The 59567-nt window shown below is 36.8% G+C and overlaps 2 protein-coding genes across 2 annotated transcripts; one reads left to right on the plus strand and one right to left on the minus strand.

Annotated features, from left to right (window-relative positions):
- The first annotated feature begins 16619 nt into the window (after positions 1–16619).
- Positions 16620–34279, plus strand: LOC122119873 (vomeronasal type-2 receptor 116-like). Its single transcript, XM_042693939.1, has 7 exons — positions 16620–16730; positions 17853–18659; positions 24598–24897; positions 26018–26824; positions 31163–31390; positions 32348–32471; positions 33351–34279. Exons 1-7 carry the CDS (start codon positions 16635–16637, stop codon positions 34277–34279), a joined length of 3291 nt encoding a protein of 1096 aa, XP_042549873.1. The 5' UTR covers positions 16620–16634.
- Positions 34280–42909: 8630 nt separating this feature from the next.
- Positions 42910–52398, minus strand: LOC122119874 (vomeronasal type-2 receptor 116-like). Its single transcript, XM_042693940.1, has 5 exons — positions 52288–52398; positions 50361–51167; positions 45799–46026; positions 44718–44841; positions 42910–43838 (listed from the first exon to the last, which is right to left on the minus strand). Exons 1-5 carry the CDS (start codon positions 52381–52383, stop codon positions 42910–42912), a joined length of 2184 nt encoding a protein of 727 aa, XP_042549874.1. The 5' UTR covers positions 52384–52398.
- Positions 52399–59567: the final 7169 nt, after the last annotated feature.

Consider the following 59567-nt stretch of genomic DNA (forward strand, 5'->3'; position numbering starts at 1 on the left):
AAAGCCTTAGAAATGTCCAAACAGAAAACAGAATTAAACAGTCATGTAGAAAACCCCTGTTCCCCATAAAATAAGCAGTAGATCGAGTCTTAGATCTGGAAGACACAAGAGATCAAATTGAATGCCAGCAGGTCATTATAGAGAACAAATCCAAGAAAGAAGAAAGAACCTTATAGGAATTACCAGACTCCATCTCTAGACCCAGGTTAAGGCTGATATATAACCAGGAAGGGGAAGAGCAGACAGTCAAGGAGATAGGGAGCATAGTTCACAGGATCCTAGCAGAGACACTCCCCAATCCCCATAACAAAGGCCTTTTCAGATACAAAAAGCATTTAGAATACCCAAAATCTCTGATTGGAATAGATCATCATATTGGCACACTATAATTCACACATGACAGTAGAGATCCAGGAAAGGAGCCTAAAATGTGTCAAAGAGAAAAGGTTGATTACCTTTCTGAAAAAGAACAGTCTTTTCAGCTGAGAATATGAAAATAAGGAGAACCTGGTATGTTCAGTTCCACCCTTACAAACAAGAAATTATCAACCAAGAATATGCACTTAGAAAAGCTCTTCTTCATAACTGAAGGAAAAATTGATATATTCCATAACAAAGAAAAATGGAGGGCTGGGAAGGTGGCTCAGTGGTAGAGCGCTTGCCCTGCATGCCTGAGGCCCTGGGTTCGATTCCTCAGCACCACATAAGCAAAAAGAAAAAAGCCAGAAGTGGCGCTGTGGCTCAAGTGGTAGAGGGCTAGCCTTGAGCTGAAGAGCTGAGGGACAGCGCCCAGGCCCAGAGTTCAGGCCCCACAACCGGACCATATATATATATATATATATATATATATATATATATATATATATATATATATATATATATATGTATATATATATATATATGCAATATATATATATGTACATACTATATATGTGTATGCATCTACATATATATACATATTTATGCCTATTCATACATATACACACGTAAAGGAAGATAGAAAATATGGAACACAGAGAAACAGAATTATCTTATTCTAATCTCTTCATCCCTCAGTCTGCTTTCCTTTTCAGAATCTCCATGAAATGGATTTGTCATGAGTCTACTGTGAGAGGGGGCATACCAAACACTGAATTTCAACATGGTTGCTTTGATATTGGGATTTCACTATGAAGCTTGAATACAATCTCTCCTCTATCCCAACGTTGGAAACTCCTCTCTACAGATGGGTTATGTAGCATTGGGTGGAACAAATTAAATGGGGAAACTATTTCTGGGGAGAATTTTAAGGCATCTTTTTGGTTTATTCACATAAATCAGAACTATAATCTCTCATAGTTCTCTTTAGGCCCTAATTCTGTCAGGAGTTGCATGAAGAGAACTTCAGGATGGTGTGTTTCTGCGGAGAGCTTGGCACACCTTGCTCTGCTTCTGAAAATTCCTCTTTGAAGAAATTCCTCTGTGATAAATCACATATATGGTCTGCCATCTAATAGCATGACATAAACTGGGTAACTTTAAACAGAGAATTTATTTTTCACACATGTGGATCAAGGGAATATATATCTGTTGTCTCATGCAAATAACATCTTTTGGTGTGTGCTACAGGTAGCTCAATTTGGGATTTCATAAATATCTGAATGGTATCCAGAAAAAATATCCATTCAAACATTAGCTAATCCTAAATGCCTGAATAAATCCTGACGGTCTCAAAATAGTTTTAGACAATTCTTCCTTACATTTTTATACCAGCTGCTCAGATTTGTCTTTGGCAACTACAAACAGACCTGGTCTGGCATTTGTTATTGGGGAGATCAGCTTTCTCAGAAGTTCAATTTCCCAGGCCACATTTGTTTGACAGAAAGGAAGTCTGTAGCAGCACTTCTGGGACTGTTAAGAAGATCAACTGTACAGATTGGGATACTGTTGGAAGTCTTCAAGTTTCCACAAGTGAGGATGGGAAAGATGAAAAGATATGAAAACATACCTTTAGTGTGACTTTCACATATGAGAAGAGAGTGATAGAAACAGCTTGGATTAATGGACCAATAAAATTATATAATCACAAAGATCAAGATCCACAAGTTGGGTAGTGGTAATGATATCTACATTATATTGTTTGGAAAAGATCGCATCAGACCAATGAATTACCTCAAACTCTGAACCTCATCAAAATGGATGAGAATTGTTTGTTGATCTTTTCAGAATTGAGAAAAAATATCCAAGAATGAAGGTTTGGGGGAGTTGGAGGAAGATGGTGGAGGAGAAGCTGGAGGCTAAACAAGTTCTCACAAAGAAAGCAGGTTTAGTATTCCAGTCAACAGTCCTAGGCTAGAGATTCACACCAAGTGTGCCATCACAGTACAGAGAGTTTGGCCAGAGAGGGAAAATCCAGGCAAGGAGCAGATCTGAGCACTTGCCAGTAGCCGCAGCTGTGGCGTGTGAGGCAGCAGTGGCAGCTGGCATAGCCACCATACCTACAACAGCAAGATTCCAGGACAAAAGCGCTAGATGCAGCAGGTGAGCAGATTCTACTCAACACCAGCAAGAACTGACAAGGAGCAGATATCTTCATCCTGCAGATTGCAGACCAGAGATGGCCAAGGAACCAAGACTCGGGTGTGAGTGTGACATCCTCACTCCTCCTCAGGGAGCAGAGGAGGGAAGGCTTCCCCTCCCCCACCAGCGTAGATCTCCATCTTTGATACTGACAAAGGCCCTATTGAGCAGCTAGCTCCAACTCAGGCCTTGGAAGAAAACAAAAGAATCATTGAGCAGGTCACAAGAACCTGCCCTGACCTGACAGGCTCACCTCCACCCAGGGGAAAGTCACCTAGCCTAGGTAGAGGGAGATCAGTCCCCAGGAGGAGTGACTTTTTCACTGGGTAAACAGAGCCAGAGGCTGCCCCTCCCTACAGCAGCCTAGACAATCAATTGAACTTCAGTAAACACAAACCCTGAGAATGGCTTCAGGCTGGGTTCTGTAAGTGTCTCAGGAGCTAGGCCCTTGGGAAAAGCTAGTGTTTGCTGAAAGGCCTCAACCATACCCAGAAACTAGCCTCATCACAGCATCTCCAAACTAGAGGAAACAGCCATCTCCCTCTTTTGTGATACCCAAAGCAGATCTCCCTCCCACTGAGAGGGACTAAGAGGTTTTGGGGAGTTCTTGACATGTTATCCACCTTCTTGGGACAACTGGGTTCCTCCTATGATTCTTGGATTCTCAGTTTGGGTGTGGTTGCCTGGCCTTTATTGTGGTCTTGTTGGTTTTCTATGGGTAGGACATCTTTAAGTATCTTTTGTATGGCTGGTTTGGTGGAGATATATTGTTTCAGTGTTTTTTGCTATGGAAGGTTTTTATTTGACCTTTGGTTATGAAGGAGAGTTTAGCTGGGTACAGTATTCTTGGTTGATAATTGTTTGTCTTTAGGGCATGGCATACATCATTCCAGGCTCTTCTTGCTTTAATTGTCTCTACTGAGAAGTCTGAGGTGATTCTAATTGGTTTCCCTTTATAGGTGATTGATCTTTTCTCCTGGACAGCTTTAAGGATCTTTTCCTTGGTCTGAATTGATCCTGTGCAGATTGCAATGTGACATTGGGATGTCCTGTTCTGGTCTGGTCTATTTGGGGTTCTAAAAGCTTCTTGTATTTAATAGGCCAACATTTTGCATGTTTGGGAAGTTCTCTGCTAGGATCCTGTTAAAGAAATTTGCTAGACCGTTAAGTTCTGTCTCTAGGTGCTCCTCTACATCCATTATCCTCAGATTAGGCCTTCTGATGGTGTCTCCAAATGTTGAATAGATCTGTCATATTTCTTGGATTAGTCTTGGATAGTTGTATGTTCTTTCTCTATAATATCTAGGCTGTCTTCAATCCCCGAGATTTGATCCTCTTCATGGTTTAACCTACTGTCATGACTTTCTACTTTGTTTTTTATTTCTTTTCCTTCTAATTGGTCAGCTTTGGTGGCTTCCAATACTTTGTTGGAGCTTTGTTTTAGATTTTGTATGAACTTCTTTACTTCCTTAATTTGGTGTTCAGTGTTTATTTGCAAATGACTTGGGTAATTGGTTATGGTTTTCTTGGACTCCCATTTCTTCAGTCGGGCTCCCTCAGCATTCCCTTTGTGGTCTCCCTGAATTCTTTATTTATGCATTCCATGAATGCCTTTATTGATCTTTGTCTATTTTCATCCTGCTGTCACAATTCCTGTATTACTCTGTGATTAGCTTCCTCACGTTCACCCAATTCCTGTCTTTCTCTTTGACTGTTCTCAGCCTGCTCCTGAAATTCCTTTGTTTCTCTTTGACTGTTCTCAGCCTGGTCATGCAATTCCTTTATTTCTCTTTGATTGTTCTCAGCCTGCTCACATAATTCCTTTATTTCTCTTTGACTGTTCTCAACCTGCTAACCCAATTCTTGTATTAATCTTTGAGTAGCTTCCTCACACCATGAGATTCATGTATTAATCTTTGCTTTTCCTCCTTTTGCTCCCTATCTTACAGTGAGTCCTTTGCAGGTTTTCAATCTTTTCATTCACCATGTTTACCAGTGGTGTTTGTAGAGCCTTTTGGGAACTCTCCTCTTGATTACTCATTAACTATTCTGGTAGTGGGGGAGGGGCTACCTTCCCACCACTGCTCCTTGAGAAAGAGTGAGGATGTCTTAGGCGAACTCACAGCTTTCATTTGGTTTCTGGGCCAATGTTATCAATGGTCTATGACTGTCTCCAGTAGGTTGATTAAAGATTTCCGCTCCTTGTTGGATCTTGCTGATGGTGAGTAGAATCCATTCGTGCATCGCCTCTGGTGCCTTTGTACTGGGCCTTCATATTTCAATCTTAATCTCCTTGAGACTCTATTGATCACTCAACAATGTGTTGTTCTGTCTACATGAGTTAGTCTACTGTGATGGCATTTGGTGTTGAGCTCAAATTTTTTATTGTGAAAATACTATACAGAGGAGGTACATTACATGGGCAAGATAATGAGTACATTTCTTATCCAGCATTGTAGCCTCCTCCTTTGTTTCCCCTTCCCATCCCTTCCCATCCACCCCTCCCACCCCCCAATCCCCCTCACCAAAGTTGTAAAGTTCGTTTTTGACATAATGATTTGCACATCTCATTGTTGCAATGGGTCTCTAATTTTATTCCATTGTAGTCTGATAGAATTCAAGAAATTCTTTCAAATTCTTAAAAATTTGCACAGGTTTGCTTTGTAACAGCACATATGACCTATTTTGAAGAATGTGCCATGGGCTACTGAGAAGAATGTATATTCTGATGCACTAAGGTAAGATCTGTAGATGACGGTTAAAACTAGTTGGTTGATGTAGTTTTTAGGTCTGAGGTTTCTTTGGTGAATTTTTGCCTAGGTGATCTATCCAGAGCTGGCAATGATGTGTTGAAGTTACCAACTAAATCTGTGATTTTATATCTGTGTATTTTTGTCAGTAGTATGTGTTTGATGAAGTTAAGTGCTTCAGCCTTTGTGGGAAGTTATTTTTATTTGTCATATCTTCTGGAGTATATTTCCCTTTATTATTATGTAATGATCTTGTTTGTCTTTCTTTAGTGATTTTAATTTGAAGTCTACTTTAAGGTATTAATATTGCTACTCCAGCTTGGTTATTGGGATCATTTGCTTCAACGATTTTATTCCAGCCTCTGGCTTTGAGAATGTGTCTACTTTTGTGAGCCAGATGTGTCTCTTGTAGACAACAGGATAGTTCTTGTGTTTGGATCCAAGTAGTCACTCTACATCTTTTAATTGGAAAGTTAAGTACACTGATGTTGAGGGTTAGATTTGAAAGGTGTCTGGTAATGCTTGATTGCTATTTCCCTCTTAGGGGCTTTGCCTACTCTGTATTCTGATAAGGGAAAATTTCTTTGCCTACATCTTGTTCTTGCTGATTTTATGTACAAAGGACAGCTTTAAATATTTTTTGGAGTCCAATTTAGTGGATATAAATCATTTCCATTTTTCTTTGGTATGGTATGTATCAATTTTTCCTTCAGTCATGAAGGAGAGCTTTGCTAAGTGCAGTATTCTTGGTTGATAATTTCTTGATTGTAGGGTTTGGAACACAACATGTCAGGCTCTCCTTGTTTTCATGTATTCGGCAGAGAAGTCTGTTCTTTTTCAGCAAGATAATCAACTTTTTTCTTTGACACATTTTAGGCTTCTTTCCTGGATCTCTACTGATCGTGTGTGAATTATAATGTGCCAATACGATGATCTGTTCTAAATGCTTTGGGTGTTCTAAATGCTTTGTGTATGTGAAAATGCCTTTCTTTATGGGGATTAGGGAGTCTCTCAGCTAGGATCCTGTGAAATATGTTCCCTATCCCCTTGTCTGTCTGCTCTTCCCCTTCCAGGTTACAGTATCAACCTTAACGTGGGTCTAGGGTCTGGAAATTCCTGAAGGCTTCTTTCTTCTCTCTTGGATTTGTTCCCTATAATGACCTGATGACATTCAATTTGATCTCTTTTGTCTTCCAAATCTAATACTCTGTCTACTGCTTCATCTATAGGGCACAGAGGCTTTCTACTTGATTGTTTAATTCTCTGTTTTCTATTTTGTCATTTCTGAGGATTTCTGCATCTTGAAATCTTGTTTTAGGATGTCCAAAGACCTCTTTATGTCACTCATATTTGCTGTCTCATGGAAACCTCATCAAATACACAAGAGCTTTTGGCTGTGGTGCATGTGGTAATAGAGGAAAAGCAAGCTCTCTCTCTACTTGAATTCTTTTCTGAATCTCATTCATGACAAATTCCATTCCTGTCTTTACCTAATTCTATATACAACCATAAGACACTACATTCATATTCCATTCAAATTGGGGTCATATTTTAATATAGTCATTGGCAAATAAGCAAGTATTCAATTCATCAATGCCATGAATTTTGAAATATGTCTCCTCAATTTCCATGCTCATTTTGCAGGTTTATCTTCAAGAACTATCAGTTTGTTTTGACCATGGCTTTTGCTATTGAGGAGATCAACAAAAATCCTGACCTTTTTTTATTTTTTATTTATTTTTTTTTAGGGGGGTCCGGTCTGGGGCCAGAACTCTGGGCTTGTGCATTGTCCCTCAGCTCTTCAGATCAAGGCTAGCGCTCTACCACTTGAGCCACAGCGCCACTTCTGGCTTTTTTCTTTTTGTTTATGCGGTGCTGAGGAATCGAACCCAGGGCCTTGAGCATGCAAGGCAAGCGCTCTACCACTGAGCCACCTTCCCAGCCCCAATCCTGATTTTTTATACAACTTGATACTGGGAAATTGATACCTATGATCATCAATCAACAAGTTGGACAATGTTTAAGAACTCCTTCATTTGGCTCTTTGGGAAGTACAAGATTCCAAACTATTCCTGTATGAGAGACAGCAGGTCTATAGCAGTACTTAGAGGACCATCAGCAATAACATCTGACCAGATTGGGGCATTGCTAGGACTCTACAGATTTCCACAAATGAGGGTGGGAGGTGTGGAAGGAGATGAAAATGTCTGATTTAGAGGGAGAAAAATGAGTTAAGGGGTAACAAGTTAGACAAGAAATGTAATCACGATATTACATATATAACTATAACCCCAATGTATATCACCTTGACAACAGAATTTTAAAAACATGTCTGATTTGGTGCCACTTCAGGTGTTGACATCAAATAATAGGATTTATGTACTTATCTGGATTTATATACTTACTAGTTTTGTGGTGTTCAAAAATAAGTACTCAAAGATTTGAGATATTTATATTTCTACTGTTTGGAAAAGGAGAAGGAAGAGTTAGAACAGACAAATGAATAAATTATTGCTTGAAGCCTTACTAACTTTCTTTAATGAGTCAAGAAGTGGAATGTGACTTTGCAGTAGAAAGATATGTTGAGCAGAGTACTGATGGCCCACACCTGTAATCCTAATTAGCAAACTTATACCTTCAATGAGCATGCAAAGTGCACAAAGTAAATGTGTAACACAAGTGGTGTAGCACTAGACTTGAGGGAAAAAGCCAAGGGAAGTGCAAGAGGCCAAATTTTTGGCCCTGTACTGTCATGAACGTACATACACAGAGACACACACAAACACACACACAGACACAACAGAGGCAAGATATCATGTTGAAGAAGTAAATCAGGTTCAGAGCAAGAAGTGATAAATGTGTCCTCTCATGTGTGAAAGTTATATCTAAAATATGAACATTCAATACAAAATAAATATTGACCCACATGTAGTCCCCTATATATATAAATGATCAGTCTCACTAAACTACGGTATAATAGGGTTAGAATTCCATGGTGTAACTTCTCTGAACTACTGATAGGATAGAAAATGAACACTAGAAAGCTGAACTATATCTTGTCTGAATGAGTTAGGTGATAAGCAAAAACATCAGAGTAATAGAGAATGGATGGATGGGGATAAACAACATAATATTCAATGTACACATGTGAAAATGGAATTAGGAAAGGGAGTGGATGAGGTTGACATTGACGAGAAGACATCAGGGAAATGATGACAAAGAGCTACAGATATTTTAAATACATTGATATGCTGTACAGCTATTCAAAAACAATTCTTTTTTCAAAAACTAAAGCAAATCCTACCTTCTATCTACTTCAACTGGTTCTTTTTTTTTATTTAAGCTTTTTATTGTGAAAGTACTGGACAGAGGGGTTACAGTTACATGAACAAGGTAATGAGTACATTTCATTTCCAGCATTGATGCCTCCTACTTTGTTTTCCCCTACCATCCCTTCCTTCCCACATCCTCAGCTACACCCACACCCATCCACTCCCCCACCTAAATTGTAAAGTTCATTTTTCGACATAGCATCTTGTACATCTCATTGTTGCAATTTGTATCCCTATTTAAACAATTTGTTTTTTCCCTTCCCCTCCCCAAATTATACCAACATCAAATACAGTGAAAACAGGGGATGGACAAACAAAGCAACAAAGAAATTACACGGTTCCTTATAAATAAGTTAAAAACAATAGCAAGGAAGAAAAAACCACTTGTGTTCCTATGTTGGGGTTCATTTCGCTTAACATCATCTTATCTGATCTTTTCTTCTTGTCCCAGATATATATTAGTTATCACAAATAAGGGAAACCATGAGAACAATTTCTTTGGGCCTTGTCAATGAAATTGAAAGAGAAAGTTCACTATGGAACTCTTTCTATGAAGACATCATAACCTTCATCCCAAAACCAAGCAGGGACTCATCAAAGAAAGAGAACTATAGACCCATTTCTTTGATGAACATCGATACAAAATTTCTCATCAAACTTTTGGCCAATCGACTTCAACAATTCACTCAAAAAATCAGACACCATGATCAAACAAGACTCTTTTCACAGATACAAAGCTAGTTCAACATATGCAAATCAATTAATATAATTCATCACATCAACAAGAGCAAGGATAAGAACCACATGGTTATCTTAATAGATGCAGAAAAAGCATTTGACAAGATCCAACATTCCTTTATGATGAAGGCTCTGCAAAAAAATGAGGAATCCATGTAAAAATCCACAATAAAATAAAGGCAGTATATGACAAATCTACAGCCAGCATTATAATTAATGGTGAAAAATTAAAACCATTTCCTCTTAACTCAGGAATGAGATAAGGATGTTCACTCTCTCCACTTCTCTTCAATTTATTATTAGAACACCTAGTTACAGCAATAAGACAAAATGCAAACATAAAAGGGATCCGAATAGGGAAAGATGAAGTAAAAGTCTCTCTTTGCAGATGACATGATCTTGTATTTAAAGAATCCCAAGGACTCCACTCCCAAATTACTCAAGCTGATTCAAAAGTTTGGCAAAGTAGCAGGGTATAAAATTAACCCTCAAAAATCAATGGCTTTTTGTAATAGCCTCACAAAAAATAAAATACCTAGGAATTAACTTAACCAAAGAAGTGAAGGAACTCTATGATGAAAACTTTTAAAACCAAAAAAAAAAAAGGAAATCAAAACAGAACTTAAAAAGTGGCAAAACCTCCCATGCTCCTGGATTGGAAGGATCAACATCGTGAAAATAGCAATACTTCCCAAGGCTATCTACAAATTGAATGTGATACCTATCAATATTCCAATCTCATTCTTTAAGGAAATAGAAAAATCATCCAAAACCTCATATGAAACAATAAAAGACCCCGAATAGCAAAAGCAATCCTCAACAGAAAGTACAGTGCTGGAGGAATATCAATACCAAATTTCAAACTCTGCTACAAAACCATAGTAATCAAAATAGCTTGCTACTGGCACAAGAACAGACCTCAGGACCAATGGAATAGAATTGAAAACCCAGAAATGAACCTACAGATCTTTAGCTATCTAATCTTTGATAAGGGAGCTAAAAAATAGAATGGAAAAAGATAGACTCTTCAGTAAATGGTGTTGGCAAAATTGGTTAATCATTTGTAGAAAACTAAAGCTAGAACTTTATATATCACCCTGCACCAGCATGAACTTCAAATGGATCAAAGACCTCGGAGTCAAAGTAGACACCCTGAAAACATTAAAGGATGTAATACGGAAAACCCTAGGTCTCCTTGGCACAAGTTGAAATTTTCTTAAAAGAGACCCAGAAACACAACAAATCAAAGAAAGGGTGGACAAATGGGTTGCATGAAATTGCAGAAATTTGCATGGCAAAGGACTAGGAAGATCAATAGAAAGCCTATGGATTGGGAGAAGATCTTCACTAGCCATACAACGGACAAGGGTCTCATATCTAAAATATATCTGGAACTCAAAAAATTAAATCCCCCAACAACAAATTCTCAAAGAAACTACTGCCCAATAAATAAGTGGACTAAAGGCTTAAAGAGAAACTTCTCTGAAGAGGAAAGAAGGATGGCCAATAGACACATGAAGAAATGTTCAACCTCTCTAGCCATAAAAGAAATGCAAAACAAAACAACATTGACATACCACTTCACCCAAGTTAGAATGGCTATAATCAAGAACTCTAATAACAACAGATGCTGGAGGGGATGTTGACAGAAGGGAACCTTACTGCATTGTTGGTGGGAGTGTAAACTTGTTCAACTACTTTGGAAAATAGTATGGAGGTTCCTCAAAAGACTCCACATAGAGCTCCCCTATGACCCAACAATCCCACTTTTAGACAGTTACCCAAATGTTCACAAACAAGACCATGCTAAAGCTACCAGCACAACTATGTTTATTGCAGTATTATTTACCATAGCTAAGATATGGAACCAATCCAGATGCCCCTCAGTAGATGAATAGATCAAGATCATGTGGTAAACATATACACAGTGGAATTCTATGCCTCCATCAAGAAGAATGGCATTGCCCCATTTGTTATGAAATGGAAAGACTTGGAAAAAATTATATTAAGTGAAGCAAGCCAGGCCCAAGGTTTCCCTTATTTGCAATTACTAGTATATGTCTTAGATAAGCAGAAACGGTCAGATAAGTTGATGTTAGGTGAAATGAACCCTAATATATAGACTCAAATGTTTTTTTCTGTCTTGCAGTTTTTTCTAACATGTTTATAAGATGATTTCTTTGTTGTTTTGTATGTCCTTTCCCCACAGTGTAACCCCAGTTTTCACTGTATTTGATGTTGGTATATGAGGAGGAGAAGGGAAAAAATTGTTTAAATACGTATACAGGTGGACCCATTGCAACAATGAGATGTACAAGACATTAGGTTGAAAAACTAACTTCACAATTTTGGCTGGGGTAGGGAGGAGGGAAGAGGGGAAGGGGAGAAAGGATGAGAAGGGGAAATAAAGGAGGAGGCAACAATGCTTGATAAGAAATCTACTCATTACCTTGCCCATGTAATTATAACCCTTCTGTAGGGTATTTTTACAATAAAAAGTAAGTGATATATGTTGAAATGAATATACCACTTTAAACCATCAGTAACAATCTTGTTAGAAAAGATTTTTCTTTCCCTCCTACACTTTTTGTTGGTCATGGGACCTGAGGTCTGGGTGCAGGCACTGCCCTGAGCTCTTCAGCTCAAGGTTAGTGCTCTACCACTTGAGCCACAACACCACTTCCGGCTTTTTCTGCTTATGTGGTGCTGAGGAATAGAACCCAGGGCCTCATATATGCAGGGTAAGCACTCTAACACTGAGCCACCTTCCCATCCCTCCTCCTACATTTTTTAAAGAAGAAATGTGACTTATATTTTCTCATACCCAATGCATGATTGTGAACAACTGTACTAAAATACACATCCAACACTACAGCACGGGGTAGAGTGTGTTCATTTCCCTGAAATATCATTATTCTCCAGAGACACTGAAGTCTCTGCATGGAATTTGATTCTAACATATGTTGACAACTAGAAAACATAGGGTTGCTTTTGATATTGATTTGTTTGTGATACAGAAAAAATTCCTCTATTTCCAAATGTTCTCAACCCAGTGCATCATGTTTGAATGTAAAATTTTATAATGCAAAAGTGAAACGCAATTTCAGCCTTGACCATAAATTATTGACATGTAATTGCTTGTTTTAGCAAAATCATTGCTTTCTCAGGCAATAGTAAATGGCTGTATTTCTGGAGGCCTTTACACATGGAATTCTTCTTAAAACACGCCAATATCAACCACCAAAGTTCTGTGGCTGTAATGGACACTGTGTGTGTGAATCAAACCTCTGGGTATGATGCTCTCAGAACTTTAGTTGACATCTCACAGGACATGGCATCCTCTGAGGCGATCAGTTGCATCCTCCCAAATGCCTTTCATGGAAATAGTTTCATGACACAGACGTTGAACCAACAATTTTCCAAGATAACTCCATCTCTGGGGCCTCACTCTCTGTAGTCTTTGATGAAATCATAGCACCTGGGGTGAAGAAGGGAAATCCACGAACATGTTTTCCAACTCATGTTTTTCTCCCGGATGAAGGCCACAGATGTAGCCACAGGGAAGACTTTTACAAATTACTTCAGGGGACTCACAAGAGGCTTGATTAAAATGGAACTATAGTTTAAATATCAATAAAAAGGCACACATGCATATATAAAATATATATGAATATGCATGCCTAACCTATGGGCTTCATTTCCTGCCAGTTGTGAGATGCTGCAGGGATGTTCTATTTGATTTTCACACTCCTTCTTCTCCAACTTCCCCTCCTTGTCAGGTCCTTGGCTGGCATTGCCTGCTTTTCTACTATGAAGCACCGAGCACACATTGATGGAGATGTGACAATCACTGGGTTTTTCCCTCTCAACACTTTGGGAAAAGATCATAGTAAGAGTGAAGATTCTAGGCAAGAAGAGCACACACCGTAAGTAATGCATCATTTTATCTGTATTTGCTCTTTTGTTCTGGGGATGGGCAATGCCGAAGGAAACTCTGGGTGCACACATCAATGTTCCCTTTCCCCTTCCACTGACCTCCATCCCTACTGCACATGGAGCAGCTCAGTTTCATTATTTTTCTTTATACCTACTGTTCAGTCAGTTTCTGCCTGGTAGTTGAAACAACTACATTTCCTTCCAGATAGCTTCTCCTTTACAAGTCAGTAAATTATTCGCTTTACACCAGCATGCCTTTATCTCTTCCCTTTCAGTTGTCATTGCAGAAAATGAAGTGATGCTATTACAATCAACCTGAGTCACTCTCATGAGTTCTGTAATAAAAGGCTGAAACTCCATTTTCTTCCTTCCTAGGCCAGAACTGTGGGAAATTGTGTTTAGTAACACCTGCCTTTTGAGTACGTTGATGCAATTTCTTATGGTAGGCTGGTAGCTCATGCCAGTAATTCAAACTATTCATATGTGAATATCAAAATTTGAAGTCAGCCCATGCTGAAAAACCAGTGAAACTTTTATCTGCAATTAACCAGCCAAAAACTGAAAGTGAAGCTGTGGCTCAAATGGCAGAGTGTTATCATGGAACAAAAAAGTTCAAAGACACTATCCAGGCACTCATTTCATGTCTGCTTGGGATTTTCTCTCTCTCTCTCTCCCTCCCTCTCTCTCTGCCTATCTCTCTCTCTGTCTCTCTCTCTCTGTCTCCCCCCCCTCTCTCTCACATACACACACACACATACACTCACAGACATTCTTACTGTAGACAAATAGTTACTGTTTAAAGAAGGACAAGCACTTTGCAGTATTCATCTGTTCTTTGGTTTTTTACTAAAATTTGGTGATTAATGATTTATTTTTATTATCTATTTCTGTCTTTTTTTGTCGGTGGTGGGGCTTGTACTTTGGGCTTGAGCGCTGTCCCTGCGCTCTTTAGTTCAAGGCAAGAGCTCTACTGCTTAAGCCACAGTGCCATTTTTAGTTTTCTAGTGGTTTATTGGAGATAAGAGTCTCATGGACTTTCCTGCCCAGGTTGGCTTTGAACCATGATCCTCAGACCACAGCATCCTGAGTAGCTAGGATTACAGGCATGAGCCATCAGTGCGCGGCTTTATCTATTTCTGTTTTATTGTTTATTTACTGTTTATTTTGTTTTATTCTGTCTACTTTATTGTCTATTTCTGACAAGCTGGGGTTTGGAGTTTTCTCTGGAACAGAAGAAAGGTAGTAGTCAGAGGAAAATTATAGCTCTGAATACCTACATCAAGAAGTTGGAGAAAACGGCAGTTTTCTTAACTCTTTGAAGACCTACTGCTTACTCAGTAATGAATTGTTCACTTTCCATGTTTAAGTATTGTCTGTGATGGGTTTTCCTGTTGAATTCTACTTTTATTGTATTGACAGGATACATGCTATATATTCTTAGATGTTTTCCTTGCTCATTAATGGTTCTGTCTTTTTTATTGAAATTTTGACTTTTACGGTTTTTATAGGAAATGTTTGCTAGAGTTACATTCTTTAACTGTGCTTTTCTGGGAACATCTTTATCCTTCCTTCATTACTAAAAGGGATATATTTTTCATAAACTATTCCTGATGGATGAATTCAGTATTTTTTATCACCAATACTGAGAATACAGTCAATACTGTAAAACACGTAATAATAAAGTGTTCTCCTGGCTCTTATAGATTGTGCTGAGGAGTCAGCAGTTTGAGAAGCCGGGACAGAGCTGTGTGTTATGGCTCCAAATTCTGTTCTAGTATTAAGAACCTACCCTGATTAATATTTCACTTGTGACAGCTTGATCATAAGACAGCTTGGTGTAGATTTTAGATCAGATCAGAAATTTGATTATCCTTTCGTGTTTAGGTAACTTATATCCTATCCTTCTCTATGAAAGGAATTTTAAATTCTGACACTACTTATTAGAACAGGCATTTTAAATTTTGGGCATTCCCAACAATTTGCTGAATGCCCAAAACACTATTATTTGCTTTTTTGAAAGTGCTGTGTCAACTTTTACAAACCATTTTCACACATCTTCATTCTTACATTTTCTTCTTTCATATGTGTATTTCAATCAACTTTACTTCAAGATCACTATTTTCTTCTGTTTAGAAGATCTTACTCACATGATAGGCTTCCATTATGATTGTTGCACATATGCTGACACTAGATGTTGAACAAGTTAATCCTTTCATTTGTGTTTCCATCATACCTCCATTGTTTCCTTTTAAAACAATACCAGTTGATTTCATTATATCAATTTTTTCAGAATATGCACACGAGCAACATGAGAAAGAGAAAGATTCCTTTGATGCTCTTTCTTTCATTGTAGTTTCTTTTCAGTATCTCAATCTAAATATATTGGCAAGAGAGTAGTCATCACTGCATTTTTCCAAGGTGGTCTTGGAACTGAGATTTCAATGTAAACCTTCCTTGCAATTCTCTCCTCATCCACTGTAGCTGAGGTTCCCCTCACCATAATGATTTTATTGGAGTTGGATGCATCCCTTTTGTTTTGGTACATAAATAAAAATAAACTCCCCTCACTTTATATTTGAGCTTTTGTTCTGGTTGATATTGCAGGAAGAGCTGTTCAATATGTTGGGTCTGTGAGCAGAGATTGCTATAGAATCTTTCATACGTAACACTTTGTTTCTGAAAGTTGCTCTTAAATTGAATATTTCTTAATTAGACTGGCCTGCTACATAAACACATAACATAAACTAGACAACTTAACTAAACTTATTTTTCACACAGATGGACCTAGTTGCTCTAAGATAAAAGCAAAAGAATATTTGCTGTCTCATGAAAACATAATAAAATGGACAACTGCTTTTTCCAGTGGTCCATGTGTTAGTATGGGGGGAAAGCACTCTTTCTCTCACTCTATCTCTCTCATGTTAAATAAGTTTCTGAATCTCTTTCATGACAAATTCCCTTCATGTCCTTACCTAGTTCAATATACAAGCATAAGATACTACATGTTCACATTCCTTCCTACTTGAGGTTAATGATATAATATGATCATTAGCAAAGAAACAAGCATTCAATCCGGCAAAATCATAAGTTTTGAAATATTCCTCCTCAATTTCTATGCTCATTATGTAGGATCTTCAAGAACTATCAGTTTGTTTTGGCTTTGGTTTTTGCTATTGAGGAAATCAACAAGAATCCTTATCTTTTATATAACTTGACCCTGGGAGTTGATATCTATGATGTTGAATTCAGAGCTTGGACAATTTTTAAGAATCCCTTCATTTGGCTCTTTGGGGAATACAAGATTCCAAACTACTCTTGTATGAGAGACAGGAGGTCTATAGCAGTACTTACAGGACCATCAGGAATAACATCTGACCAGATTGGGACATTGCTGGGACTCTACAGATTTCCACAGGTGAGGGTGGGAGGTGTGGAAGGATATAGAAAGTCTAATTTGGTGCCATTTCAGGTGTTAAAAGAGAATGAAAGAAAGAGACTTGATTTATAAAACTATCAAATTTTAGTTATTAAAGAGTAAGTACTCAAGTGAGATATATATATATACACATATATAATATGCATATATATGCATATGTATAGTCCAATGATTGAAAATGAAGATGGAAGAGTTTAAACAGATAAATGCTAATTTATTGTTTCAAGCTATATTATTAATTTTCTTTATTAAATTAGGAAATGGAAAATGACTTTGCAGTGTGCAGATATGTTGAACAGGGTATTGATGGCCCACACCTGTAATCCAGGCTACTGAGAATACTTATATCTCCAATTAACCAACAAAGAACACAAAGTAGATGTGTGACTCAAATGGTAGGGCAACAGTCTAGAGGGAAAAAAGCCAAGAAAGTTTAAGAGGCCATGAATTTGTATCCCTGTACTGGTATGCACATAAACAAACACACACACACACACAAACACACACACACACACACACACACGGGAATATATATGTTGAATGAAGAAAGTCAGCATCAGAACAAGAAAGGATAAATGTGTTCTCTCATATGTGAAAGTTAAATCTAAAATATGAACATGTAATGTGAAATAAATATTAAACATGCACATAGCCATTTACATACATACATGATCAATCTGACTAAAATATGGTGTATGTAGACATGGAGCACAATGGTTTAACTTTTCTGATCTACTAACCGTATAAATAAAGAAACCAGAGAACTGAATTACACTTGTCTGACTAGAATAGATGTTAAGGGAAAAAAGACAGATGAATAAAGAATGGATAGGTGAGATAAATAATTTAATATTCAATGTACATATGTGGAAATGGAATTACGAAAGTCAAGGAGTGGTTGAGGTTGGCATAGATGGAAAGTGTTGATAGATATATTGGAATAGATCAACAGACATATTATGAATAATTAAATGACTTTCAAAAAAACAAAAAAATCTATCTTCTACCTACTTCAACTGGTTCTTAACATACTTAAAGACTGAGATTGTGTTGCATGGCAATCTCCTCATTCAAGAAGAATCCAATTTTCTTTCCCTTTAGTTTACCTTTGGGCCTTTTGATCATGCCCTGAGTGACCATAACAAGTTTCCTGCTCTCTATCAGATGGCCCCACAGGACACATCAATAACCATGGCCATGGTCTCCTTACTGCTTCACTTCAGCTGGAACTGGGTGGGACTGTTGACTTCACAGGATGAAAATGGTTCATGGTTTCTGGCTGAATTGAAAGAAGAGATGGCCAAAAACAGACTTTGTTTAGCCTATGAGGTTGTGATCTCAAGCCAATCCATGTCACATATATTCAAAGTCATGGCAGTTTACAATGAGATAAATAAGGCTTCAGCAAGTGTCCTCATCATATATGGTGATAAAGATTCACTAATAGTTATAATAATGAGTCTTGAACGAATTTTAATACAAGGAAAAGTTTGTGTCATGAATTCAGAGTGGGATTTCACCATGAAAACGAGATATTTCATGCTAGGCTCATTGCATGTACCTCTTATTTTTATACACCATCATGAGGATGTTTCTGGATTCATAGATTTTGTCAAGGCAATTAATCCTTCCAAATACCCAGAAGACTTTTTTCTTGCTTGGTTGTGGTTTCTGACTTTTAATTGCTCACATGCTGAGTCTGACTGTGTAACATGGGACAACTGTGCTCAGGATGCCTCTTTGGATTGGTTGCCTGGGCACATTTTTGACATGACTATGTCTGGACACAGTTACAATATATACAATTCTGTGTATGCTGTGGCCCAGGCTCTCCATGAGATGCTTCTTCATCAAACAGAAATTCAAATGATGGGAAATAGCAAAGGAGCACTGCCTTCCCCTGCACAGGTAATTTCTCCTTTTTTGGAGGGCACACACCATGAACAAAGGTTCTTCCTAGAGGTGTTTCTTATTGCAAAAATTTCAAAATTTCTAAATCTATGCATGCATTTTTGTACATATATATGCAGACATTTATATAAGTGTTTTTATTCATAGGTCATTCATATCTTGGTTTCTGAAATTAATGAACACATATTTCAGGTTTTGAAGTAATTGTCTCAAAGGTGAAGGTTTTTCTTTGTATTAACAAAAACTATAGTAAGTACAAAATTGGATAAACATAGATTAATATTTAAAAACTAAATATTCTGTGTTCTTCAAAACCCTATGTAATACTTTATGTTTCAATGTCTGTGAGATACTCTAGATATGTGTGCCCATTCTCTAAAGAAAACAACGGGCCAGTAAGAAGTCTACAATATATTCCATGTTTCTATAATATTTTTGCCAGCCCAGTGCCTGGGCTATGACCCTGATTCCTTTGGGCTCAAGGCTTTTGCTCAACCTCTTGAGCACAGCACTACTGGCTTTTTCTGAATAGTTTATTGGAGAAAGGACTCTCAGGGATTTTTCTTCCCAGGCTGGCTTTTTTTTTTCATTTTTTTTTTTTTTTTTGTGAGCACACTGTACAGAGGGGTTACAATTACATTGGCAGGTTAATGCGTACATTTCTTTTTTTTTTAATTTTATTTTATTTTATTTGAGAACATACTGTACAGAGGGGTTACAATTACATGGGCAGGATAATGCATACATTTCTTACCAAGAATTGCAGCCTCCTCCTTTGTTTACCCTTCACCTCCCTTCCCCCCCCTCCCCCTTCCCCCCCACCCAATCATACCCCCTCCCCCCCCACCTCCGTCATTGTAAAGCTGGTTTTGACATGACATTTAGTACTTCTCATTGTTGCAACAGGTCCACCTGAATCCTTAATGCGTACATTTCTTATCAAGCATTGCAGCCTCCTCCTTTTTATCCTTCACATCCCTTCCCAGCCTCCCCCCCCAATCCTCCCCACCTTCCCCGCCCCCCTCCAGCACCAACATTGTAAAGCTCGTTTTCGACATGACAACTTGTACTTCTCATTGTTGCAACAGGTCCGCCTGTATCCTTAAACGACTTGTTTTTCCCCCTCTCCTCTACAAGTTATACTGACATCAAATATAGTGAAAGCAGGGATTATAATGTGGGGGAGAGACATATAAAGCTACAAAGAGATAATCTTACAAATGCATTAGAAACAAATTCATGAAAGGAAAAACACATTAAAATACATATCTAAGGGTTCATTTTCCTAACATCACATTATCTGATCTTTTCCGCTTGACTCAAATGTATACTAGATATTGCAAATAAGGGAAACCATGGGACCTATGTTTCTTTGGGCCTGGCTTACTTCACTTAATATAATTTTTTCCAAGTTTTTCCACTTCCTAACAAATGGGGCAATGTCATTCTTCCTGATGGAGGCATAGAATTCTGTTATGTATATATACCACATGTTCTTGATCCATTCATCTACTGAGGGGCATCTGGGCTGGTTCCATATCTTAGCTATGGTAAATAATGCTGCAATAAACATAGTTGTGCTGGTAACTTTAGTGTGATCTTGTTTGTAAACATTTGGGTAAATGCCCAAAAGTGGGATTGCTGGGTCATAGGGGAGCTCTATGTGAAGTCTTTTCAGGAACCTCCATACTGCTTTCCAAAGTGGTTGAACAAGTTTACACTCCCACCAACAATGAAGTAAGGTTCCTTTCTGTCCACATCCCCTCCAGCATCTGTTCTTGTTAGAGTTCTTGATTTTTGCCATTCTAACTTGAGTGAGGTGGTATCTCAATGTTGTTATGATTTGCATTTCTTTTATGGCTAGGGATGTTGAGCATTTCTTCATGTATCTATTGGCCATCCTTCTTTCTTCTTCAGAGAAGTTTCTCTTTAAGTCTTTAGCCCACTTATTTATTGGGCAGTTGTTTCTTTGAGGATTTGTTGTTGGGGGATTTAATTTTTTGAGTTCCAAGTATATTTTAGTTATGAGAACCTTTTCTGTTGTATGGCTAGTAAAGATCTTCTCCCAATCCGTGGGCTTTCTATTGATCTTGCTAGCTATGTCCTTTGCCATGCAGAAGCTCTGCAACTTCATGAAATCCCATTTGTCCAACCTTTCTTTGATTTGTTGTGTTTCCGAGTCTCTATTCAAAAAATTTCGGCCTGAGCCAAGGAGACCCAGGGTTTCTCCTATTCCATCCTGTAATGTTTTCAGAGTATCTGCTTTGACTTCGAGGTCTTTGATCCATTTGGAGTTGATTCTGGAGCAGGGTGATATATAAGGATCTAGCTTTAGTTTTCTACAAGTAGTTAACCAATTTTTCCAGCACCATTTACTGAAGAGGCTGTCTTTCTTCCATTCTATTGTTTTAGCTCCCTTATCGAAGATTAGATGGCTATAGGTCTGTAGGTTCATTTCTGGGTTTTCAATTCCATTCATTGGTCCTGAGGTCTGTTCTTATGCCAAAATTAAACTGTTTTGATTACTATGGCTTTATAGTAGAGTTTGAAATTTGGTATTGATATCCCTCCAGCAGTGTTCTTTCCATTGAGGAGCGTTTTGCTATTTGGGGTCTTTTATTGTTCCATATGAATTTTTGGATTGCCTCTTCTATTTCTTTGAAAGAATGAGGTTAGAATTTTGATAGGTTTTGCATTGAATTTGTAGATAGCCTGGGGAAGTATTGCCATTTTCATGATGTTAATCTTTCCAATCCAGGAGAATGGGAGGTTTTGCCATTTTCTAAGTTCTGTTTTAATTTCCTTTTTAAAGTTTTCATCATAGAGGTCCTTCACTTCTTTGGTTAAGTTAATTCTTAGGTATTTTATTTTTTCTGGGGCTATTACAAATGGAGTTGCTTTCCTAATTTCAGCCACACTTTTCTCATTGTTGACATACAGAAAAGCCATTGATTTTTGGGGGTTAATTTTATAACCTGCTACTTTGCCAAAGTTTTGAATCAGCTTGAGTAATTTGGGAGTGGAGTCTATGGGATTCTTTAAATACAAGATCATGTCATCTGCAAAGAGGGAGAGTTTTATTTCTTCTTTCCCTATTTGGATCCCCTTTATGTCTGCATCTTGTCTTATTGCTGTAGCTAGGCATTCTAATACTAGATTGAAGAGAAGTGGAGAGAGTGGTCATCCTTGTCTTGTTCCTGAGTTAAGAGGAAATGGCTTTATTTTTTGACCATTAAGTATAATGCTGGCTGTAGGTTTGTCATATACAGCCTTTATTGTATTGAGGAATGTTCCATGGATTCCTAATTTTTCCAAAACCTTCATCAGGAAGGGGTGTTGGATCTTGTCGAACGCTTTTTCTGCGTCTATTGAGATAACCATGTGGTTCTTATTCTTGCTCCTGTTGATGTGATGAATAATATTAATTGATTTGCGTATATTGAACCAGGTTTGCATCCCTGAAATGAATCCTGTTTGATCGTGGTGTATGATTTTTTGGATGAATTGTTGAAGGCGTTGGCCAAAATTTTGTTGAGAAGTTTCGCATCAATGTTCATCAAAGAAATGGGTCTATAGTTCTCTTTCTTTGATGAGTCCCTGCCTGGTTTTGGGATGAGGGTTATGATGGCTTCATAGAATGTGTTCGGTAGTGAGCTTTCTCTTTCAATTTCATTGAAGAGTTGGAGGAGAATTGGTGTGAGCTCTGCTTTGAAGGCCTTGTAAAATTCCGCTGTAAAACCATCTGGTCCTGGACTTTTCTTAGCTGGGAGGTCTCTTATTGCTGTTTCTATTTCAATGCTTGATATGGGCCTGTTAAGATAGTTTAACTCATCTTGGTTTAGTTTTGGCATGTCAATATTTGCTAGGAAGAGGTCCATTTCTGTCAAGTTCTCAAACTTATTAGCATAAAGTTTTGAGAAGTATTCCCTTATAATGTTCTGAATCTTGGTTGTTTCTGTGGTGATGTTTCCATTCTCATCTCTGAGTTTATTAATTTGGGTGTGTTCTCTTCTTTTTCTGAAAGGATTTGCTAAGGGTCTGTCTCCATTTTTGGTTTTCTAGTGGTTTATTGGAGATAAGAGTCTCATGGACTCTCCTGCCCAGGTTGGCTTTGAACCGTGATCTTCAGACCTCAGCCTCTTGAGTAGCTAGGATTACAGGTGAGAGTCATCGGTGCCCGGTTTTACCTGTTTCTGTTTTATTGTTTATTTTCTGTTTATTTTGTTTTATTCTGTCTACTTTGTTGTCTGTTTCTGACAAGCTGGGGTTTGGAGTTTTCTCTGGAACAAAAGAAAGATAGTAGTCAGAGGAAAATTATAGCTCTGAATACCTAGATCAAGAAGTTGGAGAAAACGGCAGTTTTCTTAACTCTTTGAAGACCTACTGCTTACTCAGTAATGAATTGTTCACTTTCCATGTTTAAGTATTGTCTGTGATGGGTTTTCCTGTTGAATTCTACTTTTATTGTATTGACAGGATACATGCTATATATCCTTAGATCTTTTCCTTGCTCATTAATGGTTCTGTCTTTTTTATTGAAATTTTGACTTTTATGGTTTTTGTAGGAAATGTTTGCTAGAGTTACATTCTTTAACTGTGCTTTTCTGGGAACATCTTTATCCTTCCTTCAGTACTAAAAGGGATATATTCTTCATAAACTATTCCTGATGGATGAATTCAGTATTTTTTATCACCAATACTGAGAATTCTGTCAATACTGTAAAACACGTAATACTAAAGTGTTCTCCTGGCTCTTATACATTGTACTGAGGAGTCAGCAGTTTGAGAAGCAGGGACAGAGCTATGTGATATGGCTCCAAATTCTGTTCTAGTCTTAAGAACCTACCCTGATTAATATTTCACTTGTGACAGCTTGATCATAAGATGGCTTGGTGTAGATTTTAGATCAGATCAGAAATTTGATTATCCTTTCATGTTTAGGTAACTTACTGCCTATATTCTGTTTAGAAGATCTTACTCACATGATAGGCTTCCATTATGATTGTTTCACATATACTTACAGTATGTGTTGAACAAGTTAATCCGTTCATTTGTGTTTCCATCATACCTCCATTGTTTCCTTTTAAAACAATACCAGTTGATTTCATTATATCAATTTCTTTAGAATATGCACACACGCAACAGGACAATGAGAAAGATTCCTTTGATGCTCTTTCTTTCATTGTAGTTTCTTTTCAGTATCTCAATCTAAATATATTGGCAAGAGAGTAGTCATCACTGCATTTTTCCAAGGTGGTCTTGGAACTGAGATTTCAATGTAAACCTTCCTTGCAATTCTCTCCTCATCCACTGTAGCTGAGGTTCCCCTCACCATAATGATTTTATTGGAGTTGGATGCATCCCTTTTGTTTTGGTACATAAATAAAAATAAACTCCCCTCACTTCATATTTGAGCTTTTGCTCTGGTTGATATTGCAGGAAGAGCTGTTCAATATGTTGGGTCTGTGAGCAGAGATTGCTATAGAATCTTTCATATGTAACACTTTGTTTCTGAAAGTTGCTCTTAAATTGAACATTTCTTAATTAGACTGGCCTGCTACATAAACACATAACATAAACTAGACAACTTAACTAAACTTATTTTTCACACAGATGGACCTAGTTGCTCTAAGATAAAGGCAAAAGAATATTTGCTGTCTCATGAAAACATAATAAAATGGACAACTGCTTTTTCCAGTGGTCCATGTGTTAGTAAGGAGGGGAAAGTGCTCTTTCTCTCACTCTATCTCTCTCATGTTAAATAAGTTTCTGAATCTCTTTCATGACAAATTCCCTTCATGTCCTTACCTAGTTCAATATACAAGCATAAGACACTACATGTTCACATTCCTTCCTACTTGAGGTTCATTAGCAAAGAAACAAGCATTCAATCCAGCAAAATCATAAGTTTTGAAATACTCCTCCTCAATTTCTATGCTCATTATGTAGGATCTTCAAGAACTATCAGTTTGTTTTGGCTTTGGTTTTTGCTATTGAGGAAATCAACAAGAATCCTTATCTTTTATATAACTTGACCCTGGGAGTTGATATCTATGATGTTGAATTCAGAGCTTGGACAATTTTTAAGAATCCCTTCATTTGGCTCTTTGGGGAATACAAGATTCCAAACTACTCTTGTATGAGAGACAGGAGGTCTATAGCAGTACTTACAGGACCATCAGGAATAACATCTGACCAGATTGGGACATTGCTGGGACTCTACAGATTTCCACAGGTGAGGGTGGGAGGTGTGGAAGGATATAAAATGTATAATTTGGTGCCATTTCAGGTGTTAAAAGAGAATGAAAGAGACTTGATTTATAAAACTATCAAATTTTTGATATTAAAGAGTAAGTGCTCAAGTGAGTTATATATATATACACACATATATATGCATATATATAGTCCAATGATTGAAAAAGTAGATGGAAGAGTTTAAACAGATAAATGCTAATTTATCATTCCAAGCTATATTAATAATTTTCTTTTTTAAATTAAGAAATGGAAAATGACTTTGCAGTGTGCAGATATGTTGAGCAGGGTATTGATGGCTCACACCTGTAATCCAGGCTACTCAGAATACTTATATCTCCAATTACCCAACAAAGAACACAAAGTTGATGTGTGACTCAAATGGTAGGGCACCAGTCTAGAGGGAAAAAAGCCAAGGAAGTTTAAGAGGCCATGAATTTGTATCCCTGTACTGGCATGCACATAAATACACACACACACACACACACACACACACACACACACACACACACACACACACACAGGGGAATATATATGTTGAATGAAGAAAGCATCAGAAAAAGAAAGGATAAATGTGTTCTCTCATATGTGAAAGTTAAATCTAAAATATGAACATGTAATGTGAAATAAATATGAAACATGCACATAGCCATTTACATACACACATGACCAATCTGACTAAAATATGGTGCATGTAGGAATGGAACACAATGATTTAACTTTTCTGATCTACTAACCGTATAAATAAAGAACACCAGAGAACTGAATTACACTTGTCTGACTAGAATAGATGTTAAGGGAAAAAAGGCAGATGAATAAAGAATGGATAGGTGGGATAAATAACTTAATATTCAATGTACACATGTGGAAATGGAATTACGAAAGTCAAGGAGTGGTTGGGGTTGGTCTAGATGGAAAATGTTGATAGAGATATTGGACAAGATCAACAGATATATAAAGAATAATTAAATGATACTTTCAAAAAAACTACAAAAAATGTATCTTCTACCTACTTCAACTGGTTCTTAACATACTTAAAGACTGAGATTGTGTTGCATGGCAACCTCCTCATTCAAGAAGAATCCAATTTTCTTTCCCTTTAGTTTACCTTTGGGCCTTTTGATCATGCCCTGAGTGACCATAACAAGTTTCCTGCTCTCTATCAGATGGTCCCACAGGACACATCAATAACCACGGCCATGGTCTCCTTACTGCTTCACTTCAGCTGGAGCTGGGTGGGACTGTTGACCTCACAGGATGAGAATGGTTCATGGTTTCTGGCTGAATTGAAAGAAGAGATGGCCAAAAACAGACTTTGTTTAGCCTATGAGGTTGTGATCTCAAGCCAATCCATGTCACATATATTCAAAGTCATGGCAGTTTACAATGAGATAAATAAGGCTTCAGCAAGTGTCCTCATCATATATGGTGATAAAGATTCACTAATATTTATAATAATGAGTCTTGAACGAATTTTAATACAAGGAAAAGTTTGTGTCATGAATTCAGAGTGGGATTTCACCATGAAAACGAGATATTTCATGCTAGGCTCATTGCATGTGCCTCTTATTTTTATACACCATCATGAGGATGTTTCTGGTTTCATAGATTTTGTCAAGGCAGTTAATCCTTCCAAATACCCAGAAGACTTTTTTCTTGCTTGGTTGTGGTTTCTGACTTTTAATTGCTCACATGCTGAGTCTGACTGTGTAACATGGGACAACTGTGCTCATGAAGCCTCTTTGAAATGGTTGCCTGGGCATATTTTTGACATGACTATGTCTGGACACAGTTACAATATATACAATGCTGTGTATGCTGTGGCCCAGGCTCTCCATGAGATGCTTCTTCATCAAACAGAAGTTCATATGATGGGAAATAGCAAAGGAGCACTGCCTTCCCCTGCACAGGTAATTTCTCCTTTTTTGGAGGGCACACACCATGAACAAAGGTTCTTCCTAGAGGTGTTTCTTATTGCAAAAATTTCAAAATTTCCAAATCTATGCATGCATTTTTGTACATATATATACAGACATTTATATAAGTGTTTTTATTCATAGGTCATTCATATCTTGGTTTCTGAAATTAATGAACACATATTTCAGGTTTTGAAGTAATTGTCTCAAAGGTGAAGGTTTTTCTTTGTATTAACAAAAACTATAGTAAGTACAAAATTGGATAAACATAGATTAATATTTAAAAACTAAATATTCTGTGTTCTTCAAAACCCTATGTAATACTTTATGTTTCAATGTCTGTGAGATACTCTAGATATGTGTGCCCATTCTCTAAAGAAAACAATGGGCCAGTAAGAAGTCTACAATATATTCCATGTTTCTATAATATTTTTGCCAGCCCAGTGCCTGGGCTATGACCCTGAGTCCTTTGGGCTCAAGGCTTTTGCTCAACCTCTTGAGCACAGCACTACTGACTTTTTCTGAATAGTTTATTGGAGAAAGGGCTCTCAGGGATTTTTCTTCCCAGGCTGGCTTTGAAGCATGATCCTCTAATCTGGGTCTCCTGAGTAGATAGTGATACATTCATGAGTCACCATCACTTTGCTTATGAAGTCATTTAATTACCAATAATTTCAATAGGTTCCTAGCTAGTATGTTAAAATTTGTAAATTCATTTTTTCTGTACAAGTTTCTTCAGTCATTGCAAGGATGATCTGCTGAACAGAATTGTCCATATTTTTCATAAGTGACTTAGTTTCATTGAACTTTTGGTTTTAAAATTTGGTAAGTCAAAATATAGACATTCATAAAAATAATGGTTGTGACAAACTGTCGCAAAATGTTTTTTTCTTGGAAAAAAATGCTCTTCTGTGAGAAGAATTCCAGAAAGATTATTTTTATTTCTTCATAGATTTTAAAATGTGGATGCTAAAGCCAAAATGCAAGGAGATATGACAAAGTAAATAGGACTCAAGAAACAAAAGACAACGATCCATTTTGTCTATCATTGCTAAATGACTCCATGTTCTTGAGCATATATATATATATATATATATATATATATATATGTATATATATATATATATATATATGCACACAATGGAGGGAATCTAGGAAGAGGATGCAGAATAAGTGGGAAACAGAAGAACATTCAACAAAGGGGCCCATCAGCTGCACTGAACATAGAAGAAAAAGAAATAAGCAACCCAAAGACAGAGATGGGAAGGGAGGAATGTGAGGGAAAGAGGGAACAGCTTACATTAAGCAAAAGGAAATAAATGTAAACATCATCTGATATGGAAAAAGTAATTGTATTTTCAAAGCTCATAGAATTCACAAACTTTATAGACAAAGATAATGACAATTTGCCTTGTGAAGGTTCAAATGTGTTTGTGATTTTAACCAAGTATCACTATTCCACAATACTGTGAAATATGTGAAATTTATGTAATCACCTAATCTCAATTTAAAAAAAAGAAAAGAAAAAAAAGTGAGAGAAGGCTTGGGTTAGGAGCGATGGGTGACAATGTTGTCAGGCACTTTGCGTTCAGATACAGTTTTGTAGAATCAGAAATTCTTTGTACAACTACTTAAAGATAATAATGAAAATGTTGAAAAAGGACATCAAGAGAAGTTTTTAGTTTTATGGTCTAGTTTGTGGGGATTATGCAAGATACAATGTACAAATCTGGAAATCAACAGCATTTAAACAAAAACTATTGTATTTATAGAATTGATGCAAGATTTCAAGTCAGCCCCAATTTCAGAATGTAAAACAGTGCAGTTATATTTTTGCTATAATAATGCAAGTTGTAAATAAGAAAATCATTGAATTCACAGAAAACAAAAACAACCTACCACCAAGTGGGATAAAGACTTAAACAGAGACTCCTCTGGAGAAGAAATTAAAATAGCCAATGGACACATGAAGAAGTGATGAACATCTCTGGACACAAAAGAAATGCAAATGAAAACAAAACTGAGATTCCACCTCACTCCAGAAAAACACAAAAAAATTACAAAGTCAAAATGTAGACATTCATAAAAATAGTGGTTGTGGAAAGCTGTAGAAAAATGGTTTCTCTTGAAAAAACTTCCATCTACTCCTATTTTGAGTGAAAAGAATACTTTATTTCTCTGCAGAGAAGTTTCTCTTTAAGTCTTTAGCCCACTTATTTATTGTGCAGTTGTTTCTTTGAGAATTTCTTATTGAGGATTTAATTTTTTTGAGTTCCAGGTATATTTTAGATTAAGACCCTTGTCTGTTGTAGCTATGTCCTTTGCCATGCAGAACCTCTGCAATTTCATTCAATCCCATTTGTCCAACCTTTCTTTGATTTGTTGTGTTTCTGGGTCTCTTTTAAGAAAATTTTGGCCTTTGCCAAGGAGACCTAGGGCTTCTCCTTTTGCATCCTGTAGTGTTTTCAGAGTGTCTGCTTTGATGCCCAGGTCTTTAATCCATTTGTAGTTGATTCTGGTGCAGGGTGATATATAAGGATCTAGCTTTAGTTTTCTACAAGTAGTTAACCAATTCTACCAGCACCATTTACTGAAGAGGCTGTCTTTCTTCCATTCTATTTTTTTTTTAGCTCCTTTATCAAAGATTAGATGGCTATAGGTCTGTAGGTTCATTTCTGGAATTTCAATTCAATTCCATTGGTCCTGAGGTCTGTTCATGTGCCAGAACCAAGCTGTTTTGATTACTATGGCTTTGTAGTAGATTTTGAAATTTGGTATTGATATTCCTCCAGCACTGTTCTTTCTGTTGAGGATCGTTTTTGCTATTTGGGGTCTTTTATTGTTCCATATATATTTTTGGATTGGCTCTTCTATTTTCTTGAAGAATGAGGTTGGAATATTGATAGGTATCACAATGAATTTGTAGATAGCCTTGAGAAGTATTGCCATTTTCACGATATTGATCCTACCAATCCAGGAGCATGGGAGGGTTTTCCAGTTTCTAAGTTCTGTTTTGATTTCCATTTTCAGGATTTTAAAGTTTTCATCATAGAGGTCATTCACTTTTTGGTTAAATCCTAAGTATTTTATTTTTTGTGGGACTATTACGAATGAAGTTGCTTTCCTGATAGACATAGCATTTCCTGAAGAAATACTCAACATCCTTAGCTATAAAAGAAAAGCAAATCAAAACAACATTGAGATACCACTTCACTTCAGTTAGAATGGCTATAATCTAGAACTCAAATAAAAACAGGTTCTGGAGGAGATGTGGACAGAAAGGAACTCTATTGCATTGTTGATGGGAGTGTAATCTTGTTCAACCACGTTGGAAAATAGTATTCAGGTTTCTCAAAAGACTCCACATAGTGCTCTCCTATGACTCAGCAATCCCACTTTTGGGTATTTACCCATATGACCACAAACAAGACCATACTAAAGCTACCAGCACAATTATGTTTATCGCAGCATTATTTACCATAGCTAAGATATGGAACCAACCCAGATGCCCCTCAGTAGGTGAATGGATCCAGAAAATGTGGTATATATACACAATGGAATTCTATGCCTCCCTCAGAAAGAATGACATTGCCCCATTTGTTAGGAAATGGAAAGACTTGTAAAAAATTATATTAAGTGAAGTAAGCCAGGTGCAAGGAAACATAGGTCCCATGGTTTCTCTTATTTGCAATAACTAATATGTCTGAGTCAAGCAGAAAAGGTCAGATAAGTTGATGTTAGGTGAAATGAACCCCAAGAGAGCATTCAAATGTTTTTTTTATTTCTTATAATTGTTTCTAACATTTATAAGTTGATTTCTTTGTTGCTTCATATGTCCCTTCCCCACGGTAAAACCCCTGTTTTCACTGTATTAATGTTGGTATATTTTGTGGAGGGGAAGGAAAAAAAAGTTGTATAAATAGGGATACATGTGGACCCACTGTAACAATGAGATGTGAAAGATGTTATGTGAAGGACGAACTTTACAACTTTGGCAAGGAGGAGGGGGATGAGTGGGTGGGGCCAGGGGCAGGGGAGATGGGAAGGGGAAACAATGGAGGAGGCAACAATGCTTGATAACAAATGTACTCATTACTTTGCCCATGTAATTGTAACCCCTCTGTACAGTATTTTCACAATAAAAAAAGAATACATTATTTTCCAGAAAGGTTATTTCTAATCTTCCAAAGATTTTCTTCTGGGATGCTTCAGTAGTGTCTCTTCTATTGTTGTTTTCAAAACCTGAGAACAAAAACAATCAAGATCTTTCTTACTTCATGGTTTCTCTCTTAACTCTGGGATATACTTCACCATAAGATGTCTCTCTTTTAGCTGCACCTTTTCCTGAACAACAACCAGTTTTACAATCCTGCTGAAAATCACATTATTTGGGATGAGAAAAGGAAATTGGAGCCAGAGTATGACATTCTGAATATTTGGAACTTTCCAGAAGGTCTTGAACTTGCAGTGAAAATAGGAAAGTTTTCTCCATATGCTCTACATGGCAATCAACTGTCTTTATCTGAAGATATGGTAGAGTGGGCCATAGGAACTACAGAGGTAGGTTGGATCTATCCCTAATAATTTTTAAGGACACACCAATCAGCAAAAGTCTCTCTTTAAATGTATACATGACTGAGGATCACCAACTTTCTCCCATAATCGTAGCTACTCAGATAGTGGAGATCTGAATACCATGGTTTAAAGTCAGCCCAAACAGGAAAATCAGTGAGACTGTTAACTCATTTAACCATTAACAGTCTGAAAGTTAGCTATGTTTCCAGTACTAGAGTGCTAAACTTGAGCAAAGAAGCTCAAATCTGGTTCCCAGATCTTGAGTTATAACCCAAAGATCAACACTAAAACAATTAAATATGTTTATAAATGTTGAATTAGAATATTGTCATAAGATATAAATTATATTTTTCTCAGTGGGTTTCTAACACTGTGATAAAGTACCTGCTGAGTTGCTTTACAGGATTGAAAGGTTTCTTTTGCTCCCTTCTATGGAGATTGATTCAATGGTTAATTGGCATGCTACTTAACCATCTTTGGAGAAAGGAGTCCTTGAAGACACCTGTGAGAATATTACCACCTCATGACCACTGGAAAATGAAGATGAAGATACCATAGGCCTGAGGTTCACACAACACTATATAAAGGCTGTCTTCCTTTTTTTCTTCTCCATATCTCAGATGAATACGAGGCAAGATATGACATGATCTCAAGGGAATTCCATAGGGCTGTACACTAGCAATTACTTTTTATTTTTTACTACTGCTTCCACCTTTTAAAGATTCCATAATTTGCAATAATTCAACAGACTAGAAGTCAAGGTTGTAACACATAAGCCTTTATGAATATGGAATATGAACTCTACAACAGAATTCAATTAGTTGATTGCCCATACCTGCATAGAAACCTTTTCTTTAGTAATCCATTTATTAAAACAATGGGTTTTGTGAAGGGTTAGGTAGACATCTGAACAGTTACTGACACATCCATGATTTTCCTCAGACTCCTTACTCTATCTGCAGTGAGAGTTGTGGTCCTGGATTCAGGAAATCTCCTCAGGAGGAAAAGGCTACCTGTTGCTTTGATTGTACCCCTTGCCCAGAGAATGAGATTGCTAATGGCACAGGTAATTCTTTGACTTGTTAAGAAATTCTTCTTCCTACCCTAGTTGTCCTCAACCCAAACAAATCCATGCAAAAGTTGAATGTTTGGATTACAGAGCCCCTCTTCCTTTTCTCTATTAATAAATTAATTTTGACAAATGTTTGCATTGTTAATTGTAATATAGTAGATCATGGCTTTGAATTCAACATGTGGTAATATTTTCTTATCTATTGCAATAAAATTACCTCCAAGAATCCTTCTTATCACTAATCATTAGGACAAGTATACATTCTAACATGAAATTAAACATAAGAGTTATTAATGATGGTGTTCATCTTAACCCACACAAAAAGATGTATCTTGCATATCATTTCTCAGTGCCCAGAACTCTTCTTAGCACAGGACAAGGGCTCAGAAAGCTGGCTTCACTTTAGGAAGTGAGCATGACCATCGAGTGTCCAAGAGTGGACACTGTGCAGTTTCACAGGTGAGTAAGCGAGACAAACATAATGAAATAAATTCAAGGATAAGATGCCATAGGGTAAAATTAATGTTTTATAGAAACATGTAGTAAATCCTAATCTGTATACTACAATTTTAATACGATTGCACAATTTAATGAGAGGGAGAAAAATGTTGAAAATTTTACTTCAAATATTACAATAATCCAACTCTTACATTACCAATACCTGTAAAAATCAATGAAGAAAAAAGTTGAATAAAATGCTTGCATAAAGAAAAAGATGGAAATAGGAAGTGGTTATGGTTGAAAAAATAATAATTTTTTATAATAGTAAATGCTGACATCTTAGGAATACCACCCAAGTGAACAATTTCCTAAATTCTTTGAAGAAAAAGAAGTTCACAACAAGAACTAATGGTAGTTTACACTTCTCACCAGATATGGAGCATTGTGTGAAGTGTCCAGATCATCAGTATGCCAACACACAGAGAAACCAGTGCCTCCTGAAAACTGCAAGTTTCCTGGCTTTTGAAGATCCCTTGGGCATAGCTCTGGCATGCATGGCTCTTTGCTTCTCTATACTAACTGTTGTTGTTCTTGGAGTGTTTGTGAAACACAAAGACAGTGCCATTGTCAAGGCCAATAACCGGACTCTCAGCTACATCTTGCTCATCTCCCTCATTTTCTGTTTCCTCTGTTCCTTGCTCTTTCTTGGCCATCCCAACCCAGTCACCTGTATCCTACAGCAGATGACATTTGGAATTTTGTTTACTGTGGCTGTTTCCACAGTGTTGGCCAAAACTGTGACTGTGGTTTTGGCCTTTAAAGCCACTTCCCCAGGGAGAATGATGAGGTGGCTGCTGGTATCTGGGGCTCCTAACTTCATCATTCCCATCTGCACCCTCATCCAGGTGATGCTTTGTGCACTCTGGATGGGAACCTCTCCTCCCTTTATTGACACAGATGCACACACTGAACATGGTCACATCATCATTCTGTGCAACAAGGGCTCCCTCACTGCCTTTTACTGTGTCCTGGGATACCTGAGCTCCCTGGCCCTGGCCAGTTTCACTGTAGCTTTTCTGGCCAGAAACCTGCCTGACACCTTCAATGAAGCCAAGTTCCTCACCTTCAGCATGCTGGTGTTCTGCAGTGTGTGGCTCACCTTCCTGCCTGTCTACCACAGTGCCAAGGGGAAGGTCATGGTGGCTGTGGAGGTCTTCTCCATCTTGGCGTCTGGGGCAGGGCTCCTTGGCTGCATTTTTGCCCCAAAGTGCTACATCATCTTCTTAATGCCAAATAAAAATTCTCTACATGGTTTCAGAGATAAAAGGCATTGTAGGAGAAATATGCATGCTTATGATTAAACTCAGAGGTTTGATTAGTATATAGAAGGTCTGCTCTAAATCTACAGCAATTATCTCTTCTTATAGTAGTTTATATTATGGAAAATTTATTGTGCATTTTCCTTGTAGTGGTTGTCACAAGTGATGATGATCACCATTTAAACTCTAATTAAGTTTCTATATTTTTAGTTCCTCTGATTTAATCTGTGCTTAATCCTATCATCCCCTCTTCTTAATGTCTTTTCACTATTGTCTTTTTCAATAACTTTTCTCATTTTTATGCATATTAACTTCAGTCTGCACAACACCATGTTGCAGAGTCCTCAAATCCATTTCATTAATACTTTCCTCTTCACAAATTTACATCTTTTAGTATCATCGTTGGAGATTGTTTTGCTCAATACTTGTTTATTTCTACTCACACCTTCTCCTTTTGAAATTATCCTGAGTCTTTTTTGTGGGACCATTCTCTTTATCCCGATCTCTCTTTCTCTTTGTCTCTCACCATCTCCTTCTCTGTCTTCCTCTCCCTTTCACACTGCTTTCCTCATTTAACGTAGGAATGACTTGTATATGTTACAGAAAATACACTTTGATTTAAGAATACAATGTATAGGATTTTTTTGAATTTTCTCCTGATTAAAGTCTGTAATGCATAATGGTATCCCCCTTGAAACATGGATATACTTTTTATTTTATCATTGACTAATCACTCTTTATTAATTTGAAACAAAGAATTTTAAATATTAAGTATATAGATAAGATTATTTCTTATATTGTGATCACTTCTGAAAATCTCTTAACTTGAACATTTTCATTTGTCACATTTCAAAACTGTTAACTTGATAAGGAAAGCATTACTTATTATTTCAAATACATTCTCTTAATAGGTTCTACACTACTTTTACAGAACCACATATTTAAAACTTATGGACACAGTTGTCATCATTTCTTGCTTCTTCTAGTGTTCATTACATGTTTCTTCTGATATTAACTAAATCCTTTTATGCGTGCTTGAACTCAGTGCCTATACTGCCCCTTACCTTTTTCACTCAAGCCTTCTTTACCGCTTGAACCACAGTTCCATTGGTCTCCTTTTGGTCACTTATTGGAAATAAGAGTCTTCATATACTTTCCTGCCCAGGCTGACGTGGAACCTCATCTCATGTTTACATTTCTAATAAATAAATGGCTTTGTAACTTACAATAACTTCTATAAATTAAATTTTAGTTGAAAATATAACAATGTATAGGTGAAAAATTCTTTTGTGCATGTTCTTTTGCTGAAGGCATGTTATTTAACAAAGTGTAAATAATTTCCAACTTCTTCACTATGGTAATCAAGATATAATCAAAAGACTCATCAGTTTCTATTGAGTTTGTCTATCTCTCTTATTTATTGAAGGAATTTCAAAATAGAGTTGACTTTATATTATTGAGTAAAATACTGATTGCTCATTGTATGATGTAAAATATTTGGTATAGTATGTAATTTCATTGATTTTGCATAACATTTATACCCCTTGCTAGTTTTTCTTATGATTTCAGAAAACTTGTAAAGGCTATTTCCCTTTAAATGAAAGAATGTAAACATGGTTGGATTGATGTGTTGAAGCGAGATTGGATAGATGGGAGACAAGGAAAAAGTAAATGGCATATAAAGAAAAAGTTCATGGATAAATAGATAGAAAAAAGGCAAGAATATGGGAATAAGAAAAATGTAGCCATATAAATTTTTACATCACTATAAAACTTTATTCATAAACAATGGACTGGAAATTGCCCTTGAGTCATGGTTTACTGATCTTCCTTTGTGGGGGCAGGAGGGGGGTGAAAGAAGGAAGGAGATGTATGTGTGGGTATGATATTGAGAATCAAAGGCCATATATTTTTATGAGTTTAGTAGCTTTTAAAATATTTTAGAAATATTAGGGATTTCATATCCATGAATGAAAATAAAATCATTGAGGTCATTAATATCATTTACATGTATAGAGGAAATAAAATATAATGGATACTCTATGTGCCCATATAAAACTAACAAAATGAAACCCATATTAAACATATACACTAGTAAAACTTTAAAGTAACACAAAAATTTAAATTTGAAAATCATAGAGTTGGAAAAATAGCATCTCTCTTGTCTATTTGGAACAAATTACTTTTTAATCCACTAAAGTAAAAGAAATGCAAGATGAACCCAAAGTTAATTTCATATATACCTTCAATGTTGGCTTTATAAAAATAAATACCTAAGACTCAAAACATAACAAAAGATCAGTAATGACATCTACAGTGAAAAGCAAAGCTACAAAATAGGAAATTTGGTAAGAACCAGAAAATGGAAGACATCCTGTGTTCAGAGTTTGACAGAATTAAAATTGTGAAAGTGGCTATATTTCCAAAAAGCACACTATAGATCTGATGTTATTCCACTGAAAAATACAGTGCACTTGTTTGAAGGAATACAAAAATTAATACTAAGACAAAAACCAATGGTGAACTCTAATAACCCTTGTTGAGAATCAGAACAGTCTTGTCTTAATCCAGACTGAAAATAAAAAGTTGATGGGATATTTTACATGAGCGGAGTGACAGATGTTTGTCATCTCAGCTCTATAAGATGTGGAGACTGAGGAAATTAAAAGTTCCAGTGCAATCCACACAGGTGGATGTTAGTCACAACAGAGGTGCATACCTGTAACCACAGCTGAGATAGGAATGTATAAAAGGATTGACAAAAAATCTTCACAGCTAGGAAGTGAAAATTTATCACAAAATTACAGAGTGAGCTAGGTGTTGAGATCTGAGCATTGCAGTTCAAATCTAGCTGGGTTTTGAGATCTGAGCACTGCAGTTCAAATCTAGCCTAGACAGGAAAGGCCTTGAGCTTCTTATCTCTTAATAACTTCCAAAAAAGCTGGAAATGGAGCTATGGCTCAAAGTGGTAGGTTGCTAGCATTGAGCACAAAAGCTCAAGAACAGTGTGCAGGTCGTGAGTGCCCAGGAACAGCACCAAAAAAAAAAAAAAAAAAAAAAAACGAAGAACAAACCGCCCCCAAATACACAGCAGAAGAAACATAGCAGGATTGTCAGGGAGAAATATTACCTTTTAGTCTTCATTGTGGGAACACTCTAGTAACATAGCCTATATCACACATGACTTCTAGCAGAAGAGCTAAGAAATGAGGGTGGGAAACAAAGTAGCTTGGAATCAATCAATAGCTCTGGAGTGCATTTCAAATAAGGTAAATAGGATGACCATGGCAGTTGATGCATCCCCTGAACTCCCAGGGATGAACAAGCTTCAGTACAAACCCATGGAAATATTTTACATTAACAGAGAAACAATGAACACATATACATAAAATCTGTCAGTGAAACAAAGGTGAGAGGCCTCAGGTGGGCAGGACATTGGGGCCAGCTACATTTCTAAACTTTCCCTTAGCTGTGGGTGGAGAAAAATGTTGACCAAGAGCAAAATAAACTGAGTTGATGGTTGACCTGGGTGAAGGAAAAGCCACAAGCTTAGGCTGAACTGTATGAGTCTAGGGGGCCAAGGGCTCAGACCTCTGAAACTTTCATTGAAGACTGCATTGAGATCCTATGTTGGAAAATGGGGTCTAAGACACTGAATTCTAGAGTGACATCTATCAAATGCCACCTACTAGATTAAAATGTCACTCCCCAAAAATGGAAGGAGAACTGATATTTTTTAAAATTACAAATATAAGTTAAATCCATTCAGCAAAGTAGTCTAAACACCAGCAATCACCAAACTAAGGAAGAAGCCAGGGAAACCATCAAATTCTGAATGTACCTAACAGAAAGTATCTTAAATACCTAGGAATAAATATAACCAAGGAACTGAAAGAGATCTACCAAAAAACCATTAGTGATTGAAGAAAGTAGCAGACATAAGAAGAAAAATACCTCTGTTGTTCATAGATTGAGAAAAAGAGTATTGTGAATATACCTGTATCATTCAAAATGTTAAACAGATTCAAAGCAACCCTTAGTCATTCATCATCGAAACAGAGAATTCAAGCCCAAAGCTCATAAAGGAGCACAAAAGATCCACCAAAGCCAAAGTCATCTTTTTTTTTTTTGGTCGGTGTGCGGCTTGAACTCTTGGCTTGTGCGCTGTACCTGCTTTCTTCAGCTCAAGGTGAGTGCTCTAACACTTGAGCCACAGCACCACTTCCGGTTTTCTAGTGGTTTATTGGAGATAAGAGACTCTGCCCGGCTGGCTTATGAACTGCAATCATCAGATCTCAGCTTCCTGAGCAGCTAGGATTACAGGTGTGAGCCACCGGCTAGCCAAAGTGATTTTAAGCAAAAAGAATAATACAGGAGTTATTACAACACTAGACTTCAAATTATACTACAAAGCCCTAGTCAGCAAGCCAGCATTGTGCTTTCCAAACTCAGACATGAAGAGCAACACAATAAATCAGATGACCTCACAATGAATTTAACAAAAGACCCCCCACACACACACACACTGGGATGTATCACTGTATAAAAGTCTACAAACTGGATCTATACATGCAGAAGATGGAAAATAGGTCACTCTCTCTTTCCACCAGAATTAATGAAACTTGAAGTGGAACAAAGAATTTATTACACTTATTTTTTATTACATTACATAACTGCACAAGGAGCTTTTAATGTGTCTATTTATGTATAATTTTACAGTTAACTGCTAGGAAGAATGAAATTGTGTCATTTGAAGGACAATGAATAGATCCACAAAGCCTCATTTCCAGAGAGGAGCAAGCTCAGAACCACAAAGGACACAAGTTTTGGTAATATTGGATAGCTAGACCTAAACATAAACATAAGTACATACTGTGCATACACAGAACTTGCTTGTAATCATTGGACATTTTGAAGGACATATGGGGAAAACAGAGAAAAATAGAATTGTAAACGGTGAATCATATCAAACTACATCATATATGTGCATGGATATGGGATAACTCTATGAAAGCAGGAGGGTAGGGGAGATGAGGAAAGACACTAACATGTGAGTCTAGTAAAAGTACAACATATCCATGAATAACATTATCACAGGTAGACATCTTTGCACAGTTATTGTACAATTCAATTGACTGATATGAGTGTAAATGTGTAGCTGTCACTTGGAGGTACTAGATGGAGGGAGGAGGATGAATGTTGATGCTGAATGTGACTGGCCAAGGTCAAAGTGCTTCATACATGTGAGGGAAAATCGAGCCAAGGAACCTGTTGAAATTTTTTTCACAAGGGGGAAAATGGATGAGTGTTATAGAGGGTGTGAGTCTCATTGGAACAAATTCACACACATATGTAAATATTCACATGATACCTTCTAGGACAACTAATATATGCTACTAAAGTGCTTGAAAGTAATGGATGAAATCTTATGTACTAAATACTACAAATAATTAGAGACAAGTGGTAAAATCATTAGAAAATATTTTCTTGGAAGCACAAGAGTTTTCATGGTCATATTCAAGTTACATAAAATTGAACAGAAAATAAAAAGTTCCTGAGATTCCCATACTCCTCACCTCTGCTAATTCTCTAATATATTGCATTAGTATGCCACGTCACACAGTGTATTTTGGGGGCGGTTTTTTCTTCTTCGTTTTTTTTTTTTTTTTTTTTTTTGGTGCTGTTCCTGGGCACTCAGGACCTGCACACTGTTCTTGAGCTTTTGTGCTCAATGCTAGCAACCTACCACTTTGAGCCATAGCTCCATTTCCAGCTTTTTTGGAAGTTATTAAGAGATAAGAAGCTCAAGGCCTTTCCTGTCTAGGCTAGATTTGAACTGCAGTGCTCAGATCTCAAAACCCAGCTAGATTTGAACTGCAATGCTCAGATCTCAACACCTAGCTCACTCTGTAATTTTGTGATAAATTTTCACTTCCTAGCTGTGAAGATTTTTTGTCAATCCTTTTATACATTCCTATCTCAGCTGTGGTTACAGGTATGCACCTCTGTTGTGACTAACATCCACCTGTGTGGATTGCACTGGAACTTTTAATTTCCTCAGTCTCCACATCTTATAGAGCTGAGATGACAAACATCTGTCACTCCGCTCATGTAAAATATCCCATCAACTTTTTATTTTCAGTCTGGATTAAGACAAGACTGTTCTGATTCTCAACAAGGGTTATTAGAGTTCACCATTGGTTTTTGTCTTAGTATTAATTTTTGTATTCCTTCAAACAAGTGCACTGTATTTTTCAGTGGAATAACATCAGATCTATAGTGTGCTTTTTGGAAATATAGCCACTTTCACAATTTTAATTCTGTCAAACTCTGAACACAGGATGTCTTCCATTTTCTGGTTCTTACCAAATTTCCTATTTTGTAGCTTTGCTTTTCACTGTAGATGTCATTACTGATCTTTTGTTATGTTTTGAGTCTTAGGTATTTATTTTTATAAAGCCAACATTGAAGGTATATATGAAATTAACTTTGGGTTCATCTTGCATTTCTTTTACTTTAGTGGATTAAAAAGTAATTTGTTCCAAATAGACAAGAGAGATGCTATTTTTCCAACTCTATGATTTTCAAATTTAAATTTTTGTGTTACTTTAAAGTTTTACTAGTGTATATGTTTAATATGGGTTTCATTTTGTTAGTTTTATATGGGCACATAGAGTATCCATTATATTTTATTTCCTCTATACATGTAAATGATATTAATGACCTCAATGATTTTATTTTCATTCATGGATATGAAATCCCTAATATTTCTAAAATATTTTAAAAGCTACTAAACTCATAAAAATATATGGCCTTTGATTCTCAATATCATACCCACACATACATCTCCTTCCTTCTTTCACCCCCCTCCTGCCCCCACAAAGGAAGATCAGTAAACCATGACTCAAGGGCAATTTCCAGTCCATTGTTTATGAATAAAGTTTTATAGTGATGTAAAAATTTATATGGCTACATTTTTCTTATTCCCATATTCTTGCCTTTTTTCTATCTATTTATCCATGAACTTTTTCTTTATATGCCATTTACTTTTTCCTTGTCTCCCATCTATCCAATCTCGCTTCAACACATCAATCCAACCATGTTTACATTCTTTCATTTAAAGGGAAATAGCCTTTACAAGTTTTCTGAAATCATAAGAAAAACTAGCAAGGGGTATAAATGTTATGCAAAATCAATGAAATTACATACTATACCAAATATTTTACATCATACAATGAGCAATCAGTATTTTACTCAATAATATAAAGTCAACTCTATTTTGAAATTCCTTCAATAAATAAGAGAGATAGACAAACTCAATAGAAACTGATGAGTCTTTTGATTATATCTTGATTACCATAGTGAAGAAGTTGGAAATTATTTACACTTTGTTAAATAACATGCCTTCAGCAAAAGAACATGCACAAAAGAATTTTTCACCTATACATTGTTATATTTTCAACTAAAATTTAATTTATAGAAGTTATTGTAAGTTACAAAGCCATTTATTTATTAGAAATGTAAACATGAGATGAGGTTCCACGTCAGCCTGGGCAGGAAAGTATATGAAGACTCTTATTTCCAATAAGTGACCAAAAGGAGACCAATGGAACTGTGGTTCAAGCGGTAAAGAAGGCTTGAGTGAAAAAGGTAAGGGGCAGTATAGGCACTGAGTTCAAGCACGCATAAAAGGATTTAGTTAATATCAGAAGAAACATGTAATGAACACTAGAAGAAGCAAGAAATGATGACAACTGTGTCCATAAGTTTTAAATATGTGGTTCTGTAAAAGTAGTGTAGAACCTATTAAGAGAATGTATTTGAAATAATAAGTAATGCTTTCCTTATCAAGTTAACAGTTTTGAAATGTGACAAATGAAAATGTTCAAGTTAAGAGATTTTCAGAAGTGATCACAATATAAGAAATAATCTTATCTATATACTTAATATTTAAAATTCTTTGTTTCAAATTAATAAAGAGTGATTAGTCAATGATAAAATAAAAAGTATATCCATGTTTCAAGGGGGATACCATTATGCATTACAGACTTTAATCAGGAGAAAATTCAAAAAAATCCTATACATTGTATTCTTAAATCAAAGTGTATTTTCTGTAACATATACAAGTCATTCCTACGTTAAATGAGGAAAGCAGTGTGAAAGGGAGAGGAAGACAGAGAAGGAGATGGTGAGAGACAAAGAGAAAGAGAGATCGGGATAAAGAGAATGGTCCCACAAAAAAGACTCAGGATAATTTCAAAAGGAGAAGGTGTGAGTAGAAATAAACAAGTATTGAGCAAAACAATCTCCAACGATGATACTAAAAGATGTAAATTTGTGAAGAGGAAAGTATTAATGAAATGGATTTGAGGACTCTGCAACATGGTGTTGTGCAGACTGAAGTTAATATGCATAAAAATGAGAAAAGTTATTGAAAAAGACAATAGTGAAAAGACATTAAGAAGAGGGGATGATAGGATTAAGCACAGATTAAATCAGAGGAACTAAAAATATAGAAACTTAATTAGAGTTTAAATGGTGATCATCATCACTTGTGACAACCACTACAAGGAAAATGCACAATAAATTTTCCATAATATAAACTACTATAAGAAGAGATAATTGCTGTAGATTTAGAGCAGACCTTCTATATACTAATCAAACCTCTGAGTTTAATCATAAGCATGCATATTTCTCCTACAATGCCTTTTATCTCTGAAACCATGTAGAGAATTTTTATTTGGCATTAAGAAGATGATGTAGCACTTTGGGGCAAAAATGCAGCCAAGGAGCCCTGCCCCAGACGCCAAGATGGAGAAGACCTCCACAGCCACCATGACCTTCCCCTTGGCACTGTGGTAGACAGGCAGGAAGGTGAGCCACACACTGCAGAACACCAGCATGCTGAAGGTGAGGAACTTGGCTTCATTGAAGGTGTCAGGCAGGTTTCTGGCCAGAAAAGCTACAGTGAAACTGGCCAGGGCCAGGGAGCTCAGGTATCCCAGGACACAGTAAAAGGCAGTGAGGGAGCCCTTGTTGCACAGAATGATGATGTGACCATGTTCAGTGTGTGCATCTGTGTCAATAAAGGGAGGAGAGGTTCCCATCCAGAGTGCACAAAGCATCACCTGGATGAGGGTGCAGATGGGAATGATGAAGTTAGGAGCCCCAGATACCAGCAGCCACCTCATCATTCTCCCTGGGGAAGTGGCTTTAAAGGCCAAAACCACAGTCACAGTTTTGGCCAACACTGTGGAAACAGCCACAGTAAACAAAATTCCAAATGTCATCTGCTGTAGGATACAGGTGACTGGGTTGGGATGGCCAAGAAAGAGCAAGGAACAGAGGAAACAGAAAATGAGGGAGATGAGCAAGATGTAGCTGAGAGTCCGGTTATTGGCCTTGACAATGGCACTGTCTTTGTGTTTCACAAACACTCCAAGAACAACAACAGTTAGTATAGAGAAGCAAAGAGCCATGCATGCCAGAGCTATGCCCAAGGGATCTTCAAAAGCCAGGAAACTTGCAGTTTTCAGGAGGCACTGGTTTCTCTGTGTGTTGGCATACTGATGATCTGGACACTTCACACAATGCTCCATATCTGGTGAGAAGTGTAAACTACCATTAGTTCTTGTTGTGAACTTCTTTTTCTTCAAAGAATTTAGGAAATTGTTCACTTGGGTGGTATTCCTAAGATGTCAGCATTTACTATTATAAAAAATTATTATTTTTTCAACCATAACCACTTCCTATTTCCATCTTTTTCTTTATGCAAGCATTTTATTCAACTTTTTTCTTCATTGATTTTTACAGGTATTGGTAATGTAAGAGTTGGATTATTGTAATATTTGAAGTAAAATTTTCAACATTTTTCTCCCTCTCATTAAATTGTGCAATCGTATTAAAATTGTAGTATACAGATTAGGATTTACTACATGTTTCTATAAAACATTAATTTTACCCTATGGCATCTTATCCTTGAATTTATTTCATTATGTTTGTCTCGCTTACTCACCTGTGAAACTGCACAGTGTCCACTCTTGGACACTCGATGGTCATGCTCACTTCCTAAAGTGAAGCCAGCTTTCTGAGCCCTTGTCCTGTGCTAAGAAGAGTTCTGGGCACTGAGAAATGATATGCAAGATACATCTTTTTGTGTGGGTTAAGATGAACACCATCATTAATAACTCTTATGTTTAATTTCATGTTAGAATGTATACTTGTCCTAATGATTAGTGATAAGAAGGATTCTTGGAGGTAATTTTATTGCAATAGATAAGAAAATATTACCACATGTTGAATTCAAAGCCATGATCTACTATATTACAATTAACAATGCAAACATTTGTCAAAATTAATTTATTAATAGAGAAAAGGAAGAGGGGCTCTGTAATCCAAACATTCAACTTTTGCATGGATTTGTTTGGGTTGAGGACAACTAGGGTAGGAAGAAGAATTTCTTAACAAGTCAAAGAATTACCTGTGCCATTAGCAATCTCATTCTCTGGGCAAGGGGTACAATCAAAGCAACAGGTAGCCTTTTCCTCCTGAGGAGATTTCCTGAATCCAGGACCACAACTCTCACTGCAGATAGAGTAAGGAGTCTGAGGAAAATCATGGATGTGTCAGTAACTGTTCAGATGTCTACCTAACCCTTCACAAAACCCATTGTTTTAATAAATGGATTACTAAAGAAAAGGTTTCTATGCAGGTATGGGCAATCAACTAATTGAATTCTGTTGTAGAGTTCATATTCCATATTCATAAAGGCTTATGTGTTACAACCTTGACTTCTAGTCTGTTGAATTATTGCAAATTATGGAATCTTTAAAAGGTGGAAGCAGTAGTAAAAAATAAAAAGTAATTGCTAGTGTACAGCCCTATGGAATTCCCTTGAGATCATGTCATATCTTGCCTCGTATTCATCTGAGATATGGAGAAGAAAAAAAGGAAGACAGCCTTTATATAGTGTTGTGTGAACCTCAGGCCTATGGTATCTTCATCTTCATTTTCCAGTGGTCATGAGGTGGTAATATTCTCACAGGTGTCTTCAAGGACTCCTTTCTCCAAAGATGGTTAAGTAGCATGCCAATTAACCATTGAATCAATCTCCATAGAAGGGAGCAAAAGAAACCTTTCAATCCTGTAAAGCAACTCAGCAGGTACTTTATCACAGTGTTAGAAACCCACTGAGAAAAATATAATTTATATCTTATGACAATATTCTAATTCAACATTTATAAACATATTTAATTGTTTTAGTGTTGATCTTTGGGTTATAACTCAAGATCTGGGAACCAGATTTGAGCTTCTTTGCTCAAGTTTAGCACTCTAGTACTGGAAACATAGCTAACTTTCAGACTGTTAATGGTTAAATGAGTTAACAGTCTCACTGATTTTCCTGTTTGGGCTGACTTTAAACCATGGTATTCAGATCTCCACTATCTGAGTAGCTACGATTATGGGAGAAAGTTGGTGATCCTCAGTCATGTATACATTTAAAGAGAGACTTTTGCTGATTGGTGTGTCCTTAAAAATTATTAGGGATAGATCCAACCTACCTCTGTAGTTCCTATGGCCCACTCTACCATATCTTCAGATAAAGACAGTTGATTGCCATGTAGAGCATATGGAGAAAACTTTCCTATTTTCACTGCAAGTTCAAGACCTTCTGGAAAGTTCCAAATATTCAGAATGTCATACTCTGGCTCCAATTTCCTTTTCTCATCCCAAATAATGTGATTTTCAGCAGGATTGTAAAACTGGTTGTTGTTCAGGAAAAGGTGCAGCTAAAAGAGAGACATCTTATGGTGAAGTATATCCCAGAGTTAAGAGAGAAACCATGAAGTAAGAAAGATCTTGATTGTTTTTGTTCTCAGGTTTTGAAAACAACAATAGAAGAGACACTACTGAAGCATCCCAGAAGAAAATCTTTGGAAGATTAGAAATAACCTTTCTGGAAAATAATGTATTCTTTTTTTATTGTGAAAATACTGTACAGAGGGGTTACAATTACATGGGCAAAGTAATGAGTACATTTGTTATCAAGCATTGTTGCCTCCTCCATTGTTTCCCCTTCCCATCTCCCCTGCCCCTGGCCCCACCCACTCATCCCCCTCCTCCTTGCCAAAGTTGTAAAGTTCGTCCTTCACATAACATCTTTCACATCTCATTGTTACAGTGGGTCCACATGTATCCCTATTTATACAACTTTTTTTTCCTTCCCCTCCACAAAGTATACCAACATTAATACAGTGAAAACAGGGGTTTTACCGTGGGGAAGGGACATATGAAGCAACAAAGAAATCAACTTATAAATGTTAGAAACAATTATAAGAAATAAAAAAAACATTTGAATGCTCTCTTGGGGTTCATTTCACCTAACATCAACTTATCTGACCTTTTCTGCTTGACTCAGACATATTAGTTATTGCAAATAAGAGAAACCATGGGACCTATGTTTCCTTGCACCTGGCTTACTTCACTTAATATAATTTTTTACAAGTCTTTCCATTTCCTAACAAATGGGGCAATGTCATTCTTTCTGAGGGAGGCATAGAATTCCATTGTGTATATATACCACATTTTCTGGATCCATTCACCTACTGAGGGGCATCTGGGTTGGTTCCATATCTTAGCTATGGTAAATAATGCTGCGATAAACATAATTGTGCTGGTAGCTTTAGTATGGTCTTGTTTGTGGTCATATGGGTAAATACCCAAAAGTGGGATTGCTGAGTCATAGGAGAGCACTATGTGGAGTCTTTTGAGAAACCTGAATACTATTTTCCAACGTGGTTGAACAAGATTACACTCCCATCAACAATGCAATAGAGTTCCTTTCTGTCCACATCTCCTCCAGAACCTGTTTTTATTTGAGTTCTAGATTATAGCCATTCTAACTGAAGTGAAGTGGTATCTCAATGTTGTTTTGATTTGCTTTTCTTTTATAGCTAAGGATGTTGAGTATTTCTTCAGGAAATGCTATGTCTATCAGGAAAGCAACTTCATTCGTAATAGTCCCACAAAAAATAAAATACTTAGGATTTAACCAAAAAGTGAATGACCTCTATGATGAAAACTTTAAAATCCTGAAAATGGAAATCAAAACAGAACTTAGAAACTGGAAAACCCTCCCATGCTCCTGGATTGGTAGGATCAATATCGTGAAAATGGCAATACTTCTCAAGGCTATCTACAAATTCATTGTGATACCTATCAATATTCCAACCTCATTCTTCAAGAAAATAGAAGAGCCAATCCAAAAATATATATGGAACAATAAAAGACCCCAAATAGCAAAAACGATCCTCAACAGAAAGAACAGTGCTGGAGGAATATCAATACCAAATTTCAAAATCTACTACAAAGCCATAGTAATCAAAACAGCTTGGTTCTGGCACATGAACAGACCTCAGGACCAATGGAATTGAATTGAAATTCCAGAAATGAACCTACAGACCTATAGCCATCTAATCTTTGATAAAGGAGCTAAAAAAAAAATAGAATGGAAGAAAGACAGCCTCTTCAGTAAATGGTGCTGGTAGAATTGGTTAACTACTTGTAGAAAACTAAAGCTAGATCCTTATATATCACCCTGCACCAGAATCAACTACAAATGGATTAAAGACCTGGGCATCAAAGCAGACACTCTGAAAACACTACAGGATGCAAAAGGAGAAGCCCTAGGTCTCCTTGGCAAAGGCCAAAATTTTCTTAAAAGAGACCCAGAAACACAACAAATCAAAGAAAGGTTGGACAAATGGGATTGAATGAAATTGCAGAGGTTCTGCATGGCAAAGGACATAGCTACAACAGACAAGGGTCTTAATCTAAAATATACCTGGAACTCAAAAAAATTAAATCCTCAATAAGAAATTCTCAAAGAAACAACTGCACAATAAATAAGTGGGCTAAAGACTTAAAGAGAAACTTCTCTGCAGAGAAATAAAGTATTCTTTTCACTCAAAATAGGAGTAGATGGAAGTTTTTTCAAGAGAAACCATTTTTCTACAGCTTTCCACAACCACTATTTTTATGAATGTCTACATTTTGACTTTGTAATTTTTTTGTGTTTTTCTGGAGTGAGGTGGAATCTCAGTTTTGTTTTCATTTGCATTTCTTTTGTGTCCAGAGATGTTCATCACTTCTTCATGTGTCCATTGGCTATTTTAATTTCTTCTCCAGAGGAGTCTCTGTTTAAGTCTTTATCCCACTTGGTGGTAGGTTGTTTTTGTTTTCTGTGAATTCAATGATTTTCTTATTTACAACTTGCATTATTATAGCAAAAATATAACTGCACTGTTTTACATTCTGAAATTGGGGCTGACTTGAAATCTTGCATCAATTCTATAAATACAATAGTTTTTGTTTAAATGCTGTTGATTTCCAGATTTGTACATTGTATCTTGCATAATCCCCACAAACTAGACCATAAAACTAAAAACTTCTCTTGATGTCCTTTTTCAACATTTTCATTATTATCTTTAAGTAGTTGTACAAAGAATTTCTGATTCTACAAAACTGTATCTGAACGCAAAGTGCCTGACAACATTGTCACCCATCGCTCCTAACCCAAGCCTTCTCTCACTTTTTTTTCTTTTCTTTTTTTTAAATTGAGATTAGGTGATTACATAAATTTCACATATTTCACAGTATTGTGGAATAGTGATACTTGGTTAAAATCACAAACACATTTGAACCTTCACAAGGCAAATTGTCATTATCTTTGTCTATAAAGTTTGTGAATTCTATGAGCTTTGAAAATACAATTACTTTTTCCATATCAGATGATGTTTACATTTATTTCCTTTTGCTTAATGTAAGCTGTTCCCTCTTTCCCTCACATTCCTCCCTTCCCATCTCTGTCTTTGGGTTGCTTATTTCTTTTTCTTCTATGTTCAGTGCAGCTGATGGGCCCCTTTGTTGAATGTTCTTCTGTTTCCCACTTATTCTGCATCCTCTTCCTAGATTCCCTCCATTGTGTGCATATATATATATATATATATATACATATATATATATATATATATATATATATATGCTCAAGAACATGGAGTCATTTAGCAATGATAGACAAAATGGATCGTTGTCTTTTGTTTCTTGAGTCCTATTTACTTTGTCATATCTCCTTGCATTTTGGCTTTAGCATCCACATTTTAAAATCTATGAAGAAATAAAAATAATCTTTCTGGAATTCTTCTCACAGAAGAGCATTTTTTTCCAAGAAAAAAACATTTTGCGACAGTTTGTCACAACCATTATTTTTATGAATGTCTATATTTTGACTTACCAAATTTTAAAACCAAAAGTTCAATGAAACTAAGTCACTTATGAAAAATATGGACAATTCTGTTCAGCAGATCATCCTTGCAATGACTGAAGAAACTTGTACAGAAAAAATGAATTTACAAATTTTAACATACTAGCTAGGAACCTATTGAAATTATTGGTAATTAAATGACTTCATAAGCAAAGTGATGGTGACTCATGAATGTATCACTATCTACTCAGGAGACCCAGATTAGAGGATCATGCTTCAAAGCCAGCCTGGGAAGAAAAATCCCTGAGAGCCCTTTCTCCAATAAACTATTCAGAAAAAGTCAGTAGTGCTGTGCTCAAGAGGTTGAGCAAAAGCCTTGAGCCCAAAGGACTCAGGGTCATAGCCCAGGCACTGGGCTGGCAAAAATATTATAGAAACATGGAATATATTGTAGACTTCTTACTGGCCCATTGTTTTCTTTAGAGAATGGGCACACATATCTAGAGTATCTCACAGACATTGAAACATAAAGTATTACATAGGGTTTTGAAGAACACAGAATATTTAGTTTTTAAATATTAATCTATGTTTATCCAATTTTGTACTTACTATAGTTTTTGTTAATACAAAGAAAAACCTTCACCTTTGAGACAATTACTTCAAAACCTGAAATATGTGTTCATTAATTTCAGAAACCAAGATATGAATGACCTATGAATAAAAACACTTATATAAATGTCTGTATATATATGTACAAAAATGCATGCATAGATTTGGAAATTTTGAAATTTTTGCAATAAGAAACACCTCTAGGAAGAACCTTTGTTCATGGTGTGTGCCCTCCAAAAAAGGAGAAATTACCTGTGCAGGGGAAGGCAGTGCTCCTTTGCTATTTCCCATCATATGAACTTCTGTTTGATGAAGAAGCATCTCATGGAGAGCCTGGGCCACAGCATACACAGCATTGTATATATTGTAACTGTGTCCAGACATAGTCATGTCAAAAATATGCCCAGGCAACCATTTCAAAGAGGCTTCATGAGCACAGTTGTCCCATGTTACACAGTCAGACTCAGCATGTGAGCAATTAAAAGTCAGAAACCACAACCAAGCAAGAAAAAAGTCTTCTGGGTATTTGGAAGGATTAACTGCCTTGACAAAATCTATGAAACCAGAAACATCCTCATGATGGTGTATAAAAATAAGAGGCACATGCAATGAGCCTAGCATGAAATATCTCGTTTTCATGGTGAAATCCCACTCTGAATTCATGACACAAACTTTTCCTTGTATTAAAATTCGTTCAAGACTCATTATTATAAATATTAGTGAATCTTTATCACCATATATGATGAGGACACTTGCTGAAGCCTTATTTATCTCATTGTAAACTGCCATGACTTTGAATATATGTGACATGGATTGGCTTGAGATCACAACCTCATAGGCTAAACAAAGTCTGTTTTTGGCCATCTCTTCTTTCAATTCAGCCAGAAACCATGAACCATTCTCATCCTGTGAGGTCAACAGTCCCACCCAGCTCCAGCTGAAGTGAAGCAGTAAGGAGACCATGGCCGTGGTTATTGATGTGTCCTGTGGGACCATCTGATAGAGAGCAGGAAACTTGTTATGGTCACTCAGGGCATGATCAAAAGGCCCAAAGGTAAACTAAAGGGAAAGAAAATTGGATTCTTCTTGAATGAGGAGGTTGCCATGCAACACAATCTCAGTCTTTAAGTATGTTAAGAACCAGTTGAAGTAGGTAGAAGATACATTTTTTGTAGTTTTTTTGAAAGTATCATTTAATTATTCTTTATATATCTGTTGATCTTGTCCAATATCTCTATCAACATTTTCCATCTAGACCAACCCCAACCACTCCTTGACTTTCGTAATTCCATTTCCACATGTGTACATTGAATATTAAGTTATTTATCCCACCTATCCATTCTTTATTCATCTGCCTTTTTTCCCTTAACATCTATTCTAGTCAGACAAGTGTAATTCAGTTCTCTGGTGTTCTTTATTTATACGGTTAGTAGATCAGAAAAGTTAAATCATTGTGTTCCATTCCTACATGCACCATATTTTAGTCAGATTGGTCATGTGTGTATGTAAATGGCTATGTGCATGTTTCATATTTATTTCACATTACATGTTCATATTTTAGATTTAACTTTCACATATGAGAGAACACATTTATCCTTTCTTTTTCTGATGCTTTCTTCATTCAACATATATATTCCCCTGTGTGTGTGTGTGTGTGTGTGTGTGTGTGTGTGTGTGTGTGTGTGTGTGTGTGTATTTATGTGCATGCCAGTACAGGGATACAAATTCATGGCCTCTTAAACTTCCTTGGCTTTTTTCCCTCTAGACTGGTGCCCTACCATTTGAGTCACACATCAACTTTGTGTTCTTTGTTGGGTAATTGGAGATATAAGTATTCTGAGTAGCCTGGATTACAGGTGTGAGCCATCAATACCCTGCTCAACATATCTGCACACTGCAAAGTCATTTTCCATTTCTTAATTTAAAAAAGAAAATTATTAATATAGCTTGGAATGATAAATTAGCATTTATCTGTTTAAACTCTTCCATCTACTTTTTCAATCATTGGACTATATATATGCATATATATGTGTGTATATATATATAACTCACTTGAGCACTTACTCTTTAATATCAAAAATTTGATAGTTTTATAAATCAAGTCTCTTTCATTCTCTTTTAACACCTGAAATGGCACCAAATTATACATTTTATATCCTTCCACACCTCCCACCCTCACCTGTGGAAATCTGTAGAGTCCCAGCAATGTCCCAATCTGGTCAGATGTTATTCCTGATGGTCCTGTAAGTACTGCTATAGACCTCCTGTCTCTCATACAAGAGTAGTTTGGAATCTTGTATTCCCCAAAGAGCCAAATGAAGGGATTCTTAAAAATTGTCCAAGCTCTGAATTCAACATCATAGATATCAACTCCCAGGGTCAAGTTATATAAAAGATAAGGATTCTTGTTGATTTCCTCAATAGCAAAAACCAAAGCCAAAACAAACTGATAGTTCTTGAAGATCCTACATAATGAGCATAGAAATTGAGGAGGAGTATTTCAAAACTTATGATTTTGCTGGATTGAATGCTTGTTTCTTTGCTAATGAACCTCAAGTAGGAAGGAATGTGAACATGTAGTGTCTTATGCTTGTATATTGAACTAGGTAAGGACATGAAGGGAATTTGTCATGAAAGAGATTCAGAAACTTATTTAACATGAGAGAGATAGAGTGAGAGAAAGAGCACTTTCCCCTCCTTACTAACACATGGACCACTGGAAAAAGCAGTTGTCCATTTTATTATGTTTTCATGAGACAGCAAATATTCTTTTGCCTTTATCTTAGAGCAACTAGGTCCATCTGTGTGAAAAATAAGTTTAGTTAAGTTGTCTAGTTTATGTTATGTGTTTATGTAGCAGGCCAGTCTAATTAAGAAATGTTCAATTTAAGAGCAACTTTCAGAAACAAAGTGTTACATATGAAAGATTCTATAGCAATCTCTGCTCACAGACCCAACATATTGAACAGCTCTTCCTGCAATATCAACCAGAGCAAAAGCTCAAATATGAAGTGAGGGGAGTTTATTTTTATTTATGTACCAAAACAAAAGGGATGCATCCAACTCCAATAAAATCATTATGGTGAGGGGAACCTCAGCTACAGTGGATGAGGAGAGAATTGCAAGGAAGGTTTACATTGAAATCTCAGTTCCAAGACCACCTTGGAAAAATGCAGTGATGACTACTCTCTTGCCAATATATTTAGATTGAGATACTGAAAAGAAACTACAATGAAAGAAAGAGCATCAAAGGAATCTTTCTCATTGTCCTGTTGCGTGTGTGCATATTCTAAAGAAATTGATATAATGAAATCAACTGGTATTGTTTTAAAAGGAAACAATGGAGGTATGATGGAAACACAAATGAACGGATTAACTTGTTCAACACATACTGTAAGTATATGTGAAACAATCATAATGGAAGCCTATCATGTGAGTAAGATCTTCTAAACAGAATATAGGCAGTAAGTTACCTAAACATGAAAGGATAATCAAATTTCTGATCTGATCTAAAATCTACACCAAGCCATCTTATGATCAAGCTGTCACAAGTGAAATATTAATCAGGGTAGGTTCTTAAGACTAGAACAGAATTTGGAGCCATATCACATAGCTCTGTCCCTGCTTCTCAAACTGCTGACTCCTCAGTACAATGTATAAGAGCCAGGAGAACACTTTAGTATTACGTGTTTTACAGTATTGACAGAATTCTCAGTATTGGTGATAAAAAATACTGAATTCATCCATCAGGAATAGTTTATGAAGAATATATCCCTTTTAGTACTGAAGGAAGGATAAAGATGTTCCCAGAAAAGCACAGTTAAAGAATGTAACTCTAGCAAACATTTCCTACAAAAACCATAAAAGTCAAAATTTCAATAAAAAAGACAGAACCATTAATGAGCAAGGAAAAGATCTAAGGATATATAGCATGTATCCTGTCAATACAATAAAAGTAGAATTCAACAGGAAAACCCATCACAGACAATACTTAAACATGGAAAGTGAACAATTCATTACTGAGTAAGCAGTAGGTCTTCAAAGAGTTAAGAAAACTGCCGTTTTCTCCAACTTCTTGATCTAGGTATTCAGAGCTATAATTTTCCTCTGACTACTATCTTTCTTTTGTTCCAGAGAAAACTCCAAACCCCAGCTTGTCAGAAATAGACAATAAAGTAGACAGAATAAAACAAAATAAACAGAAAATAAACAATAAAACAGAAACAGGTAAAACCGGGCACCGATGACTCTCGCCTGTAATCCTAGCTACTCAAGAGGCTGAGGTATGAAGATCACGGTTCAAAGCCAACCTGGGCAGGAGAGTCCATGAGACTCTTATCTCCAATAAACCACTAGAAAACCAAAAATGGAGACAGACCCTTAGCAAATCCTTTCAGAAAAAGAAGAGAACACACCCAAATTAATAAACTCAGAGATGAGAATGGAAACATCACCACAGAAACAACCAAGATTCAGAACATTATAAGGGAATACTTCTCAAAACTTTATGCTAATAAGTTTGAGAACTTGACAGAAATGGACCTCTTCCTAGCAAATATTGACATGCCAAAACTAAACCAAGATGAGTTAAACTATCTTAACAGGCCCATATCAAGCATTGAAATAGAAACAGCAATAAGAGACCTCCCAGCTAAGAAAAGTCCAGGACCAGATGGTTTTACAGCGGAATTTTACAAGGCCTTCAAAGCAGAGCTCACACCAATTCTCCTCCAACTCTTCAATGAAATTGAAAGAGAAAGCTCACTACCGAACACATTCTATGAAGCCATCATAACCCTCATCCCAAAACCAGGCAGGGACTCATCAAAGAAAGAGAACTATAGACCCATTTCTTTGATGAACATTGATGCAAAACTTCTCAACAAAATTTTGGCCAACCGCCTTCAACAATTCATCCAAAAAATCATACACCACGATCAAACAGGATTCATTTCAGGGATGCAAAGCTGGTTCAATATACGCAAATCAATTAATATTATTCATCACATCAACAGGAGCAAGAATAAGAACCACATGGTTATCTCAATAGATGCAGAAAAAGCGTTCGACAAGATCCAACACCCCTTCCTGATGAAGGTTTTGGAAAAATTAGGAATCCATGGAACATTCCTCAATACAATAAAGGCTGTATATGACAAACCTACAGCCAGCATTATACTTAATGGTCAAAAAATAAAGCCATTTCCTCTTAACTCAGGAACAAGACAAGGATGACCACTCTCTCCACTTCTCTTCAATCTAGTATTAGAATGCCTAGCTACAGCAATAAGACAAGATGCAGACATAAAGGGGATCCAAATAGGGAAAGAAGAAATAAAACTCTCCCTCTTTGCAGATGACATGAGCTTGTATTTAAAGAATCCCATAGACTCCACTCCCAAATTACTCAAGCTGATTCAAAACTTTGGCAAAGTAGCAGGTTATAAAATTAACCCCCAAAAATCAATGGCTTTTCTGTATGCCAACAATGAGAAAAGTGTGGCTGAAATTAGGAAAGAAACTCCATTTGTAATAGCCCCACAAAAAAATAAAATACCTAGGAATTAACTTAACTAAAGAAGTGAAGGACCTCTATGATGAAAACTTTAAAATCTTGAAAAAGGAAATCAACACAGAACTTAAAAAATGGCAAAACCTCCCATTCTCCTGGATTGGAAAGATTAACATCGTGAAAATGGCAATACTTCCCAAGGCTATCTACAAATTCAACGCAATACCTATCAAAATTCCACCCTCATTCTTCATGGAAATAGAAGAGGCAATCCAAAAATCCATATGGAACAATAAAAGACCCCGAATAGCAAAAACGCTCCTGAATGGAAAGAACACTGCTGGAGGAATATCAATACCAAACTTCAAACTCTACTATAAAGCCATAATAATCAAAACAGCTTGGTATTGGCATAAGAACAGACCTCAGGACCAATGGAATAGAATTGAAAACCCAGAAATGAACCCAGAGACCTATAGCCATCTAATCTTCGATAAGGGAGCTAAAACAATAGAATGGAAGAAAGACAGCCTTTTCAGTAAATGGTGCTGGCAAAATTGGTTAACTACATGTAGAAAACTTAAGCTAGATCCTTATATATCACCCTGCACCAGAATCAACTCCAAATGGATCAAAGACCTTGAACTCAAAGCAGATACTCTGAAAACATTACAGGATGGAATAGGAGAAACCCTGGATCTCCTTGGCTCAAGCCGAAATTTTCTGAATAGAGACCCGGAAACACAACAAATCAAAGAAAGGTTGGACAAATGGGATTGCATAAAGTTGCAGAGCTTCTGCAGGGCAAATGACATAGCTAGCAAGATCAATAGAAAGCCCACGGATTGGGAGAAGATCTTTACTAGCCATACAATGGACAAGGGTCTCATATCTAAAATATACTTGGAACTTAAAAAATTAAATCCCCCAACAACAAATCCTCAAAGAAACAACTGCCCAATAAATAAGTGGGCGAAAGACTTAAAGAGAAACTTCTCTGAAGAAGAAAGAAGGATGGCCAATAGACACATGAAGAAATGTTCAACATCCCTAGCCATAAAAGAAATGCAAATCAAAACAACATTGAGATATCACCTCACTCCAGTTAGAACGGCAAAAATCAAGAACTCTAACAACAACAGATGCTGGAGGGGATGTGGACAGAAAGGAACCTTACTTCATTGTTGGTGGGAATGTAAACTTGTTCAACCACTTTGGAAAGCAGTATGGAGGTTCCTCAAAAGACTCCACATAGAGCTCCCCTATGACCCAGCAATCCCACTTTTGGGCATTTACCCTAATGTTTACAAACAAGACCACACTAAAGCTACCAGCAAAACTATGTTTATTGCAGCATTATTTACCATAGCTAAGATATGGAACCAACCCAGATGCCCCTCTGTAGATGAATGTATCAAGAAAATATGGTATATATACACAATGGAATTCTATGCCTCCATCAGAAAGAATGACATTGCCCCATTTGTTAGGAAATGGAAAAACTTGGAAAAAATTATATTAAGTGAAGTAAGCCAGGCCCAAGGAAACGTAGGTCCCATGGTTTCCCTTATTTGTAATATCTAGTATATGTATAAGTCAAGTGGAAAAGGTCAGATAATGTGATGTCAGGAAAATGAACCCTTAGATGTGTATTTTAATGTTTTTTTCTTTCATGCATGTGTTTCTAACACATTTATAAGATTATCTCTTTCTTGCTTTGTATGTCCCTCCCCCACAGTATAACCCTTGCTTTCACTATATTTGATGTCAGTATAACTTGTGGAGGAGATGGGGAAAAACCAGTTGTTTAAGGATACAGGTGGACCTGTTGCAACAATGAGAAGTACAAGTTGTCATGTCCAAAACGAACTTTACAACGTTGGTGCGGGGGGGGGGGGGGGGGGTTGGGGGGGTGAGGAATGGAGAAGGATTGGGATTAGGGGGGGAGGGGGGAGGCTGGGAAGGGATGTGAAGGGTAAACAAAGGAGGAGGCTGCAATGCTTGGTAAGAAATGTACACATTATCCTGCCCATGTAACTGTAACTCCTCTGTACAGTATGTTCACAAATAAAATTAAATTAAATTAAAAAAAAAAAAAGAAGAAAACCAAAAATGGCACTGTGGCTTAAGCAGTAGAGAGCTTGCCTTGAGTTGAAGAGCGCAGGGATAGCACTCAAGCCCAAAGTACAAGCTCCATGACCGACAAAAAAAAAGACAGATGGAGGGGAGGGGGAAAAACAAGTCATTTAAATAAGGATACAGGTGCACCCATTGCAACAATGAGAAGTACAAGTTGTTATGTCAAAAACCAACTTTACAACTTTGGTGGGTGAGGCCGGTCAGGATTGGGTGGGGGCTGTGGGGGGAGGAAGAGAAGGGATGGGAAGGGGAAACAAAGAAGGAGGCTACAATGCTTGATAAGAAACGTACTCATTATCTTGCCCATGTAAATGTAACCCCTCTGTACAGTATTTTCACAATAAAAAATAAATAAAAATTAAAAAAAGAAGGAACAATCTGATAATAAACTTTATCCCTATAATTAAAAAAAGACAGAAATAGATAATAAAAATAATCATTAATCAACAAATTAGAGTAAAAAACCACAGAGTGGATGAACATAGCAAAGTGCTGGTCCTTTTTGAAACAGTAATTATTTGTCTACAGTAAGAATGTGTGTGAGTGTGTGTGTGTGAGAGAGAGAGAGAGTGTGTGTGTGACAGAGAGAGGGAGAGAGAGGGGGGAGACAGAGAGAGAGAGAGAGACACAGAGAGAGAGAGATAGGAAGAGAGAGAGGGAGGGAGGGAGAGAGAGAGAGAGAGAGAGAGAGAGAGAGAGAATCCCAAGGAGGCATGAAATGAGTGCCTGGATAATGTATTTGAACTTTTTTGTTCCAGACTAACACTCTGTCATTTGAGCCACAGCTTCACTTTCAGTTTTTGGCTGGTTAATTGCAGATAAAAGTTTCACTGGTTTTTCAGCATGGGCTGACTTCAAATTTTGATATTCGCATATGAATAGTTTGAATTACTGGCATGAGCTACCAGCCTACCATAAAAAATTGCATCAACGTACTCAAAATGCAGGTGTTACTAAACACAATTTCTCACAGTACTGGCCTAGGAAGGAAGAAAATGGGTTTCAGCCTTTTAGTACAGAGCTCATGACAGTGACTCAGGTTGATTGTAATAGCATCACTTCATTTTCTGCAATGACAACTGAAAGGGAGGAGATAAAGGCATGCTGGAGTAAAGCGAAGAATTTACTGACTTGTAAAGGAGAAACTATCTGGAAGGAATTGTAGTTGTTTCAACTACCAAGAAAAATAATGAAACTGAGCTGCTCCAGGTGCAATAGGGATGGAGGTCAGTGGAGGGGGACAGGGAACATTAATGTGTGTGCCCAGAGTTTCCTTAGGCATTGCCCATCCTCAGAACAAAAGAGCAAATACGGATAAAATGATGCATTACTTACGGTGTGTGCTCTTCTTGCCTGGAATCTTCCCTCTTACTATGATCTTTTCCCAAAGTGTTGAGAGGGAAAAACCCGGTGATTGTCACATCTCCATCAATGTGTGCTCGGTGCTTCATAGTAGAAAAGCAGGCAATGCCAGCCAAGGACCTGACAAGGAGGGGAAGTTGGAGAAGAAGGAGTGTGAAAATCAAATAGAACATCCCTGCAGCATCTCACAACCGGCAGGAAATGAAGCCCATAGGTTAGGGCATGCATATTCATATATATTTTATATATGCATGTGTGCCTTTTTATTGATATTTAAACTATAGTTCCATTTTAATCAAAGCCTCTTGTGAGTCCCCTGAAGTAATTTGTAAAACTCCTCCCTGTGGCTACATCTGTGGCCTTCATCCAGGAGAAAAACATGAGTTGGAAAACATGTTCATGGATTTGCCTTCTTCACCTCAGGTGCTATGATTTCATCAAAGACT

The sequence above is a fragment of the Dipodomys spectabilis genome, unplaced genomic scaffold (genome assembly GCF_019054845.1).
Source record: "Dipodomys spectabilis isolate Male_0828 unplaced genomic scaffold, ASM1905484v1 ptg000173l, whole genome shotgun sequence".
NCBI classification, from domain to species: domain Eukaryota; kingdom Metazoa; phylum Chordata; class Mammalia; order Rodentia; family Heteromyidae; genus Dipodomys; species Dipodomys spectabilis.

Bases quoted from the DNA above. Each gene is read 5' to 3' on its own strand.
- LOC122119873 (XM_042693939.1), top strand. From the start codon at position 16,635: ATGAGAGACAGGAGGTCTATAGCAGTACTTACAGGACCATCAGGAATA. The intron at 18,660-24,597 runs GTAATTTCTCCT...CCTCAATTTCTA, and splicing joins CACTGCCTTCCCCTGCACAG to TGCTCATTATGTAGGATCTT. The intron at 32,472-33,350 runs GTAATTCTTTGA...ACTTCTCACCAG, and splicing joins TGAGATTGCTAATGGCACAG to ATATGGAGCATTGTGTGAAG.
- LOC122119874 (XM_042693940.1), bottom strand. From the start codon at position 52,383: ATGAGAGACAGGAGGTCTATAGCAGTACTTACAGGACCATCAGGAATA. The intron at 46,027-50,360 runs GTAATTTCTCCT...TCTCTCTTTTAG, and splicing joins CACTGCCTTCCCCTGCACAG to CTGCACCTTTTCCTGAACAA. The intron at 44,842-45,798 runs GTAGGTTGGATC...GATTTTCCTCAG, and splicing joins GGGCCATAGGAACTACAGAG to ACTCCTTACTCTATCTGCAG.